At 38.5% G+C, this 72,089-nt stretch overlaps 2 protein-coding genes across 2 annotated transcripts; one reads left to right on the top strand and one right to left on the bottom strand.

Moving 5' to 3' along the window:
• Positions 1-14,695: 14,695 nt before the first annotated feature.
• On the top strand, positions 14,696-17,172 carry LOC127097133 (E3 ubiquitin-protein ligase RSL1). Its single transcript, XM_051035640.1, has 2 exons — positions 14,696-15,758; positions 16,897-17,172. Exons 1-2 carry the CDS (start codon positions 14,827-14,829, stop codon positions 16,967-16,969), a joined length of 1,005 nt encoding a protein of 334 aa, XP_050891597.1. The 5' UTR covers positions 14,696-14,826; the 3' UTR covers positions 16,970-17,172.
• A 35,082-nt stretch (positions 17,173-52,254) lies between these two features.
• LOC127097132 (probable dolichyl-diphosphooligosaccharide--protein glycosyltransferase subunit 3B) lies at positions 52,255-53,727 on the bottom strand. Its single transcript, XM_051035639.1, has one exon. It carries the CDS (start codon positions 53,557-53,559, stop codon positions 52,525-52,527), a length of 1,035 nt encoding a protein of 344 aa, XP_050891596.1. The 5' UTR covers positions 53,560-53,727; the 3' UTR covers positions 52,255-52,524.
• Positions 53,728-72,089: the final 18,362 nt, after the last annotated feature.

Raw genomic sequence — 72,089 nt, 5'->3', positions numbered from 1 at the left:
CGTCCAAATCAGTACCACATGCATACAGAGTCAAGGATTTTATGCATTGCATACATACCTACTTTGTGATTGAGTTATTATTGTAGTTGGTCCATTGTTGTGAATGATAATCATGTGATTGGTTATTGCTTGAATTATACAATCTTTTATTGTTCATGCATTGTTAACTCTATTGAGTGCATTCTCACCCCCCCCCCTGGTTGTTTTGTTTGTGGTGTTATGCACTCTCTTGGAGTACAGATAATCAGGTAGATGAGTAGCTGATGTTTGAGCTAGAAGATGGCGTTGAGGCCTCCTTATTTATTTACTATTTTCCATGTTATTTAGTTTCGTTGAAGCTCTGATCTATAACATTGGGATGGGAATATTTGTTAATTGTTGTGTTTTCGAAGTCGAGTTATTTAGTTATATGAAGTACTTATTTATTGAGACAACTAAAGTGTGATTTTTAATTGAGTTTCGCTGCTATTTACTATTATTATGTTGAAGAAGTGTATGTTATGAATGTGTAACACCGAGGTTGCGTAAAATTATATGTTTTATTTTTATAAATCAAGGGTGTCGGGTTTTAGGGTGTTACATAGTTGGTATCATAGCAAGTCGGTCCATCTAGCTTAGGTTGTGACTAATTTGTACCCTTGTGTGCGACATATATGTGGATGCTCTACAGTTATTTGCTCTACTATTTACAATTGGTTGAACTGATTGTGCATAGAGAAATGGCTGGCAAATATGATCGCGCGATTGCTAACACTCTTCAAGCGATGGCTCTAGTGGATGAGGGGAAATAGAAGTTCCAACAGAATACCACAGGTGAGAAAGAGACAAGTGCTGGATGAACTCTTACTTCTATGATATGTTTCAGGTGTGAAGAGTCAGGTCATCATGTTGTTGAGTGTAAGAGCACAGGCCAAAAGTGTTTCAAGTGTGGGAAACAAGGACATCGTATTGATGAGTGAAAGAGTAATTTTTTAACTTGTTACAATTATGGTGAACTAGGTCACATTAGTACCCAGTGTTAGAAGTCGAGGAAGGAGAAAACTTCCATGCAAGCTAGTGGTAGAGTGTTTTCTTTAATTGATGTGGATGTCTAGAGATCAGATAATTTGGTTTGAGGTACATGTTTCATTAATGGTGTTTATCTGATTGCTATGGCCGATGCTAGTGCAACGCATTCGTTTGTATCTCTTGATTTTATCAACAAGTTGAATATTGAAGTGTCTTCTATGATTGGAAGTATGGTCATTAATACCCATAACAAATGGTTCGGTGACTACTTCATTGGTGTGTTTGGATTGTCCTTTGACCATTTATGGTAAAGACTTTGGAATTGACTTAATCTGTTTGCCTTTGATTCGACTCGATGAAGTTTTGGGGATGAACTGGCTAGTGTTCAACCATGTTTATATCAACTATTTTGACAAGACTGTGTGTTTCTTGAATCCGGAGAGAGTACGGATTCAAGATTTATGTCTGTTATTCATGTTGAGATGTCTTTAAGGGAGGATGATCAGGTGCACATAATGTTTGCTTCTTTGAGAGTGGAAAGAGAAATATTGTGGCTAGTGTTATGCATGTGGTGTGTGAGTTTCCTGATGTTTTTCCTGAGGATATTTGTGACTTTCCACTAGAGCAAGAAGTTGAGTTTGCCATAGATTTAGTACCTAGTACTAGACCTATGTTGATGACACCGTAGATAATGTTTGCATCAGAGTTGGGTAAGTTGGAGAATCCGTTAGAAGAACTGCTAGAGAAGAAATTGTATGATAAGATGTCCAAGTGTGAATTTTGGTTGCGATAAGTGAGTTTCCTTGGTCACGTGATCTTCAGTGGGGGTATAGTAGTTGATCCGTCCAAGGTAGACGTCATGCTATAATTGGATACTCCTAATTTTATTACAGAGATTAAAGTTTTCTTGGTTTGGGTGGTTACTATAGAAGGTTTATAGAAGGCTTTTTGAAGTTGGATTTACATTCGACTCAGTTGACTTAGAAAGGGAAAGATTATGTGTGGGATGCTCAGTGTGAGGAATGTTTCCAAGAGTTGAAGAAGAGGTTGATGTTGGCGCCAGTTTTAATTTTACCAAATCCAAAGGAATCTTTTATTGTGTATTGTGATACTTCTAAGATGAGCTTAGGTGGTGTGCTTATGCATAATCGTCTGGTTGTAGCATATGCTTCTAGACAAAAGAAGACTTGTGAGAGGAATCACCCTACCCATGATTTGGAGTTGGTATAAGAGGTTTTTGTGCTTAAAGTTTGGAGGCATTATTTATATGGTTTGCGATTTAAGGTTTTCAGCGATCATAAAAGTTTGAAATATTTGTTTGATCAGAAAAAGTTGAATATGGGACAAAGAAGGTGGTTATAATTTTTGAAGGACTACGACTTTGAGTTGAGTTACCATCCTGGTAAAGCTAATATGGTAGCAGATGCTTTGAGTAGAAAGTCTTTGCATGTGTCGGTATTTGTGGTTATAGAGATGGACTTGATTGAGCCGTTCAGAGATCTTAGCTTAGTGTGTGGGATGGCGCTACAACGGGTGATGTTGGGTATGCTGAAGTTGACTAACAGTGTTTTAGAAGAAACCGGAGAAGGTCATAAATCGGATATGGGATTGATTGACTGGTTGGTGTTAATCAATCAAGGTAAAGAAGTGGATTTCAAATTAGATAAGAATGGAGTTATGAGATTCCAAGGTAGAGTTTGTGTTCCAGATTTTCCAAAGCTTAAGAAGAGAATTCATGAGGAAGGCCACATAAGTGGTTTGAGTATTCATCTTAGTAATACGAAGATGTATCAAAATCTTAAGAATATGTTTTTATGGTTAGGTATGAAGAAGGATGTAGTTGAGTTTGAGTATTCTTGTTTGACTTGTCATAAGTTGAAGATTGAGCATTATAAATCATTTGGGTTGATACAACCTTTGAGTATTCCTGAGTGGAAGTGTCGCACCTTTATGGATTTCGTGGTGGGTTTGCCGAAGGTAATGAAGGGATGTGATTCGATTTGGGTTATGATGGATATACTGACCAAGTCGGCTCATTTTGTTCTGACAAAGATCAGTTACCCGTTGCAGAAGCTAGTAGAGGTTTATATTAGTGAGATTGTGAAGTTGCTAGGTATCCCTTCGATTATTATTTCAGATAGAGATCTAAGGTTTACGTCAAGATTCTGGAAGAGTTTGCAGGAAGCCTTGGGAACCAAGTAGAGGTTGAGTTCATCCTATCATCCGGAGACAGTCGGTCAGACAGAAATGACTATTCAATCTTTGGAAGATTTGTTGAGAGCTTGTGTTTTAGAACAAAAAGGTAATTAGGATACTTACTTGACTTTGATTGAATTCACCTATAACAACAATTACCATTCTAGTATTGGAATGACACATTTTGAAGTTTTGTATGGAAGGAGGGTAGGACTCCTTTGTGTTGGTATGAATCAGGTGAAAATGTTATTCTTGGACCAGAGATCATTCAGCAGACTATTAAGAAGACCAAGATGATTCACAAAAAGATAAAGGTGTCGTAGAGTAGACATATGAGTTACTATGATAAGCACAAAAAGGCACTTGAGTTCCAAGAGGGATATCACGTGTTCTTGAGAGTCACTCTGGTGACTAGTGTTGGTTGTGCATTGAAGTCTATAAAGCTCACACCTCGTTTTATTGGTCCATATCTGATCCTGCAGAGAGTAGGAGAAGTGGCATACAAAGTTGCCTTACCACTGTCTCTTTTGAATTTTCATGATATATTTCATGTGTCATAACTTCGGAAGTATATCCCTAACCCGTCCCATGTGATTCAATTAGACGATGTGCAAGTGAGAGATAAGGTTACTATAAGAGAATTATGACAATGGTCAAGACAAAAAAACTATATAGTTCAGAACATTCGTTTTCACTTGATTGTTTTATCATGCCATTGATTTTGTAGTTTGACAATTTGTACATCATTCTCATGTTTTTTAAGCTTATTGTGAAAACAATGTATTCATTTGCATGATTACTTTTCATTGAGCTATTTCAAATTATTGTCAATATGAGTGATAACGATGATGCAAGAAATGACTCCGTTCATGAGTGAAAATGGAGGTGGTGGTAGTTGTTATTGTTGTTGTTGTGGTTGGCGTGATGAGAAAGACTCAATTGTAAAGAAGTTGTAAAAGACTCCATTACAAGCCCCACATTGTTTTAATTGCAATTAGTTTTATGTTTATATAAGCTACACCAACATTGACTTGTGAATTGAGTGTTGGGTTATTGGTTCAATAAAACGGGCTTAAACCCAAAATTTTAATTTCATAATTTTAATTGTTTAATATTTTAAAAAACTTAATAAAAATGATTAATTAAAATAAAATTATTAATTATTAATTAATTATATAAAAAATAATAAATAATAAATTATCCCACTCATCAATGTCACGTCATTAAAAATATATATATTTTCCTAATCATCAATGACATGTATGGGAAATTGGAGGGGACCAACAAAATCTCAAGTGATGTAAAGTTCAGGGACCAAAAAACTGATTTTTAAAATAGATGATTAAAAGTTAAAAAATATCAAACTAGGAGAATCAAAAGTGCATTTAAGCCTAATTTCTATTTTTGTATTTCTCAATGTGATTCTAAAATGATTGAGATATATTTGTAGAATTATAGATCTCAATTGACTTAGTTACGAGACTCCTTAAATCTAAGAGTTAGTTATCTAGATTGTAACAATTATTAATAGCGGTTAGATGGACCATCATACTATGCGACAGGTGCACAATAACAACTAGGGGTGTTCGCAGTGCAATTTGGATCAATTTTGAGGTAAAAATCCATCTGATCCAAAGATAAACTTACTCGCGTTTCGGTTTGGTTTTGGATGGTTGATCAAAAAAATCTGATCCGATCCAATTTCATGCGATTTAATTTGGATGGATTTTTGTATATCCAAATTACAAATTATTTTTTTATTAAGATTATAAAAATGATAATTAATAGTATATTTGATATAATATATAACTTATAGTTTATTAAAAATAAATATTACAAAATAAGAATCATCAATTATGGTTGAAACAAATGAAATAATAAAAATAAATATATTAAACAAAACTAATAAATAGTATTGAAAAATATGTATCATCGAAAAAATGGATGTTTGTAAGCCTAAGAAGTTATGAGGCCTAGGTGTTCATGACCTTTAGTTGGTCAACTTGGCCCACTTGGATAAGTGGTGGCGCTTGCTTTCGGGGGCTTTTGGTATTCGGCGTCAAATTCTCACAACCATATATGATGTTGCCCTACGACTTCTATCTTGGGAGGAGAGCCAATAGCCTTCGAACAACCTCGCCTTGCTAGAAAGGGATTTCCCTTTTATGAGGTATAACTTTTTACTCCACTGTCTGGTTCAGGGATGACCTCTCCCTGAGAGTTGGTTCTGGTTTGCTTACCTTATTATAGGAGGATACTTGGGTTGGTGATTCTCCACTTCGTCTTGGATTCCCTAGGCTATTTCAGATTTCTGATCATACTAACAAATATGTTAGGGAGGTCGGTAGATGGGAGGGAGAGAGTTTGATCTGGGATCTCAAGTGAAGGTGACCATTCCTTTTTTACTACGGTTAACTCTTTTATTGAGTTATAGTCTGTGACTAGAGACTTCCCTTTTTCCGCTAATAGAGATGAGTAGAGGTGGTGTGAGTCGAATGATGAGGTTTATTATGTGTCTTCTACCTACTCCTGTATGATGGCCTAAGTGTTTCCCCTAGTTTTCATGTATCTTCTATAGAATTAGTCATTCCAAATATTTAGTGTAGTTGGGCCCATTCTAAAGTTATCGTTTTCTCTTGGAAGCTTCTTTTAGGAGCGTCTCCAGACCAAAGATAACTTACTTATGATGGGAGTCCATCTGACATCGAAGATTATTTCTTGTCCCTCTTTTTTTGTTCATATTGAGATGACCTCCCATCTCTTTATGACCTGTGAGGTTCCATCCTCAGTTTGGTATAAGATTTTTAGGTGGTTAGGGTGGTGTGTTGTTTTAACTAGAGATACATTGACCCTTTTTCAGATGTTTATTCCTCATATTGGAGGTCCTAGGACTAGAATGGGGTTAAGGATTATTTGGCATATGTTGTTGTTTGGTCTATTTGGAAAACTCGAAATGATATTGTTTTTTAGGAATCTCCGGTGACATCAAAAGACGTGGAAGACATGAGCATTTTTTTGCCATGGAAATGGTATCTTGGTAGATCTGTGGAAAACTCATGTGTCTTCTCAAATTGGCTTGAGAATACTATTTTGTTTCTAAATAAATAGAGGGGTGAGTGGTTTCGACCTCCATTAGATGTGTTCTTGTTACATCTTTTGTGGTTTCAATGCTTCTACATGTGTCCTTGGATTGGAGAGCTCTAGCTTTATTTGATGTTGATTTTTTCTAATTTGTAGTTATGTTTTTAATCTTTCTTTTTAGTGTTTAGGCCTATATAGCTGGTAGTTTTTCCTTTGGTTTTTTGTAGGTTTTGATCTCGGAATTGGTATTCCCTGTGCCTCCCTCGGGGTTCCCTTGTACTTTGCTCGTTGTGCCTCCTTTCTTTATGCTTATATATTTATTTATTTTCCTTTCAAAAAAAATTAACATAACATATCATGTTAATAAAAAAAAGTACAAAAACGTATATACATGCGGTACAGTTCAGTTTGGCTCAATTTTGAAATTTTAATTTGAAATCTAATCCGAACCGAACAGCTTTTACAAAATAACATCCAAACACATCCATTAGTATTCATTTTTTTAACCGATTTTTCAGTTTTTCTTTGGATCGGTTTGAATTTGAATACCCTTAATAAAAACTATATATACAAATTAATATCAATTTCTTTATTAGGAACAAATATAATACTATTTCTATTCTTGCCAAATCCCAATATGACAAAAGGATGATATTGTACCAAAAAAAAAGATGATATGTTGATAAACGGAGAAATATTTCATTTACACTTTTTTTATAAATCTCACTGACATTTAATTTCATGACCGCGGTAACTTCCATGAGTTGTCACTACTTCTTTTATAGCTCTTATTCCCAAGTTATCTAATCCGCAAGGTATTAAGGAGTTTAGGCCAATTTGTTTGGTTGTATTGTCTTATTTCTGAATTACTCATTGAAGGTTGAAAATGGTGATTAGTAAGTTGGTGTCTTTTTCTCAAACGAATTTCCTTGAAGGGAGACAATTGATTGATGGTATGTTAGTTCTTAACGAGGTGTTGGATTTTTCCAAGAGGATGAAAAAGAAGTGTTTAGTGTTGAAAGTTGAATTTGAGAAGGCTTATGATTGTGTGTCATGGGGATTTCTTAGATTTGTTTTGAAGAGAATGAGTTTTTGTCATAAGTGGTTGGCTTGGATGGAAGCTACGATTTTCTCCAGCTAGGTTTCGATCTTGGTGAATGGTAGTCATACCGTTAAGTTCTTGGCCTCAAGAGGACTGAGACAATGGGACCCCCTTTCTTGTTTCTTTTAGTGGTGGAGGGTCTGGTTGGTTTGATGGGGAATGTGGTGTCTCCAGGTAGTTTCAAGGGCTTCCAGTTTAATGATGATATTCAATTTGAGATGTTAGAATTTACAGATGACACAATTCTCTCTTATGATGGCTCCTAGCCTAATTTGTGGTTCATTAAAGCTATTTTGTGTGTATTTGAGCTTGTATCAGGTTTGTGTATCAATTTGAACAAAAGTAAGCTTTATGGGGTGCATTTGTATGTTCACTTGTTGCAAACGGCGTTGTCTTTTTTGGCTTGTCAGTTAGGTAAGCTGCCTTTTTTGTTTCTTGGTATTCCTGTTGGTGCTAATCATATGTGTAAGGAAACTTGGTCATTTGTTTTAGCAAAGTTGAAGAAAATATTAGGTGTTTGGAGTGGTAAGCACTTATCTTTGGGGGGTAAAGTCATATTGTTGAATTTTGTTCTTAATAATATTCCAATTTCCATGCTTTCTTTTTTCAAAGCTTCGAAATGCATTATTGAGGAAATCATTAAGATTCAACGGGACTTTTTATGGGGGAAGGGGGGTGGGAGGTTTGTTGGGTTAGTTGGGAGATGATTTGTCTTTTGGTGAATGAGGGTGGTTTAGATATCAAGAATATTGAGACTTTTAATTACTCTTTGATTAGTAAGTGGGGTTGGAGATTTTTGTCGGATAAGGAGGTCGTGTGGTATAAGATAATACAATTTTGGTATGACGGGGGTATGAAGGCTTTATTTAGGAATGATTCCAAACGGGTTTTGTTGAAATCCTCTCTTTGGTGAAGGTATGTGAGTGCGGTGTGTGGGTTCAAAGTTCATGGTCATTCGTGGTTTTCCAATAACATCTCTTGCAAATTGGGGAATGACGAGTCTTTTATCTTTTGGAATCATTGTTGGTTGGGTTCAACTACTTTGAGCGAGCTTTTTCCACTTATGTATGATGTTTGCATTACTTCTTCTTTTAATATGGCGAATATGGGCTCTTGGGTGGATAATTATTAGAATTGGAACTTAGGGGTTGATGAGAATGCTCTTGTGGAAGAGGTTGACGATGAATGGTCGGATTTTGTTTTACTTTTGAGGGATATTAGACCGTATTTTGATGCCATTAGTAAAGTTGTATGGCGGAGGAATGTGAAAGGGGTTTTCGGTGAAGAATAGCTATAGGAGGTTATATGCTTTGAAGTACACAAATTTGATGTTGGATGAGGAGAGGTTAATTGAATTGAATCGGATGTGGAAAGATAGTGTGCTTAGCAAGGTGGAGTTGTTTGGTTAGAGACTTTTATTGAATGCTTTACCTTCTAGAAGTGAGCTTTGTAATAGAGGCCCGAAGCATGTTTTGAGTGGTTCCTTATGTCATTTATGTGATTTTGAGAAAGAATTGATGGGTCATCTTTTTTTTGCCTCAAAGTCAGGCTGTTATGGAAGGATGTTTAGGTTGGGTGGGTGTGAATTTTGTATCAGGTCCAATGGCAGATGAATGAGTGGGGCGGGTTTAGTGATTCGTTCTTTGAAGCTTCTTTCGGTAAAGCTGGTTTGTGTTGACATACCATCTTTTTTCACTTTCTTTTGGTTATTAGTGTGTTGGTGTATATGGTTAAGTAGGAATAAGGTGGTGTTTAACAATTTTGTTTGGAATAATGCTGAAATCTTGCTTTTCATTAAATTATTAGACTGAGATTGAATTTCTATTTTGTCTAAAAATCGTGTTAAGTTTGTTAGGGAGGTGTGATACTCCAATTCTGGAGAGTATATTGGGTTGTAGTTTTCCATTTGATTGAGATTCTTGTTTTCTTTTGTTTAATTCTCTTTTGTACTAGTTTAACACCCTTTATGCTTTATTAAAATAAGTGTTTATCGAAAAAATTACATAATCAATTCAATTAAATTAATAAATAATTTAAATAAATTTTAAAAGTATTGTTAATTGAATTTAATTGATATGCATCTAGAGTGTAAAGATTTTTTACACTATCAGTTAACCACTAATTTATTTAAAAGATTGGACTTTTATTTTAACCATTTAAAAAGTATTACAAACAAATGGTTGTCATATGTAGTATTGCACTATAAATTTTTGTACATAACAATTAATCTTTTGTTAATTTATATAATTGAATTAATCAATACATAATTAACCAAATTGAATACCCCGTTCATGCATTCCACAAGGTTTGTTGTCATGTGGCCCCATCGACAACCTCTGTCAAATGCCCTTGCCCACTGCTCTACTGGTATGTTATTTAGCCATCTCCCTGCGTCTTCATTAGACAATCTAATTTCATCATGATAATATTGAAATGACGACTGAGTTAGAGCATACCCAGCATTCACCACCTTCTTGCGAAGATTCTTATCTTTTATAGCACACACGAAGTTTTGTGTAATGTGTCTGATGCAATAGACATGGGTAGAAGGAGGATCATGCCATTCGTTGTCATGGTTGTTGTAGGCACTCTCAATGGCAGCATGTCTATCAGAAATCAAACAGAGACTGGCTTATGGAGCCACATGCGTTCTTAGATGTCGAAGAAAGAAACCCCATCCACCAGCCGTTTCACCTTCAACCAGAGCAAAGGCAACGGGAAAGACATTGTTGTTGCCGTCTTGTGCAACCGCCATGAGCAAAGTACCCTTGTATTTTCCGTATAACCAAGTGCCATCAATTTGAATAATAGGTTTGTAGAATGCGAAACATTTGATGCACGGGTCAAATGCCCAAAAGAGACGGTGAAAGATTCTATTACTTGTAGCACAGGTTCCGTTTGGCATCATCGCTAGCAATGTCTCCATAATTGCCACAGTTCCTGGGACATATGTTTTTAGTGCCCATAAAAACCGTGGCAATTCCTTGTATGAGTCCTCCCAATTGCCGAATACTTGTTCAATATCCTTTGTCCTCGCAATCCAGGCTTTCTTGTAAGATGGAGTATAATTATATGTTATTCTGATATGGGATATAATTATACTCACCTTCACTGATAGGTCTTTATTAACCAACGGCAGAATGTCTTGACATATCAACGCAACACTTAATTTACGGTGATCTTGTTCAACGTTAGTTGCAATGCAACTGTGAGGTGGGTCTATTGAAGCGATCTCCCAAGAGTCGTTTTTCTTTTTGTAAGACGCAGCCAAACGAAACTTACAAAGCATGTTACGACATTCGATAACATACCTTCTAGAATCAGTGCGTTTCACTGTAAAATCAGCAGAGTTGTTCATGTGGAATTTTTTGATAGCTAGAACACATTCTTCTTTGGTACGAAACATGTCTCCCACCTTTAATTCGCCTTCTGATCTCGGATACGGATTATAGAAAACACTGTTGGATGTTTCATCGTCGTGTAGATCCATATTTGTCATATGTTGAGGCGGATTGTAGACATGACTAAGAGGTATTGGTGGTGGTTGATCATCATCTTCAGTGTCGTTGTTCAGCATGTGATCAACCTGTATCTCGGCCTCCTCTTCTTCTTCATCAACGACATCCACTTCTGCTTCTGCTTCTGGGTTGACGTCATCTGACCATTGTGGATCAAATTCACCAGATTCATCCTGACTAGTTATTTGAGACTGCTGAGATAGTATACATGGTTGAAGAGTAATGTACAACTCAATACAGTTGCATCCTGAATGTTCATGACTAACAAACATGTATTCAACATCTTCATCGTCTCGTACCTTAAGGGGGAAAAACTTGCATTGACTATTCTAAAAAAAATATTGGATTTTGATACGTGATCTTTGACACAATACCCGATCCTATACAGGATTATATTCTTTTTTTCAAATGCAAGAAGGTTGCATTTCTCTTGATCGTGAGTCTAATGGTATCAGTGTTTCGAAAACAAAAACCATATAACTCAGACTCGTATGTTTCACCGTTGCAGTGAACGTTGACACTGTATTTTGGTGAAGATGACATTGTGCAGATGAAAACTATTTTCTTGCTGTAGATAAATGTGAGTGAAGTGTCTTGGATGTTGATAGTAAGACACTTAAATAGGGGAGTGATATGTCGCACATGCAAGCTAGTTCGAAGTGACGTGTCGCACATGCAAGCTACTACGAAATAATGTGTAAACCATGCAAGCTACTAAGAAGTGACATGTTCAGCATGCAAGAGACAGGACAACCACGTGTCAGACATGCAAACACACACTCCAAATGAATTGGCGCCCCCATTCATTCCTTGCACATGGGCGCCAATCCATTTGGCGACACCTTGTCAAAGCATGCATGCAGACCTCGAAACCAAGCAATCAGACCTAGGTCTTGCATGCATGTCCCTATGGAGGCCCCAATTTGAATGGCGACACCTCTTAAAGGTTGTACATGGTCTCCAATTCAATTGGAGACACCATGCAAGCACAACTTTTCATGCTCCCATTCATTTTCCTATAAATACATCCACTCCATCAACACTTCTTCCACACCATCACTCTCACTGCTTCTTCTATAATACTTCTTCTACACTTTCATATGCAATAACTTCTCATAGTTTCACCTGTACCAACCCCAGACAAAATATCTATCCTCACAATGGGCGAGTCACATAGAGGAACGGTTGCAAACATCGCAACATAGGTAAGTTTTTTATTTTGTTAACTTTTTTCCTTTCATCTTCACCAACCCCCTTTTATTTTAACATACCAACTTATTCAAGTTTTTTGTTCTTTCTTTTATAGGATGTATCAAGGTTCCGGACTCGGGTCCACGAATATGTCCATATGGACCCGATGATTCAACCTTATGTTGAACTCGTTGGTTTTGGTCATATAAGCAAGATTTTGTCTTGGTCCATAGATAACAAATTCATTCTAGCTTTATGTGAAAGATGGCGACCAGAGACACACACATTTTAGTTCCCAACCGGTGAGTGTACCGTGACGTTAGAAGACGTCTACATGCTTTTGGGACTGCCCATTGAAGGTAAGGTTGTTAATGGTAAAACCAATTATGCAAATTCAATTTGCATGGATCTCTTGGAGACTGATTTGTTAGATGATAACGCAAGAGGTCAAGCTATACTACTTTCATGCCTTAAGTCGTACTATAATAGTTTATACTTAGATGAATATTCTACCGAAGATGCTCGAATAATAAAAACTAGGTGTTATATTATGTTGTTAATTGGCTCGTTTTTATTTCCCGAAGGTAGTGGTTATAGCATGCATATTATGTATTTACCTTTACTTAGACATGTAGATAGAATAAGAAGTTACAGTTGGGGATCTGTTTGTCTAGCCTATCTCTATAGCTCCTTGTGCCAAAACTCACACAAAGACACATATACATTTTTTGGATGTGCTGTTTTACTACAAGCATGGGGTTGGTCAAGACTACCGTCCCTAGCACCCGTCAACAACAACCCTTTCACATTTCCGTATGCACAAAAGTAAGTTGTTTAAATTGCTATATCTTTACTTACTTCTTTAAAGATTATTATCTCTAACTAATATATTTTGACTTTTTGGTGTAGATGGTCTGCACGTGGTATGAGTTACAACAAATGTCCAAGACACTGTATTACTCAGTATTGCAATCTGTTGGATCACCTTCGACCGACAGACGTAAGGATAATAACTTAATTATTTCGTTATATTTTGTTAACTTCTTCTACCTAGATTATAATCCTATCTTCTTTCACATTTCAGTTCATTTGGCGTCCATACCTTAATTTGGATCATGACCATGAGGTCAACACTGAAGATGTGGCCGTATGGACTGCACGCACACCGATCATACGGTTCACAACTGTAGAGATGCACAATAGTGATCGTGTGAAGTTGCAGTTCGGTATGCCCCAAAGCATCCCAAATCCCCCAGCTAGCCTAGGAGAATGACATCTGCGCAAAGTTAACGATCAATGGAACTTCAATCCATGGCAAAACTTCGCAAGATCGGAGTGTCGCAAATGGAAGCACCGCCATTACCATGTCTTAACTGACGTAGTCATGCCAACTGAAGAAAAACCAAGTCGTACTTATATGGCTTGGTACAAATCAATTGGTTTTCAGTTCATCGCCGAGGATATGTACTTGTACGACCCACGCCAAATGACTTACACACCTGACACCTCAACATCAAACCCCCAACAACAGTGTTAGACCGGATACGCACAACCCCTTGTCCGTCAAACGTTTCGTTCAACCAACACACAAACATACAACCAAAACATGCCATACATCCAACCCCAATACCAAGAGCATACCCCATACCACCACCAACAAATTGACCATCAACCCGAGACTCAACAGTTTCGCACCCACCCCATCACCCTACCAAAGTCGCCTTAGCCAGAACACCCAACGATCATTCAACACCAACCGTCCCTCCTCCTACCATAGCCAAGAAGCCCAAACCTCACAAAACCAAAACATCCAACAACCTTACCAAACACCCCAACAACCTTTCCAACCTTTCCTCGACGCATCATTCAAACCCATGTCTCCCTTCAACCGTCCCGGTCGCCCATCAATGAGTCAACCACAACCCAACTTCTCTGACATGGGTCATGAGCTCAACTACGACGGTACACCATCGATGCATACTGAAGACTATGCCGACTTGTCTGACTACCTCAACAGGCCTTCTCTTGTAGTTGGTAGTGACGCTCCTGACCCCTCAGATGCTCAAACACCGGTACTGAATCATCAACGTGGGTTAGAGCCACGGGTTATGGTAGCTAGAGGATGTGGGACCGGAGGTCGGTTAGGTGATCCCGGTCATCACCATTACGCTTTTTTGTATAAACGACAAATTTTATTAATATCAATTGATCATATTTCAAATTTATCTATCACGTATACCTGACAATCTAATTGGCGTCTCCTATCAACTTATACACATGGACGTCAATTGGATTGACGCCTCCATTCAAGTATTTAAGAGGAGTTGCTAATTGAATTGGCGCCTCCACCTAAAAGTGGTGTAGTTTGAGAATTTTTTTGAAACTAGGAATATTTTGAAAATTTCCTTAAAAAAATGGATTATTTTTTTAAAAAACAAATTCACCCTTTTACACACATTTTGTTTTGACTGTATTAACTTTAATTAAGTAAATGATTTGGAAAATTGAAAATAACGTAACCGAATTATAGGAGTAAATTATTATTATTATGCGACCTTTCCAATCAAAACGCCGCCTTATTCACTAACCTCTGGTGCTCTCTTTTTATTTATTGCTTTTTTAGCTTTTCCAAAAAAAGCCTTTCTCGCTCCATGCAACCAACTCGTTCTTTCTTTCTTTCATTCCCAATTTTCCCTCAAAAACTTCAGTGAGACATTAACACAAACACCAATGGCGCAACCATCATCATCCTCACCCCCACTCCTTAGTCTCGACGCCGTAGATGATGTTTACTTCTCCGTCGTCTCCGATGATGAAACCGACCCTACCCCTGTCTCCGATCAAAAGTACGCTGAAGCGTTACAGTTCCAAGAAGCGTTAATGTCCTCTGTCATCACTTCGTCCCAACCACAACCACCACCGTGCGTAGCATCTTCGTCAGAAACCGTCGATGAAGAGTTACTGTTCAATGAAACCCTTAAGGACTCACTCATCACTTCCCAATATGTTTCCTCATCAACTTCCCCGCCATTACGCTACGTAGCATCTTCATCAAAGGCCGTTGAAGTTGATCCTCTCGTGACCAAAGAACAAGAACAAGAACCGATCATCATTTGCGAGATTTGCGCTGAAGCAAAAACGGACGAGGAAATGTTCAGGAATCAAGGATGTTACCATTCCTTTTGTTCCGAATGTGTTGTTAAACAAGTGGCAACGAAAATCCAAGAGAACATAACGGTTGTTTCTTGCCCTGGTTTGAACTGCGAGGGTGTGTTGGAGCTTGAAACCCTAAGGCCATTGCTTCCCAAAGAACTGATTGATAGGTGGGATGATGCAATGTGTGAGGCTCTTTTGCTTACTGTTCCTAAATTCTACTGCCCTTTTAAGGATTGTTCTGCCATGTTGCTTGATGAGGATGAAGAGGGAGGGGAAGGTATTAGGGAATCTGAATGTCCTTTTTGTCATAGATTGTTTTGTGCTAGGTGTCATGTTTCTTGGCATCCTGGGGTTAGTTGTGAGGAGTTTCAGACACTGAATGTGGATGAAAGAGGAAGCCAAGATCTTCTTGTTAGAGAGCTTGCTAATCAGAAGAAATGGAAAAGGTGTTCTAGATGCAGGTTCTATGTTGAGAAAAAGGAGGGGTGTTTGCATATTACATGCAGGTTAGTTTATTCTGGTCACAAATGCAACTCTTATAATTTTGGAAGCATATTATGAAAGGAAAGAAACAAAAATTTGTCTACTTTTTAAACATGATTATGCAAGTTTCTCATTAGAAGGATAATTTGTTTATGGCTTAGTTATCTATTTTGTCACTTAGATTATTAGGAATATGATGAAATGCATTTCATTCAATTTCATCATTTATTATCATTTTTTTACCCCTCATCATGCCTTTGTTCCTCCTTAAAATATCCAAATAATGAAATAGAATTCGTAATCCGATTCATTTCATTCCGCTCTATTCCGCGTTTTCCATTCCACTCATTCTTTTAAAATATCGAAACATAGTTTTAGGCTTTGTTTGGATGGATGGAATCAAATGGAGTGGAGCGGTATGTGATGGAACAAGTGGGGTTCCATTGTTTGGACCATTTAAAATCGGAGGTAGCGGAGAATGGTATGGATTTAATTCTATTCAATCACTTACCACTATATTTTTTCTCCTCTAATTCGGGCAGAACGAAAAATTTGTCTTGTCCCATCTTAAAAGTTCCAAAAAATAGAATCGAATATTTAGTTTGCTTTTCATTCCGCTCGATTCATTTTATTATATTCAAACATAACCTTAATTATTTCTTTATGAGGTGATATTCTCTTAATTTTAAAACGCACCCCTTTGGTCCTCTAATTTTAATATGTTAACTCATTAACGGATAGCATCGTGAAAAACTTCATCCCCAAATTCTCGGGTTTATAAAATCATTAATCCTTCTCTAAGTTTGAGACATCACTCACCCCCACAAACATAAACAGTCATCATAGTTGTTTGTGTCTGATGATTTTGTGTTGTAGAATTTTTTGTTGTAGAATTTTTTGTTGATTATGCCATTGGAAAATAAATATGAAGCGAGGGTACTAATCTTCAATCGGAAGGATCTATTTTGGATTAGTTTTATCGCTTGAACAAGTGTTCCAAAAATCAATATTCTCCATTGCTTTATTAGTTAAAAAATTGATGAAGTTATGAAAAAGCAACTTAAACCTCAAAAGTATGTTCAAGGACAAAAAGTAAATTCAACATTTGTTTCTATCCTTGAACTAGTGCTTAACTGATTAAGTGGTGGTGTTTGTTTGCAGGTGCAAACATGAGTTTTGCTATGCTTGCGGAGAACCATGGACAAATACTCATGGTGGGTGCCAAAGAAATTAGATAGATCTTGGAAAGCATGATAACTTATATGGATATCTCTATTGTTGATTATTTTCATGAAATAGATTTTGTTTGTGGTTGTTTTGATATGGATAGAGGAAGTTTGCTACAGTTTAGAAGACATAATTTGAGGAAGTCTGGGGTGTTCTATGTTTAGTAAAATGTGAATGGTTGTAAGAAAAATATGTTGCATGGTTTTAATACTTTGCTAAGTTGCTTTTCCTTACCGAAATTTATGCGCGCCTTGATCTTACTTGCTATACTTCTGTAATTAAGAAATGAAATCAACATCTAAGCGGTAACAATGTTGCCTGTATCTAGCAATTAAGATTCGTCTTGTGCGGCACTCATTTGATTATTTCCAGACAAATGAATTTTCAGAAATTTCCCGAATGGTTTTAATCAGCCCCGAAATATATACAAACCTCCTCAAATTGCTATAAATACCTTTTGATTTGGAGTGTGTTTTTTAATAGGTGGTGTTCACTATCCTTCATGAAATGATCACATCCCTCCAAAATGTCCTTGTATTTCAGATTCTAATCTCTATACGTGTCTATTCTTCAACTAAATCACTTCATAATTAAGATATCTCATTTTTGTTGCAAAACTAGTCTGACTTTCAATTGTTGTATCATAGATCTGAATTTCAATTTCCAGATTTACCCTTTGACATTGTTTTTCACCTTTTGATAGTAAAATATAAGAAATTTGACATTTTTTAGATATAGATCTTCATGGGAAAGTCCGTCCCCTCTGTAGACGTACAACCATTTTCCATCAGAAAATGACCCTCGTTCCAGTTCTTGGGGAACAAGTCAACACACCCGACGTCCACTCTGTCTCTGACGACGTATAATGTTGCATGAGCCTGCTGGCGAAGGAGGCAATCAGGAAAAATCGATCTTCGAAACGTTTTAAGTTCTGCGGAAAAGCCCCGAAGCCATGGACAATTGGCACCAGGTGAATCAAACCACAACCTCGTGTATGAGTCGCAGGACCACATTGAACTTTGAAGTGGTTGAAGAAAAGGGTCAAAGAAGGTCTCCCATTTAAATTCACACCAATATTGGAAGACTTTTACATACGTCCAACTCGCATGGTGAAGCTGCGACAGAGCAACCATCAAATGTTTAAGGACTTCCATTTTGAAACCATTGAAGGGCAGTTGGAAATCCATGATCTAAAAAATGAACTCATAGAAAGGTATGGCACAATCACCATACTCACTACAGATTCTTTCATTTTCATCAGAGGTTAAGACACCCCTAATCTAAAGATTGACCAACATCCATAAAGGCTTCACCAAGACCACCCTCTCGAGAAAAGACTGAAATAGTTGAAGAATAGATAAGATCTACTCAAGAATCACAAACATCTTTTGAATTTTGAACCATGGTGGATACAATTTACCCTAAGCACGGGAAAAGGAAAATGTTGAAGGAAAAGGAAATAACAATGAAGCAGAAAAGACACCTCAAAGAAATGAGAAACATGCTCTTTAGGAATCGTGGGATGACATACCAAGGGGAATAGACTCTATCAACGCTTAAAGTCACCTATATACAATACTCAAGTGTTTCAGTTTTCGAAGATCACAATGAGGGTACCTCCGAAAAGACATTTGAAACATATGGCGCATTAAAGGAATTAATTCCTAATAGATCACAATGTCTCATCTTTATTTTCCACGTAAGCTTAAGAATGATTGGCGAATGAGGTGAATACATAAAACTCTTACACTGCCCTAAAGAAACAAAGGGTTAGGGGTAATTATTCCGGACTGATCATAATGGTCATCGGCCGACCACTCAGAGAGAGTTATAATTCATCTAAAGTACTCACGGCACAACAGAACTACCACATGGAGGAGTACATGTAATCCAAATTCAAGATATATCCAACGACTTACTGCACCACACGCCTAGAAAATAAGGAAAGGATAGGCGCAAAGAATTTAGGGACACATTTTCAAAGTCAATTTTCATTCACTTTTATCCTTCCCCTACTTGAGAGTTATTAGATGTTGTACTTGCTAAAAGTAAAATGAACGACAAACTCTAGTTGTGTAATACTTTCTGAGAGTTATAAGATTTCTATGGCGTTAGAGCAAGCTCACGCATGGATGTTGAGAAACTTTATATATAAGTGATTTCTGAGTAAATTGAATGTCTCTCCTCATCCTTATGTATGAGGTATTTGTAGAAACCTCTTAGGCCTGAATCTTAGAACCCAAGAAAGTGATTACACTATTATTTTCTCTCAAAAGCTTGGGAGTGAGAAGATATTTCCCTTATTATCTTTGCGAACATGGATTTCTTCTTTGATGGTCCTTTTGTACTGTTGTTGGGTAGGGACATGTCATTACACACATTTTTCAAAGTGGGCAAGTGATTCAATTGATGGTAGAACCCTGCAGATAATGAGCACTCATTGTGATAAATGGGTGAACAATATCCCTGCTTTGGGTGATGGATGCTATTCACCCGCCTTTGGTGAATATTGTGTCACCTCTTATATATCCTATGCAAATATATAAATACACAATCTCTCAAGCACGAGGGGTTGTAAAGGACGAAATGATTTAATCTTAAAATCCTATATGAAATTCTAAGTTGAATCCCTCAAGCGAGACTTTTAACTTGCATCCTTCAGGAAAGACTTTTAAGTTGAGTCCCTCATACGAAACTTTTAAGTTGAGTCCTTCAGACGATACTTTTTAGTTGAGTCCTTCATATGAGAATTTTAAGTTGAGTCCATCATGTGATACTTGTAAGTTGAGTCACTCATATGATAATTTAAGTTGAGTCCCTCAGGCAAGACTTTTAAGTTGAGTCCTTGTGGAAAAACTCTTAAATTGAGTCCCTCAGGTGAGATAATTAAATTGAATCCCTCGGGCGAAACTTTTAAGTTGAGTCTTTTAAGTTGAATCTCTCAAACTAGACTCTTAAGATAAGTTTCTCATGAAATACTCTTAAGTTGATTCCCTCAGACGAGACTCTTAAGTTGAGTTTCTCAAGAAAGACTCTTAAGTTGATTCTCTCGGGCAAGAATTTTAAGTTGAGTCCCTCAAGGAAGACTTTTATGTTGATTCCTTCAGATGAAACTTTTCAGTTGAATCCCTCAAACAAGACTTTTGAGTTGAGTCCTTCATGTGGTAATTTTAAGTTGAGTCCTTCGGGCGAGAATTTTAAGTTGAGTCCTTTAGGCGAGACATTTAAGTTGAGTCCCTCGAGCGAGACTTTTAAGTTGAGTCTCTCAGGAAAGAATTTTAAGTTGAGTCCCTCACGCAAGACTTTTAAGTTGAGTCCTTCAGGCGATACTTTTCAGTTGAGTCCATCACACAAAACTTTTAAGTTAAGTCCCTCAGGCAAGGCTCTTAAGTTGAGTCCCTCAGGCGGGACTTTTATGTTGAGTCTCTCATGCAAAACTCTTAATTTGAATCACTCAGGAAGGAAAGACTTTTAATTTGAGTATTTTAAGTTGAGTCCCTCATGAGAGACTCTTAAGTTGAGTTCCTCATGTGAGACTTAAAAGTTGAGTCCCTCGAGCGAGAATTTTAAGTTGAATCCCTCAGGCGATACTTTTATGTTGAGTCCCTCATGAAAAAATTTGAAGTTGAGTCCCTCAATCAAAACTTTTAAGTTGAATCCCTCAAGCGATACTTTTAATTTGAGTTCCTCAAGAGATACTCTTAAGTTGAGTCCCTCATGCGAGACTCTTAAGTTGAGTCCCTCCAAAAAGACTTTTAAGTTAAGTCCCTATGGCGAGAGTTTTAGGTTAAGTCCCTATGGAGAGACTTTTATTTAAATCTCTTAGGAGATACTTTTAAGTTGAGTCCCATAGGCTAGACTTTTAAATTGAGCCCATTGGGTGAGAATTTTAAGTTGAGTCTCTCAGGCGAAACTCTTAATTTGAGTCCTTCATGCAAGACTTTTAATTTGAGTCCCTCAGGTGAGACTTTTAAGTTGAGTCCCTTAGGCGAGACATTTAAGTTAAGTCCATCAAATGGCGACAAGGATCTATTAATGGAAGTCCAATAGCCTATAAGGACGACAAGGATCTTCCAATGGAAATCCAACATTTAAATTTCCTATCAGGGTGACAAGGATCTTCCAATGGAATTATAACATTTGAATTGCCCCTGAGGGTAGAAAGGATATTTCAATGGATGTACAACATTTAAATTTCCTCTGGGGGCAGCAAGGATCTTCCAATGGAAGTTTAACATTTGCATAACCTATAAGGACGACAAGAATCTTCCAATGGAAATCCAACATTTAAATTTGCTATCAGGGTGACAAGGATCTTCCAATGGAATTATAACATTTGAATTGCCCCTGAGGGTAGAAAGGATATTTCAATGGATGTACAACATTTAAATTTCCTCTGGGGGCAGCTGTCATACCCCAAAATTTGCCCCTTGGTGTTACAAAGCATTTTCCAAGACCCTCTGACTTGTTCCGCAAGGCACTGATGCCAAACGGACAAAAGCCCAGCTCACTACAGGCCCAATCCACAGGCGGTCCAAAGTAGCTTGCTCGCTAGGCGAGCAGCTCCTTCGCCTAGCGAGTATCTCAGCATGCCACTCGCCCAGCGAAGCGTCAGGTCCAGAAAAAGCCCAAACCTAATTTGCTCGCCAGGCGAGTAATTCCTTCGCCTAGCGAAGCTTGCGAAAATTGGAAATTTTGGACCTCATTTTAAGCCCATTAGGTCACCATTGCCACTACTATAAATACATGCTCTTCTGCCACGAACAAGGACACACACAGAGGCGGACTCACTCACCCGGAGACACTCACACAGAGATCCCGAGAAAACCCTAGCACCGAAACCCTGCTGGCCCAAAGAGTTCAGAAGGCGGAAACCCTGAAGGCCGCTACCCGCTCCGAAGCTACCGTCGCCCAACTCAATCCGGCTCGCCAATTCAAGGTTGCAACTCGATTTGCAAACAGGTTTGCCTCACTATTATCGCTTTAGTTTCTTACTTGGCATATGATTTAGGATTCTTAATCTACATATGATTATCACTTTGTGTCCTTATTTTGCATGTGGTACCACTTTAGTGTCTTAATTTGCATATGATATCATTTTGTACTCTCATTTGGCATATGGTACCACCTCATGTTCTTAATTTGTGGAGGATATTATAATTGAATTCATAACCATTTTGGAGTCTTGCATGAGAATTTAAATGTGCTTGAATATCGTGAAATTGAACCATATAATTATGTGTTGGATGCCATAAGCCATGCTGCAGGTTGAGGTCCTAATGTTCTCAAATTTCAAACCCGGGGCCGCTCGCTAGCTCCTCGCTAGGCGAGCCCGCAGCGAGCCTTCGCTGAGCCTTCGCTAGGCGAAGCAGAGGCGACCAGGCCAGGGGCTGCTTTGCCCTTTTGCTGCCCCTTTCATGTTTACCTGATGATAATACTGCATTATTTGGCTTAAATTCCTGGCTGTTATATTTATCTTATGGTGCAATTTCCAATTATATTTTATCTCGATGCTTTAATCCGTGTGTTCATGGTGTAAAGGCTAGCATACTTCCGAAGAAATAGCCGGCTAGGTACTCCGCTTTATGCATGGGAGGCTTTCATGGAGATGGATTCTAAATTGTTTCACTTTAATGTGAAGATTCATATTGATTGCCTAATTAATTTTAATGTAGGGATCCTTAATGTGTTGATTTTAATGTATCGATTTAAGGCGGTATCACCATAATTACCTAATGAACTTAAAACATGGACTTTAAATAAATGATATCGGACCTCTCTTTATTACCCCACAATTTCGATATTACGGTCATGTCCCGCGAATGTGGGGATACACTTAGCAATGGCCCTTCGATTAAATCATCATAGAATAAATCATAGTCCCTCGGATGTTGCCTTCGAAAATACGATTTTGTCCCTCGATGACCCTTCGGTGTAGCCTACGGTTAAATGATGATAGTCCCTTCGAATGCTAAGGTATCCTCACAACTGTTGCCTTCAATGACCTATCGATGACCCTACGATGACCCTTCTACATCCCCAGGATAAAACTATTTACTTCCCCAATAGTAAGGACAGTTTTACCCTCATAAGGATAGGAAATGCCCGGAAAGACCTCGGACAGGTATAACCCTTAATTGCTCATTCATAACAAAAAAATGCTTTTCACACCTCACACCTTTCAAATATCCTTTTTAGAAAATCACCACCTAGCATACATCCGTACTAGGATCATTGCCGAGTTATATTTTTCTAAACTACTTTCAGAAAACTATACGAGATAACCACTTTGTATACATTCATGCAAGAATCATTATAAAGTTAAATTCTCGTTTTCAAAGCCTTTTTATACACTTTTCAATCACCTTTTTCAAACTAAAAAAAAAAACATAAATGATTGAGCAATTAAGAGCCCATGGATAACCATGGATACAAAGGGTGCTAATACCTTCCCTTTGTATAAAGTACCTCCCGAACCTAAGAATTTAAAATTAAGGTCTTTCCTGTTCTTTTCCGCCTTTCCTTATGGGATAAAAGAAAAGTCGGTGGCGACTCTTGCTAACCGCGACATTGCGATTACAAATCCAATACAGTCCAGTTCACCGTATGACAGAACTGGCGACTCTGCTGGGGACTGATAAAGAGAGGTCCACCTTAAAAATCATTTATGTTTGCATTTGTTCTTCTGTTTTAAGGGACTGTTTGAGTGAAAGATCCTACACCCGGATCTAGTGTACCTTAGGTAAGTAGCAATAGATCATCGCGACTATCCGGCGTATACTGGAATGGTCAAAATGATGGCTACGGTTAATGTGACACTTTGGTTGTCCTGATGTTCCTCATGTTACTTGAGGAAAAATTTGGCTTCCGCGTGGTGTCATCAGAGCATTAACCAGACCTTTAGAACCCTAATTGACTCATCCTAGCCATTAGAAAGTAGTGAGATAACTGGCTTCGGTTCCGACTGAGGTTGGTTGATACTCGATACTACACTCTTTGAGATTGGACTTTAGGGAAGCTCCGGTCAACCACTTGGTGTTGCACTGAAGTGGACTTAAAGAAAGGTCGATGATTTGAGATCCTTCTAGAACCCGGTTACTATTCTAGGACAGATTGAACCAACCAAACTTCAGTGGGGAGGGTACTTACCTATGGAACTCATGCAAGCCTTAAAACCTAGGAATGATTGTTGTGTGACATGTCTGTGCTTGCATAACAGCATAACATCATAACGGCATAACATCATAACATCATAGCATCATGGCATTATCATACTAACCATTTCAAGGACTTAGGAATTTAGCTTTGCTCTTTGAACAGGTTATGGCTTCCAGGAAGACTATCCGGATCAATCTTGTAGCAATCTCTCCTCAACTCAAGGATTTGGTGTCAGAACTCCCCGATCATGCTCAGTTCAACAAGAAACATGGTCATCTTCTCAACTTAGTTACCACTGGTTTCAAAGAAGATATGATGAGAGTCCTATTCCAGTTCTTCGATCCTAAGCATCATTGCTTCACTTTCCCAGATTATCAGTTGGTACCCACATTGGAAGAGTTTTCCAAGTTGCTTGGGATGCCTATCCTCGATCAAGTACCCTTCAGTGGTTTAGAAAAGATGCCAAAGGCCGAAGAAGTTGCCGCAGCTTTACACATGACAAAGTCCGACATTGAAACTAATTGGGTAACAAGAAGTGGAATTAAAGGTTTACTTGCCAAATTTCTGATAGGTAAGGCCCGAGAATTCCTAAAAGTTATGAATGTCCATGCTTTTGAAGATGTTCTAGCATTGCTAATCTATGGTTTGGTGCTATTCCCTAATCCGGACCAATTCATAGATGTGAATGCTATTAAGATATTCCTCACTCATAACCCTGTGCCTACCTTGCTTGGAGATGTCTTGCATTCCCTTCACACTCGTACTATGAAGAAACAAGGGACTCTCATGTGCTGCGTACCTTTGTTGTCTAGGTGGTTTATTTCGCACCTTCCTCAATCAATCTTGAAGAATGATCAAAATCTGAAATGGTCCCAAAGGATAATGGCACTCTCCCATTTAAACATCCGTTGGTGTTCTAACCTCAGAGAAAATGTTATCATCATCGACCGTTGTGGAGAATTCCCTAATGTACCACTCCTGGGGATAAGGGGAGGTATTACTTATAATCCTGCCTTAGCCCTACGTCAGTTTGGGCATGCTCGAAGAGATGGTCCACATGAAATGATTATTCAAGGTACAGTGTTTGACTATGACAATGACTCTCAAGGTCTCCGCCAAAGGTTTGTACGAGCTTGGGGCATGGTGAGAAGAAGCAATTTAGGAAAGAAAAATTCTATTCCTATGGAGCCTTATCTCAGATGGGTGCGCGCCAGAGCTCGCGAACTTGTCATGCCATATCTTGCAGTCGGACCATTGACTGTTGAATCAGAGGCCGAAGGAGCTACTTCCCAGATCATTCCTTATCCAGATATGCCTACTGATGTTGAGGAATTGAAAAGATCCTGGACCCAGTTGAGAGAAGAGAGAGATACTTTCGAAGCTCAGTTCAATGCAGAAAGGAAGAAAGTGTTAGAGCTCACCAGTCAGCTTAATGAGGAACGAAGACTCAATGCATATCTTCGCCCGAAAAGAAGTCGCCCCTGGGAGACTTGAGCTTTGTATTTTTACTATTATTCCTTTTGTAATGAACATTGAAAAAAAGTAGCAATAAAACATTTCCCTCTTGTTGGGGATTTATGCGGAGTTAAATTCCAAAAGTCCTTGAAAACATTTCATACATTGCATCGCATAACATAACATTGCATAACAGGTGTTCTAAAGGACCATATTCTCACGGTCTGCCTCTTAAACAGAAAAATGGATCTCGAACAGACTGTCAAAGATCTCCAGACTCAGAATGCTCAATTCAAGGAGATGATGCTAAGCTTGTCCAAGGGGCAGGAGGAGCTGAAGGCTCTTTTGGCTGAAAAGAAGAAGGACAAGAAAGCTGTGAGCTTCATTAACCCGGGCAGAAGGCGTAAAGGACAGGCTACGGGAATCAAATTTGGAATCCCGAATGGCCCAGAAGAGGGGGCGGAAAATGATTCAGAGGAGGAGAATGTTGATTTCTCTAACCCTGAGGATGATGATGAGGAGTATGAAAATGAACAGTACTCTCCAAGAGATGATAAGTACAAATTGCTGGAAGAACGCATGCTAGCCATGGAGGGTCAGAAGACACCTGGTCTGGATTTCGAAAGTTTGGGTCTGGTCTCCGATGTGACCATTCCTCGCAAATTCAAAATCCCCACTTTCAATAAGTACGATGGTGCGTCTTGTCCTCAGATGCATCTAAGGGCTTATGTGAGAAAGATCCAGCCGCATACCACTGATAAGAAACTGTGGATCCATTTCTTCCAAGAGAGTCTATCTGGCACTCAGTTGGAATGGTATTATCAGCTCGAGAGCTCTGACATCCGCACCTGGACTGATCTAGCAACGGCTTTCTACAAGCAGTACCAGTACAATTCTGAATTAGCACCTACTCGGCTACAGTTGCAGAATATGGCCATGGGATCTAAAGAAAGCTTCAAAGAGTATGCTCAGAAATGGAGAGATTTGGCCGGCAGGGTCAAACCCCCTATGACTGACCGAGAATTAGTAGACCTGTTCATGGGTACTCTGACTGGCCCATTCTACAGCCACCTACTGGGGAGTTCTTCATCAGGTTTCACTGAACTTATACTGACAGGTGAACGGGTGGAGAGCGGCATTCGAAGTGGAAAATTACAGGCAGCTACTTCTACAAGCAGTAAAAAGTCCTACCATGGGAAGAATGAATCGAATGCTGTGTATGGTCAAAAGAATCATAATAAGAAAATCGGTGACCATGCCATCGGAGCAGTGACGATCGCAGCCCCGCCAGCTCAAAACTTCCAGCAAAGACAAGACAGACCAAGAAGGCAGTTTACCAAGCTCAATATGACTTTAGCACAAGCACTGCAAAGTATGCTGAAGGTAAACCTAATCACTCTCAGAGGTCCTCCTGCAAATGTCAACACTGCTTCGCCTCGTTATAATCCCAATGCCAGGTGTGCATATCACTCCGATAGCCCCGGGCATGATACAAATGATTGTTGGCTGTTGAAGAATAAGATTCAGGACATGATCGATGCTGGGGAAATTGAGTTCGAGCCTCCGGAGACTCCTAATGTCATCAATGCACCTATGCCTAATCATGACAAGGCTGTTAATGCTCTCAATGACGATTCTCTCATCACTACTGTAGCGGACTTAACATCTCCTCTCCCGATCATAAAGCGGAATTTATCGCAAGCTGGTTTATTTCCAGGTTGTACTGAAGATTGCAATCTCTGCACACTTTGGCCCGAGGACTGCTTGAAATTGAAAAATGGCATTCAACGGCTGATGGACGACCGTACAATTCTCTTTGAAAGGGTTTCTAAAACGGAAAACCCTACTGAAGAAATATCTATGATTGCAAGGTCCAAAGTTCCGGTTAAGATTACCGCTCCCAGGGTACCTGTGAAGATCATTGCTGAGCCCAAGGCAGCTCCCCTGATCATTACTGCACCTGGCCCAATACCGTACTCCTCAAGCAAGGCCATTCCGTGGAATTATGGAGGTGAGGTTTACATCCATGGCGTAAAGCAAGTTGGTGACTCTGCTAATCCTAATGACATTGTTGGGACTAGTAAAGTTACTCGAAGTGGAAGGATCTTCTCTCCAGAAATCTCACCCCCAGCTCCTGAGACTCGAGGAAAGGAACCAGTCAATCCTTCTCAGTCAGAGACACCTGTCGAAGATACTACTGAAGACGTTGCCAAACGAGAAATGGAAGAAGTGTTGAAAATCATCCGCAAGAGTGATTTTGATGTGGTAGAGCAGTTGGGGCACACTCCTTCCAAAATCTCGATGTTGTCCTTGTTGTTGTCTTCTGAATCTCATGCCAATGCCTTGATAAAATTCCTGAAGACTGCCCATGTACCTCAGGAGACCTCCGTCGATCAGTTCGAAAATTATGTTGCTAATCTGACTGTCGACGGTGGCCTAGGTTTTTCCAATGCTGACCTGACACCAGCGGGAAAGGACCATAATAAGGCTCTGCATATCTCCATTGAGTGTAAAGGGATCACCCTGTCTCATGTGCTGATCGATAATGGCTCTTCTTTGAATGTGTTACCAAAAACCGTGCTCGAGAAACTTGACTGCAAGAGCGTTGAACTGAAGCCTAGTGACATTGTGGTGCGGGCTTACGATGGTGCAAAGAGTGTTGTCCACGGTGAAGTTGTTCTCCCTATCAAGATAGGACCTCAAGTTTTCAACACTACCTTTTATGTAATGAACATTCGACCTGCCTACTCCTGCCTACTGGGGCGCCCTTGGATTCATGAGGCAGGTGTCGTGGCTTCGTCCCTCCATCAAAAGCTGAGGTATCCAATAGAGGGCAAGATCGTCACTGTGTGTGGGGAGGAAGAATACATTGTCAGTAGTGTGCATACCTTCAGATACGTTGAGATGGATGGTGAATTCTTCGAGACTCCAACTCAGTCATTTGAAGTGGTTTCTCCGCCCGATCCTGTCCTTAAGCCAACTCCCTGTGTGCCCAAGGTTACTCGTGCTCCTCCTGCTATGATTTCTCTGAAAGATGCTCAAGCTGTGGTTGAAGATGGTGGCTGTACTGGCTGGGGTCAACTGATCAACGTACCGTACAAGTCTGACAAAGCTGGTCTGGGATTCAACTCTGAGAAGACGGTCAAAGATCAAATCAATGTTGTAGAAGATGCTGACAGTGATTGCGACCTGGATAGTTGGATCTACCCAACAATTGGCGACGGACTCAATAATTGGAAGGCTGAAGACACTATCCCGATCTCCTTTAGTCAGGAGTAATTGTTATTGTCTATTTAGCATTGCAAATTCTAATTGAACTTCTTAAAGCATTGTGTCTATACCCGGGGCACAATAGCTAATTTGTTAAGGGTTTTGTCATTTCATAAGCATATTTTCATATTCAATAAATCAATGGACATTTTCGCATTCAAATGTTGCGCTCTTTATTTTTTCCTGTCGTCTTTCAAACAAGCTATGCTTTCTTACACACACTCACGTAACAAATTGCAGATCCGTACTCACTCTGGATCCTATTGATAATAATTCCGCTACTGTTCATTATGACTTTGAAAATCCAATCTACCAAGCCGAAGATGGAAGTGAGGAAGATTGTGAAGTCCCTGGAAAGCTTGCCAGATTGTTACTGCAAGAGGAAAGGACTATACAGCCGCATGAAGAGTCCCTCGAAATTGTAAATCTGGGTACTGAGGTGGACAGAAAAGAAGTCAAAATAGGAGCAGGATTGGAAAGCAGTGTCAAGGAAAGATTGGTTCGGATGTTGCATGACTATGTAGAGGTTTTCGCCTGGTCTTATGAAGACATGCCTGGGTTGGATACTAATATAGTGGTGCATCGGCTGCCTACGAAGGAAGACTGCCGTCCTGTCAAGCAAAAGGTTCGCCGCATGCGTCCCGAAATGTCTGAGAAAATCAAAGCCGAGGTTATGAAACAATTCAATGCCGGTTTTCTAGCCGTTACTTCCTATCCTCAATGGGTTGCTAATGTGGTGCCAGTGCCAAAGAAGGATGGTAAGGTGCGAATGTGCGTAGATTACCGAGACCTGAATAAAGCAAGTCCCAAAGACGACTTTCCACTCCCGCACATTGATGTTCTGGTAGATAACACCGCTCAACACAAAGTATTCTCATTCATGGATGGATTCTCGGGTTATAACCAGATTAAGATGGCACCTGAGGACATGGAGAAAACTACGTTTGTGACGCAATGGGGCACTTTCTGTTACAAAGTAATGCCGTTCGGTCTAAAGAACGCCGGGGCAACATACCAGCGTGCTATGGTGGTTTTGTTCCATGATATGATTCATCATGAGATAGAGGTATATGTGGATGACATGATAGCTAGATCTCATACTGAAGAAGAGCATCTCGATCATTTATACAAACTGTTCGAGAGGCTGAAGAAGTACAAGTTGAGATTGAATCCGAACAAATGCACTTTTGGAGTAAGATCCGGTAAACTCTTAGGCTTTATTGTCAGTGGTAAAGGAATTGAGGTTGACCCGGCTAAAGTGAGAGCTATTCAAGAAATGCCAGTTCCCCGTACGGAGAAAGAAGTCAGAGGTTTCTTGGGACGCTTGAACTACATTGCTCGATTTATCTCCCACTTGACCGCTACCTGCAAACCCATCTTCAAATTACTGAGGAAAAATCAAGAGATGACATGGAATGATGAATGCCAAGAAGCTTTTGACAAAATCAAGAACTACCTCCAGGAACCTCCAATTCTGATACCACCAGTCGAAGGAAGACCTCTAATCATGTATTTGACCGTGTTAGAAAGTTCAATGGGGTGTGTATTGGGGCAACATGACGAGTCTGGTCGAAAAGAGCATGCCATATACTACCTGAGCAAAAAGTTTACCGACTGTGAAACAAGATACTCACTGCTCGAGAGAACTTGCTGTGCTTTGGCCTGGGCTGCTCGCCGACTAAGACAGTATATGTTGAATCAGACCACTTTGTTGATTTCTAGGATGGATCCCCTCAAATACATGTTCGAGAAGCCTGCCCTCTCCGGAAGAATAGCGAGATGGCAGATGATCTTAACAGAGTATGATATCCAATGTACTACCCAGAAAGCAATCAAAGGAAGCGTGCTGGCTGATCATTTGGCTCATCAAGCGGTGGATGATTACCAATCTATGAATTTTGAGTTCCCAGATGAGGATGTCATGTTTGTTACGGATAATGAAAAACCTAAACCAGATGAAGGACCCGAATGGGGATCCCGATGGACTATGGTCTTTGATGGATCTTCTAATGCATTGGGCCATGGTGTTGGGGTTGTACTCATTTCTCCCGGAGGTTACCATACACCTCTCACTGCTAGACTATGTTTTCATTGCACCAATAATATGGCTGAGTATGAAGCATGTATTTTTGGACTCAAGGCTGCTATAGACTGGCGAATCAAGCTTTTGAGGGTGTACGGAGATTCGGCCTTGGTAATCAGTCAGATCAAAGGGGAATGGGATACTAAACATCCAAATCTCATCCCTTATCGAGAGCAGGTGATGACATTGATCCCATACTTTGAAGAGATAACATTTGAACATATCCCACGAGAAGAGAATCAGTTGGCAGACGCATTAGCTACCATGTCGTCTATGCTCAGAGTCAGATGGGACGGTGAAGCTCCCATGATTACCATTGGGCGGTTAGATGAACCAGCGTACTGTTATGGACTTAACACTGAGAAGGTACAGGAGAAACCTTGGTTCCACGACATAAGAAGATATTTGGAAGCTCAGGAATACCCTGAAGGGGCATCCATCAAGGACAGAAAATTCTTGAGGAAGTTCTCCGCTAAATTCTTTCTGAGTAATGGAGTGTTATACAAACGTAATCATGACTCGACTCTGCTTCGCTGCGTGGATAAAAAGGAAGCAGAAAAGATTATGGGAGACATGCATGACGGCATTTTTGGGACTCATTCTAATGGACATACAATGGCCAAGAAGATTCTGAGATCAGGGTATTATTGGTCTACCATGGAAGCTGATTGCCACCGTCACTCCAGAACCTGCCACAAGTGTCAGATCTATGCGGATAAAGTACATGCGCCTCCTGCTCCATTGAACGTGTTAACAGCGCCTTGGCCCTTTGCAATGTGGGGCATCGATATGATTGGAGAGATTAAACCTACGGCTTCAAATGGACATCGCTTCATTCTCGTCGCTATTGATTACTTCACGAAGTGGGTAGAGGCAGCCTCCTTCGCTTCTGTCACCAAGAATGTGGTGGCACGGTTCATCAAGAATAGTCTTATTTGTCGGTATGGCATCCCTGAAAGAATTATCACTGACAATGGTACTAATTTGAACAACAAGATGATTACGGAACTCTGCACGCAGTTCAAAATAAAGCATCATAATTCTTCTCCGTACCGGCCAAAGATGAATGGCGCCGTAGAAGCTGCTAATAAGAACATCAAGAAGATCATACAAAAGATGACGGTAACATACAAAGACTGGCATGAGATGTTACCATTTGCTCTTCATGGTTATCGTACCTCCGTGCGAACTTCGACAGGGGCAACTCCTTTCTCTTTAGTCTACGGAATGGAAGCCGTTTTACCGGTGGAAGTCCAGATTCCCTCTCTAAGAATCATGAAAGAGGCGGGCTTAGACGAAGATGAATGGATTCAGACTCGACTCGATCAAATAAACTTGATTGACGAGAAGAGACTTGCGGCTGTTTGTCACGGGCAGATATATCAGAAGCGCATGACCCAAGTATTCAACAAAAGAGTCAAGAGACAGGTATATCAGGTAGGCGACTTGGTGATCAAGCGTATCATTCTACCACAAGGTGACCCCAGAGGCAAGTGGACTCCCACATACGAAGGGCCATTTGTGGTTAAGAAGGTATTCTCGGGTGGAGCCATGATACTTGCTACAATGGATGGCGAAGATTTCCCGCATCCTGTGAACGCGGACATAGTTAAAAAATACTACGCATAAAAGAGACCCGCTAGGTCGACGTACCTAGGCAAAAGTAAGGGCATCCCGGCGAACCAAAAGGGTTCGGGCAAAAATTAGGGATAAATATATAAAGACGTATACCCGGCAAGTCGAAAACCTGAAAAGGCGGCTTGGGCAAAAAAGGGTATCCCGGTGGACTGAAAACCTGAAAAGGCGGTCCAGGCAAAAATTAGGGATTAAAGCGTATGACTATGTCCCGTTCTCTGCCCCTTCAACCCAGTTCCGGGGACTGAACAAGCCAATCACTTCTATCTGACAGCAGGGGATGAGATACTTAAAGACATAATGACAATAGTGGAATCAAAATCAATAGGACTTTTTCTGCGTAGCTTTCTCTTTTTCTTGACAATTTCCTCTTACTAGGATTTCCGTCTCCTTGTACATAAATTGCCTGTTTATAGGCCCTCTTTCAACATCAATACAATTTCATTTCCAAAAAGATGCTTTTGTTTCACGTTCTCTGTTTTGTTTGCGTAAACGTCCATTGGTTTCATTTGAATTGACTTATGCACTTGAATATGATCGATGTTTACCAAAAATGCATGCCTAAAATAGCGATAGCAATTACTACACGACTTCAGGATCGTGGAGAATGTCTAACCACGCTTCCCCAAGGAGTCAGTTGCTAATCCGATTCCCCGGCAACGCCAGTTATTCCCCAGAAGAGGTCGGCAACACCAGACAGACACGTCATCTCTTCCATCCCCAGCCAGGCCCGTTGGACAGAACCCAAATCCCCAGCTAAGGAAGGGCCATCAACACCAATGCCTCTGACCAGCAGACTGAGATCTATCTCCCCTGTAGTGTCCCCTGGAAGAATGCTTCAGACGCCTAGTGCATTCATTACATCATTTCATACTACATACCTGCATACAACGCCCACGTTTATTTCATTCCGCATCATACACTTTACATCATTTCGTATACAGGCATATACATGCATACCAGGTTCGCAGGCATAAAACATCTCATGCATCATGACATTGCATGAGGCTAAGGTTGTTGTTCAGGTTAATTATCCTCTTGATACAATCAACACAAAGGTCCATTCGGACAGACATCTGTATCAGTTACATTCAGGATTCAGCTACACCTTTCAAATATACTCCATGTCAACATTCATTCTGGCATTCTCCCAATGGTGGCATCTCTAAGCCCACCCCAGATATTCGCTGCAAATACAACAAACAGTATCCGATACAGCCTAACGTACGGTTCATTCTGATTCAGCCCAACATATGACTCTTTCAACTCAGATACGATCTAACGTACGATCCATTCTGATCTTCAACAACTCAAGTATGGTTTAATGGACGACCAAGTTAAACCTTCATTTTCTCAGGTGCTACCTTCGGACAGGTACATTCCTGAATGGTAGTCTAGTATACGGCTACTCCCTTTCTCAGGTGCTACCTTCGGACAGGTACATTCCTGAATGGTAGTCTAGTATACGGCTACTCCCTTTCTCAGGTGCTACCTTCGGACAGGTACATTCCTGAATGGTAGTCTAGTATACGGCTACTCCCTTTCTCAGGTGCTACCTTCGGACAGGTACATTCCTGAATGGTAGTCTAGTATACGACTACTCCCTTGCTCAGGTGCTACCTTCGGACAGGTACATTCCTGAATGGTAGTCTAGTATACGGCTACTCTCTTTCTCAGGTGCTACCTTCGGACAGGTACATTCCTGAATGGTAGTCTAGTATACGACTACTCTCTTTCTCAGGTGCTACCTTCGGACAGGTACATTCCTGAATGGTAGTCTAGTATACGACTACTCCCTTGCTCAGGTGCTACCTTCGGACAGGTACATTCCTGAATGGTGGGCTGGTCTACGACTATTCCCTCTTCGGCAGATTCCGCCTAGCAGACGGCCCATTCTGCAACTCAGATACGATCTAGCGTACGATCCATTCTGATCTTTCATCCCCATCAAAGTCATCCGCCTAACGAACAGCTCACTCTGATACTCAGATATGGTCCAGTGTATGATCCATTCTGATCCCTTATCCCCAACAGCATATAGCATACTCTGACTCCCCAGCGAAGTCAACAGCATGATGGATGATTCACTATACGGTCTAGTGTATGACCCGGTATGACATCCATGTCTTCAGACATTGTCTAACGTACGACATCTCCTCATCAAACTACCTGGATGGCATCTTTAAGCCCATCTCCGTCAAGACTGAAGGATAAGTGCAAATTTTCGGGGCATTCTGGTGTTCAATAATCTTTCACCTCCAGACCACGAACGGCATATGCCATTCTACTCTCTCGGTTCGAGAATATTGAACAGGGGCAGCTGTCATACCCCAAAATTTGCCCCTTGGTGTTACAAAGCATTTTCCAAGACCCTCTGACTTGTTCCGCAAGGCACTGATGCCAAACGGACAAAAGCCCAGCTCACTACAGGCCCAATCCACAGGCGGTCCAAAGTAGCTTGCTCGCTAGGCGAGCAGCTCCTTCGCCTAGCGAGTATCTCAGCATGCCACTCGCCCAGCGAAGCGTCAGGTCCAGAAAAAGCCCAAACCTAATTTGCTCGCCAGGCGAGTAATTCCTTCGCCTAGCGAAGCTTGCGAAAATTGGAAATTTTGGACCTCATTTTAAGCCCATTAGGTCACCATTGCCACTACTATAAATACATGCTCTTCTGCCACGAACAAGGACACACACAGAGGCGGACTCACTCACCCGGAGACACTCACACAGAGATCCCGAGAAAACCCTAGCACCGAAACCCTGCTGGCCCAAAGAGTTCAGAAGGCGGAAACCCTGAAGGCCGCTACCCGCTCCGAAGCTACCGTCGCCCAACTCAATCCGGCTCGCCAATTCAAGGTTGCAACTCGATTTGCAAACAGGTTTGCCTCACTATTATCGCTTTAGTTTCTTACTTGGCATATGATTTAGGATTCTTAATCTACATATGATTATCACTTTGTGTCCTTATTTTGCATGTGGTACCACTTTAGTGTCTTAATTTGCATATGATATCATTTTGTACTCTCATTTGGCATATGGTACCACCTCATGTTCTTAATTTGTGGAGGATATTATAATTGAATTCATAACCATTTTGGAGTCTTGCATGAGAATTTAAATGTGCTTGAATATCGTGAAATTGAACCATATAATTATGTGTTGGATGCCATAAGCCATGCTGCAGGTTGAGGTCCTAATGTTCTCAAATTTCAAACCCGGGGCCGCTCGCTAGCTCCTCGCTAGGCGAGCCCGCAGCGAGCCTTCGCTGAGCCTTCGCTAGGCGAAGCAGAGGCGACCAGGCCAGGGGCTGCTTTGCCCTTTTGCTGCCCCTTTCATGTTTACCTGATGATAATACTGCATTATTTGGCTTAAATTCCTGGCTGTTATATTTATCTTATGGTGCAATTTCCAATTATATTTTATCTCGATGCTTTAATCCGTGTGTTCATGGTGTAAAGGCTAGCATACTTCCGAAGAAATAGCCGGCTAGGTACTCCGCTTTATGCATGGGAGGCTTTCATGGAGATGGATTCTAAATTGTTTCACTTTAATGTGAAGATTCATATTGATTGCCTAATTAATTTTAATGTAGGGATCCTTAATGTGTTGATTTTAATGTATCGATTTAAGGCGGTATCACCATAATTACCTAATGAACTTAAAACATGGACTTTAAATAAATGATATCGGACCTCTCTTTATTACCCCACAATTTCGATATTACGGTCATGTCCCGCGAATGTGGGGATACACTTAGCAATGGCCCTTCGATTAAATCATCATAGAATAAATCATAGTCCCTCGGATGTTGCCTTCGAAAATACGATTTTGTCCCTCGATGACCCTTCGGTGTAGCCTACGGTTAAATGATGATAGTCCCTTCGAATGCTAAGGTATCCTCACAACTGTTGCCTTCAATGACCTATCGATGACCCTACGATGACCCTTCTACATCCCCAGGATAAAACTATTTACTTCCCCAATAGTAAGGACAGTTTTACCCTCATAAGGATAGGAAATGTCCGGAAAGACCTCGGACAGGTATAACCCTTAATTGCTCATTCATAACAAAAAAATGCTTTTCACACCTCACACCTTTCAAATATCCTTTTTAGAAAATCACCACCTAGCATACATCCGTACTAGGATCATTGCCGAGTTATATTTTTCTAAACTACTTTCAGAAAACTATACGAGATAACCACTTTGTATACATTCATGCAAGAATCATTATAAAGTTAAATTCTCGTTTTCAAAGCCTTTTTATACACTTTTCAATCACCTTTTTCAAACTAAAAAAAAAAACATAAATGATTGAGCAATTAAGAGCCCATGGATAACCATGGATACAAAGGGTGCTAATACCTTCCCTTTGTATAAAGTACCTCCCGAACCTAAGAATTTAAAATTAAGGTCTTTCCTGTTCTTTTCCGCCTTTCCTTATGGGATAAAAGAAAAGTCGGTGGCGACTCTTGCTAACCGCGACATTGCGATTACAAATCCAATACAGTCCAGTTCACCGTATGACAGGCAGCAAGGATCTTCCAATGGAAGTTTAACATTTGCATTGCCTCTAAGGACGGCAAGGATCTTCCAATAGAAGTCTAACATTTAAATTTCCTCTGGGGAGACAAGGATCTTCCAATGGAAATCCAACATTTAAATTTCCTTTGAGGGCAACAAGGATATTCCAATGGAAGTCTAAAATTTATATGAACTTATTAATGGGTCTACCTTAGTGGTTAAATGAGGGTGGTGTGATACGACCATAGTACTTCATGAAGTTATCCAGCCCAAAGATCTTTGCCTTCGTCCATCTTTTTCTTTATCCCGCCTAATATGAATTTGTTCGCTGATTGACCCTACTTATTTATCTGTGGGTGAACAACGTAAATAAACTTCCAAGGTCGCAACAGAAATCGACAACAATGGAGATGGTGAACCGAGTACCATTGTCTCAAACCGAACATGCACATTATCTATTTCCAATATAAGTAGAGAACTCTTTTGGTGTGATCTTGGAAATGACTTCAACTTCTATCCATTTGTGAAATAGTCTACTCTAATGATCAGGAACTTCAATTGGACAGGCGCCTGTGAAAAGGGCCTAAGATGTCCACGTTCCATTGATAGAATGGCTAACGCAACGTGACATGATGAAGAATATCAATTGGCATGCTTCAGGATTTGTCACATTTCCTGACAAATTTTGCACTATCCTTCATAAGAGTAGGCCAATAATAGCTCTCCCTTAGCAATTTGTGGGACAGTGTTTTCCTGCCAATATGATTGTCGCATGTCCCCTGGTGGACCTCTGTGAGGACCAATGTGATTTTGTATTCTCCTAGACATCTCGGCATGAGAGAGGCTCATCCAATCTTATAAAGCTTCTCCGATATCATGGTGTATTTTGTTGCATGCTTTCAAATATTGTTCGCTTCTATCTCATTTAGTGGTAGTTTTTCTAACTATAGATGTTGTATTATAGGTGCCATGCAGTCATGGTTTGAGCGACTTCAAGGGTGTCGATTTTCTATGTCTTAATACTGTTAGACGACAGGCTTCGATCTAGATGGGGTGAATAGATCACTAGTTCAAAAAAATTAACAAAATAGGTTTTGAAAATTTTATGGAAAGCGGAAGTAACCCAGATCAATCGTCTAACCGAACCCGCTACCAAAAAGCTAAGATATGCGTAATTGTAATCATGGTATGATAATGAATCACAAATTGATTAAAAACAATTAATCACAATTAATTGAATGCAAATCTACAAGGATACTCTATTTCCAATCATCAAACACAAAAAAAAACTATTGAGACAAATTATCGAACACCTTTGTGTGCAATCGATATTGTTTGAAAATTTATATGGTTTTGTTGATATTAAAATCCAATGACAATCTAAAGGGTTGTGATAAACTCTAAAAAGCCTCTTTCAAAATTTAATCAAAAATATTATACAAACGAATTGATCGCACGATCTATGAACTCAATAATTTGCAAACGAAAAAAAAATATATATATATATATATATATATATATATATATATATATATATATATATATATATATATATATATATATATATATAGAGAGAGAGAGAGAGAGAGAGAGAGAGTACACAACGATTTGTTTAGATAGTTCCCTAATCGACCTCACCATGAGTACGTCTATCCTTAATTCGAACTCAAATTGAGATAATGAAATTAACCTTACTTTGCAAAAGTATGTATACAAGAGAGATGTAGCAATCCAACCATACAAATCCTATGTTTGATGTTGATTCTGACACCTTCTCTTCCCTTGATCAAGTAACCCAACAATTCCGATTTGATTCACCGTCTCACGTTACTTTTGTGCAAGAAACCCCTTGTTTTTTAATGCTTTCACTCGATCGAATCCAAACCGTAAATTGTTGTAACCCAAGATTTATCAAAGTGATCCACCGTCTCATGTTACTCCTTTGCAAGAACCTCATGTTCTTCAAAGCCTTCACTCAATCGGATCCAAATTGCATAGTCTTGTCTAAAACCTTCAAATCCCCAAACGGTCTTGAAGGAAAACCTCAACTCGGTTTTCTTATTTGAAACCCTCAAAGATCTCAACCCAATTTATAATTCAATCAATTCTAAATTAGACGTTATCAACCCTAATTCTAGATGGCACCCAAACAAAGAATGATTATGTGTACTTTGTTTGTGTGTATGCATATAATGAGGTTGAAGATGATGAGAATGCTTTGAAATCATGATTTTATGTAGGTTTACTCTAGAGCCTTACTAGAAATGATGCATGTATGAAGTATTTATATGCATGCATGTTTGGAGGCAAAAGGAATGCAAAATATTTGAAAAAGTTGTGAAATTTTGAAAAAATACGTTGCATGAGCCGATATGTGTAAGTCATGAGCCGGCCTGTTCGACGCATGTGCCGACCTATATATGTCATGCGTCGACCTGTATAGGTCATGTGTCGGCCTGTAGATGCGGGACATCAAATAGAAGCTACAGACTTTAAAAATGCAGTACATGTGCCAACCTAAAAAATGGATGTGTCGACACATAGAAAAAAATTTCTTTTATGTGTCGACCTGAAACATGTATGTGTCGACAGATAGATAGTTTTTCCCATAAAATTTGTTTTTAATGTATTTTTTATGCATGAAACATTTTCTAACTTATCTCAAATGTTTTATGTTTCCTAATGCTAAGATGCACATTAAGAATCAGAGGATATTGTCCAATATACATTAACGCTAAAGTATCCTAGTTTTGACATCATGCAAAATACATCTAACGAAAAGTTGCACTCACATACTCCCTATTTTTTATGATGGAAAAACTTGAGATGATGTGTTTTATGTCTTCATAAAGGTCCCCCCTGAATCTATGCATCCCAACTTCATCTTGCAGATGCTTCTCCCCCTTTGACAACATCAAAAAGAGACAAAAGAATCTATGAGAAGTATCTTATATCACAGGACTCACATAACACATAAAGGTGTTTGCAAAGATAAGATCATCAATACCACAAGACTCACATAGAATGATGTACATATTGAAAAAGAATGCCTAAACATAAATAAAAGCATTTAAAGCAACAATATAACATGGTTTTCACAACCTATGCCAAATAACATATACAATAAACATGAAATATGAAGGATACAATATAATAAAAAATTCTTGAGTTTCTACAAAAGCGACACGATTACATGACATCTGCCTTTGGTGCTTTCGAAATGTTGCACAAGCATGCGCTCTAGCAAGGCTATATATAGATTTACCACCACTCAAACCAAAAACAGAAATGTTATCATAACAATGACACACAACAATAATTTTCCTAACATTATAACATGTTTAAACATGTTTCATGCCGAATAAGATAATAAGCCTATACACCAAGAACATATTTCAAGTATTAAGGAAGAATAACATAAAGTCACTATAAGCATATAAATTGACGTACATCAATAGAAAATTTTGAAGTGAACATTCATGTACTTTTTCATACATCAAGAACATCAATAATTTGGAACATAAACAACATACAAAAGTAAAATCTTACTTTCAAAGAAGGAAAATGGAACAATATTACCTCGCTTATGAATTGATGAAGGATGCACTCATATGTGATTGACCTTCCAAGGAAAGTTAAAGCAAAAGTATATAAAGTGCATACAAAAAATCATATTTAGGCAAGATTTAAGATATCAAGTATCCTCAATTCCCTTCGAATGTTGAAAAATGGTTCGGTCGTAAGAGGTTTTATAAAGATATCCGCAAGTTGATTTTTTCTATCAACATGCTCAAATACGACGTCTCCTTTATCAACATGGTCATGTAAGAAGTGGTGACGGATCTCAATATGCTTAGTGCGAGAGTGTAACACCGTATTTTCGGTTAGATTAATAACACTAGTATTTTCGCACATAATAGGAATACGTTGTAGTTTAATATCAAAATCAAGTAGTTTTTTTAGCCACAAAATTTGAGCACAACAACTACTGACTGCTACGTATTCTACACTGATAGTTGACAAAGTAACGAGAACCTATTTCTTGCTATGTCAACTTACTAAGGAGTTTGAAAACATATGGCAAGTTCGATTAGTACTCTTCCTATCCGATTTGCAACCGGAAAAATTGGAATCGGTTAAGCAACCAAATTACAATCGCTTCTCTTGGAATACCAAAGCTCATACTTAGAAGTATCATAAAGATATCTGAGAATACATTTAACGACTTTTAAATGTGATTCCTTAGGAGCCGATTGATAACAAGCGCACAAACACACGCTAAACATAATGCCCGGCCTAGATGCAGTAAGATATAGAAGAGAACCAATCATACATCTATACTTCTTGACATCAACATCCTTACCATTTTCATTTCTTTCCAAGTTTAAATTTTTTGGAATTGGAGTATTAATTGATTTTGCATCTTCCATACCAAATCTCTTTAGTAATTCATTGCAATATTTCGTTTGACACACAAATCCCCTTGGTTGAGTTGCTTGATTTGAAGCCCGAGGAAGTAATTCAACTCCCCAATGAGACTCATCTCAAACTCATCCTGCATGAGCTTATTAAACTTCTTGACAAGTTACATGTTAGTGAAACCAAAAATGATATCATCGATATAAACTTGAACCAGAATAGTATGCTTTCCTTGACGCTTAATGAAAAGTGTAGTATCTACCTTTCCCCTAGAGTATCCTTGATCGATTAAAAACTTACTAAATCGCTCATACTAAGCCTTAGGTGCTTTTTTGAGATCATACAAACCTCATTTTATTTTTTAAACATGATTAGGATACTCATGATTTTTAAAATCGGGATGTTGAGCCACATACACTTCCTTATTAATATATCCATTAAGGAATATACTTTTCACGTCCATTTGAAATAACTTGAAATCTTTGGAGTAAGCATAAGCCAGTAGAAGGCGTATAGCCTCTAGGAGAGCAACCGGAGCATAAGTCACCTCATAATTAATGCCCTCCTCTTGGTTATAACCTTGAGCCACTAGTCGGGCTTTGTTCCGAGTTATCACTCCGTTTTCGTCGAGTTTGTTTCTAAAAACCCATATAGTGCCAATTACTTGATGATTTCTCGAATGAGGGATAAGGTCCGAAACACCATTTCTTTTAAATTGGTTTAGTTCATCTTGCATGGCCATAAGCCAATGCTCATCAAGTAATGCACCTTTAGCATTTTTAGGTTCAACTTGTGAAACAAACGCAAAATGATAACAAAAATTACTTATCTTGGAGCATGTTGTCACGCCTTTTATGATGTATCCAAGAACGATGTCGATGAGATGGTCTTTAGAGGTTCTCCAAGCCAAAGGTAGATCGTTCACTGCAGCTGGACTTTCAACTTTCTCCTCTTCACAATCGTTATCTTCTTCTTTATCATGTTCCACTGCTTTAGGCTGAGCAATTTCTTTTTCGGGTTCCTTGAGAATGTCTTGTGAAGATACACCTATATCATGAAAAGAAACACCTTTCCTGAAATTTTTCAGATAAGACTCGTCAAGAGTAACGTGTAACGACTCATCAACAATAAGTAATTTTTTGTTATAAACCCTATAAGCTTTCTAGATTGAAAGTATCCGAGGAAGATACCTTCTTTGGATTTTGCATCAAACTTACCTAGATTATCCTTTCCATTGTTCAAAATAAAATATTTGCATCCAAAAATGTGAAGATGTGACAAATTATGTTTTCTACCCTTACGTAGTTCATAGGGAGTTTTGTCTAAGATAGGACGTATTAGTATCTTATTCAAGACATAACATGTCGTGCAAATGACATCGGTCCAGAAATACTTAGGTAGATTACCTTCATTGAGCATGTTCTAGTCAACTCCTCTAAAATACGATTTTTGCGCTCCATAACACCATGTTGTTGTGAATTTATTGGAGCGGAGAAGTTATGCCCAATGCCATGTTTATCACAATACTTCTCAAAGAATTGATTTTCAAACTCTCATCCATGATCGCTTCGGATAGCAACAAATTTCAAATCTATCTTATTTTGGGATAATCTAGTAAATTGTTTGAAAGCTGACAAAGTCTCATCTTTACTATACAAAAACATGATCCAACAAAATCCCGAGTAATCGTCTACTATCACAAAACCATAATAGTTATCACCTATGCTTTTGGTCCTTGAGGGACCAAAGAGATCCATATGAAGAAGCTCAAGAGGTCTCAAAGTTGAAACAATGTTTTTTGATTTAAATGAGACTCTCGTTTGCTTGCCAATTTGGTATGCATCGCATATATTGTCTTTTGAAAACTTTATTTTGGTAGACTGATTACTAAATCTTTTGAAGTTACTTGGTTTAGTAAATCAAAGTTGACATGATCTAGTTCCAACCAAAGAGTATTCACTCATGGTCACTAGACACTTAATTCCAACCAAAGATACATCATCTAAGTTAAGCATATATATGTATTATTAACCCTCAAGCCTTTAAACATATAATCCTTCTTTTTATAATGGTCAAACAAGAAACAAGATTTTGTAAAAATAACTTTAAATCCCTTGTCACATGGTTGACTAATGCTAAGGAGGTTATGCTTAAGACCATCAACTAACATAACATCAGAGATAGTAGTAGATGAGATATTACCTACACTACCTTTTCCAAGTATTACTCAATTGTTGTTGTCTCCATAAGTAATTTAATCCTTCTTCTTTGGCACAAAGTTAATGAATAAAGATATGTCACCCGTCATATGTCTTGAGCATCCACTATCGAGAAACCATATTTTCTCTGTAGAGTAAATAAATTCAACCTATACAATCAAACAAGAGAAATAGGTATCCGATTTTCATTGGGTCCTAGAGAGTGGGTAAAATCAATGTTGTATTTGGGCAACCATTGAAAATCTCCTTTATGAGCAAAAAGTTTCCTAAACTTGTATTTTTCAATAGTATGACACTTGTTTCAACAATAGTGACAAGATAAGTTGTGATAAGATGTACTTTTGCTATTTGACTCCTTTTTAACATATTTATGCTTTTTATATGAATGGTTCAAATACCATTCAAACTTTGATGGGTCAATACCAAATGCAATCTTTGGTTGTAATGCTTTGTCCAATTTGACTTGAAGAGTTTTTATCTCTTTTTTCAAATTGTGACAAGATTCATAACCAAACCTTGAAGATTTTTCATCCTCATTCTTGTCATTGTGAATATCTATCATAGATCGCTTAAGAGCTTCCATCTTCTTTTCGGATTCTAAAACTTTAGCTTCTAAGCATAAAAAGATTCTTTTGTGTGAAGCTAACTTCTTAAAAGCGTCTAAGGATTCTTTATGAAAATTTTCAAAAGCTTTTTGTAATTGAGAATAAGATGACTCATTAATAGATTCAAGCTTAGAAATACTTACATTCTTCTTCTTCTTCTTTCTATTTGCCATGAGGCAAATTCGGACCGATTCGACACTTGAAGTTGAGCTTTCATCACTTGAGGAATCACTTGAACTTTCCTAAGAAACATAAGCTCTTCTAGACTTGTTAAATTTATTTTGATGACCTTTGTCTTTATCTTTCTTAATCATAGTACATTCCGGTCTATAATGACTAACTTCTCCACAATTGTATCATGAACTTCTAAGTTTACCTTTCTTATTCTCATTTTCATTTGAGTAGTTAGAAAGCCTTTTAAATTTGGTTAGGTTCTTGTCGGAGTTCTTGACTCCATTTTTCCTTATATACCTTTGGTACCTTTTGACAAACAATTTCATGTCTTCATCATCGAAATTCTTGTCATCTCTTATTTCACAATCACTTTGCTCATTGTGTGAGGACTTTGAGCTTGAAGTCTTTAGAGCAATAGACTTCTTCTCTACCTCCTTGTCTTTACCTTTCTCCTTCTTTACCTTCTTATCTTTCTCTTTTTCATGTTTTTCCAAGCAAGTGAGTTTTTGCTCATGTTCTTCCAATTTTCGAAACAAAGTTGTGAGATCAAGTGTTTTAAGATCATTCGCTTATTTGATTGTGGTGACCTTGGGTTGACATTCCCTATTAAGACACCTCAAAACTTTATTAGTAGCAATATCATTGGAAATAGAGTTACCTAGAGCATTCAACCGATTTATAAGATGTGTGAACCTCTTTTGCATGTCGACAATGGTTTCACCATGCTTCATGCGAAAGAGTTCAAACTCTTGATTCAAGGTATTGATCCTAGCTTGTTTAGCCTCATTAGTTTCCTCATGGGCAACTTCTAATGCGTCCCACATAGCCTTGATGGTTTCACAATGGGAAACACGATAATACTCATCAACACAGAGTGCGGATATGATAATATTTTGTATCTTCCAATCATGTGACCAAAATTTCTTATCATTATCATTCCATTGATCTTCCGGTTTTGGTACGACGATGCCTTCACCATTGGTCATGTAATTTGGTTAGGACCATTGATGATGACGTCCCATACACCCTTATCAACCGAGTTGATATGGATACACATACAAGCTTTTCAACAGACATAATTTTCGCTGGTGAAAATAGGTGCTTTATTGTACGCCCCTTTAGGTTCGGTAGCCATTTTCTAATACATAAATATTAAGAACATAATTGACTGGAGCTCGTGATACCACTTATTAGAAGATAGGCTTCGATCTAAAGGGGAGGTGAAAAGATCACTAGTTTAAAAAAATTAACAAAAACAGTTTTGAAACGTTTATGGCAAGCGGAAGTAGACCAGATCGAATCGTCTAACCGAACCCGCTATCAAAAAGCTCGGATATGCGTAATTATAATCACAGTATGATAATGAGTCACAAATTGATAAAAAGCAATCAATCAAAACCAATTGAATGCAAATTTACAAGGATAGTTTATTTCCAATGATCAAACATACAAAAAAATCTATTGAGATAAATTATCGAACACCTTGTGTGCAATCGATATTGTTTGGAAATTTATATGGTTTTATTGATCTTAAAATCCAATCACAATAAAAAGGAATGTGATCAACTCAACTAGGTCTCTTTCAAAAGTTAATCAAAAGTATTATCCAAATGAATTGATCGTAGGATCGATGAATTCAACAATTTGCAAATGGAAAATAAAAGAGATAGAGAGGGAGATAGAGTACATAGGAATTTGTTTTGGAAGTTTCTCAATCGACCTCTCTATGGGTACGTCTACCCTCAATTCGAACTCGAATTGAGATAATGAAATTAACCTTACTTTGCAAAAGTATGTATACAAGAGAGATGTAGCAATCAAACCCTACAAACCCTAAGTTTGATGTTGATTCTGACACATTCTCTTCCCTTGATAAAAGTTTGATAAAGCAACCCAACAATGCCGATTTGATTCACCGTCTCACGCTACTTCTTTGCAAGAAACCCATTGTTTTTTAATGCTTTCACTCTATCGAATCCAAACCGTGAATTGTTGTAACCCAATATTTACCAAAGTGATCCACCGTCACGCCACTCCTTTGCAAGAACCTTCTATTCTTCAAAGTCTTCACTCGATCGGATCCAAATTGCATAATCTTGCCCAAAACCTTTAAATCCCTAAACGATCTTGAAGGAAAACCCTAGCTCGGTTTTCTTATTTGAAACTCTCAAAGATCTCAACCCAATTTACAATTCAATCAATTCTATATTGGACGTTATCAACCCTAATTCTAGATAGCACCCAAACAAAGAATGATTATGTGTAATTTGTTTGTGTGTATGCATAGAATGAGGTTGAAGATAATGAGAATGCTTTGAAATCCGGATTTTGTGTAGGTTTACTCTAGAACCTTGCTCTAAAACCTTACTAGAAATGATGCATGTATGAAGTATTTATACGCATGCATGTTTGGAGGCAAAAGGAATGCAAAAGATTTGAAAAAGTTGTAAAATTTTGGAAAAATGTGTTGCATGAGCCAATCTGTGTAAGTCATGAGCCGACCTATTCGACTCATGTGCCGACCTGTATAGGTCATGCATCGACCTGTATAGATCATGTGTCGACCTATAGATGCGACACATCAAATAAAAGCTACAGACTTTAAATATGTAGTACATGTGCCAACCAGAAAACGGATGTGTCGACACATAGAAAAAAGTTTCTTTTATGTGTAGACCTAAAACATGTATGTGTCGACACATAGATAGTTTTGTCCATAAAACTTGTTTTTGATGCACTTTTGATGCATGAAACCTTTTCTAACTTATCTCCAAATGGTTTATGCTTCCTAATGTTAAGATGCACAATGAGAATCAAATAATACCGCTCAATATACATTAACTCTAAAGTATCCTAGTTTTGACATCATGCAAAATACATCTAATGGAAAGTTGTACTCACAAATAATATGGACGGTGTGAGTCTCTTGAATCACAACGCGGTTGTGTTCTGCTATTTTTTTACTGGCAAGCTTGGAAAGGGATCCTCCTAGGAGTTATGTGCTCTAGGAACATATGTTATCTCAAAATCATTAAAGCGTTCAGATAAGTTATGTAACTTTTTCAGATATTTGATGAGTTGGGCTTCCTCGTCGTATATTCCCCAGCGACCTGATTTACCATCAATTGTGAGTCACTTTTGACTTTCGTGCATCTCAATGGCGAGGATCATGTCGACGATGAGAGCTCATACTCGCACTATAAGAAAAATTGTCTTCAACCACGTGATTTAGTGACGTGAAATTCACGTGGTTAAAAATGAGGACTGCGACATGAAAATCACATCACTAAATATTTAAAATAATAAAATAATAAATGTCAGGTTTTCACATGGAGGAATTATAAAATTTTCAAAAAAAAATAGTTTATGAGATATATTGCACGTCGCTAATCAAAATTCAAAAATTTTAAAAAAAATTGAGTGGAAAACGTTGACCAGTTGAATTGATTGGGCTGACAACTTTATCAATTTGAGGAGTGATTGTCACGCTGCTGACATTTGTGACGTGATTTTCATATGACAAGTTTTCTCTTCCCTACATATTATCAGTTTCCTAAAATCTCTCCTCACTTCTTATTTTCTCAACCTTTCCTTTTCTTCTTTCTCCACCTCAACTTTCCCTCTTCTTCTTTCTCCACCGAATCCCTTCCACCATTTTCTTCTTCTTCTTTCTCCCCTCCACCATTTTTCTTCCTCCAAAAATCAGTCTCCCACCATTCATTCAAAAGGTAATTTTTTTTTTATTTTGTTAAGGTTAAAACTATAGCTATTTTTATTCTTATTTGATTTTTATTTTATTTATTAACAAAGACTCAACAATTTGATCAAGACTCAACAAACTCTATTGATTGATCTCCATTTTTATTTGATTTCTTCACTGTATTTTTTATTTTATTTTTATATATAAAAATATACTTTATTTTATTTTTATATATATAAATATACTGAGTTGTGGACTGTTTAATATTTTTTTATGTATTGTTGTTATATTTATATAAATATGTTAATAATTTTTTATTTTTTAAAATCCAAAAAATTTAGTTTTAATATTTATATTATAGTAACATAACTATATATACTATTTTTGTTTTAATATATTGATTATAAACAATATATATATATGACGTGATTTTCACATGTCAAATTTGTGGTATAAATTTTACGTAGCATCTGACACATGACAGATCCAAACCTACATTCTATTTAAACATTTGTGATGTGATTCACACAGTGACAGTTGTAACGTGACTTTTACGTAGTAAAAAAATTACCACAAATGTTCATGCTGTGTGATTTTCCATGTGTTCATGCTGTGTGATTTTCCATGTTGCTAATCAATGGTCGTAACGTGATTTTTATCTTTGTAGTGTGAAAACCATATAGCTATTCTTGCTAGCCTTGAATTAGAAGATTTCTCGTGATTTCTCAATCAATAGTTCATTTGGTCCTTCCAATGCTATTATGGTGCCACTTCCCTTTAAATTTGAAGTGTCATCTACAAATAGAATTCATGTGTAGGTGCTCTCCTCCTCGCCTACTGTAAACTAAACTCCGCTAAAAAAAAATTAGCTAGCACTTGAAATTTAATACTTCCTCTAAGCATATATTGGATATCATAGTCGAATAACTCAACGGCCCAGGATACAAACAATCGTGCAAGGGTTATAGTAGCCGCAAATACTCTTTAAAACTACAATGAGAGGGTCCTCAATAAGTGCCATCAATAACATGATATAACAGGTGCGGCGCAACAAAGCTTAAGGTTTATCTAAAGCTAACGTCCTTTTTTAACATGTACTTCATTTGATTGAAAATGGTGAGATGGAAGGAAAAAAAACCTTAATCTGGTTCATTAACTAAAAGCAATCAGGAAAAGTGTAAATGTTCACGTTTCCGCGTGTTTGGTAGTAGTTTACGTGAGACTGCCAGAAATATCACTCTTTTTAATGTTTACAGTTGGATTTCATGTGAAAGAAATTGGATATTTGCACATCTTTATTTTAGGGGTGGACATGTGAATCTGTCAACAAGTGATGGTCAGATTTCAAGCAACTTATTACCGGTTTGCTATGATATTGTTGCAGGTCAAAGGAATCAGGTTTTTCTATCAAAGGATATATAAACTGCTAAAGACATAATTAAACTGCAACAAAATATTAAATTTGCTAGGAAAAGGCAACAGAAGAGAAAGCAATGAAATGAAAATAGAAGTTGAAGTGATTAATTAGGGTAGAAGCAGAAGGTGCTTTAAATGTGCTTAGACCATTTAACAATAGGCAATTGAGATTAAACTGAATGAACAATGAATCACATTACATGCAGTGTGTAAAAATAGGATTTAGTCATCTTGTGAAGGGTTATGCTATTGTAAGAATTATGCTTTCAAGATTGGAATGCACTACCATGTATCTGCCAAAAGAAATCTTATACAGACTAGTCAAATCTAATACACAATCAATTATGCCAATAAAATCTTATAGAGACTAGTCAAACCTAATAAGGAATCAATTATGCCACGCAAGTTCAAATTACATGCCTATTCATAATATTGCCGAAAAAATAAACCAGTAAAACCCAAAGCTGCTAAAATGTGTATCTTTCAAATTTCAGATCTGGCTTAAGTTCCCGCTGATTAATTCAGATATCAAAATCAAATCCAGTGTGAAAGTTAACATAAGCATAGTGAAAGGTAGGCTCAGTATGCCCCCTCTAAAATTGCTCAGAAGCTTTCGACTACAGGACAAGAATCCAAACCCAACACTAACAACAAGTTGTATCAAATGACCTTTAACACAAGATTCAATAGGTTTGTATCAAATGATCAGAAAATTTGAGACCCAAATATATTTCCAAACCCAAGTATAGAATATGCATCAAAATTTGTTATTTGTTCCTATGGCATCAATTTCTTCAGCAAGAGATCAAACTTGAGCTTGTGAATCCCACAATCCCAGTATAGCTAACAGCCAAAAAGATGCTACCCACTTTTTTTTTCACTCACTGCCAAGTCGGATGAACAAATGCCCTTGTTTTTAAGGCTTTGTTTGGGATTTTGGAGGAATGGAGGACTTTGAAGAGTAAAAGGAAAAAAAGACGAATCTTTTAACTTTTTTGAGAGAGTGCTTTTGTATAGAATGAATAATGATAAATGGATGTTTGTGATTAATATATTTTTAATATTTAGATAATTATAACATCATAGATCGTATTTGAATAATTTATTTAAGCCATTGAAAACCCTCCAAGCCATTCTACAATACATTCCCCCATACCATATAAGGGGGATTCTGAATTATGAAAATAAACCCCCAAAGTCTCCCCTTTCCAAAACCTTCAACTTTTTCTACTTCATCCTTCCTTTTTTTCAAATGCTTCCCCTCCCCTCTTAAACTCTCAAACAAAGCCTATGAGTTTACTTGGTTTCCAAACAAAGCCTATGGGTTTACTTGGTTCCCAAACAAAGCCTATGGGTTTACTGGGTTTTGCAGGTTGAAACTAGGAGGTCTTTGAAAAAAAATCATTATACATCATGAGATAGAGAGAAGTAATAGACAACTAACCAGTTTGCACTGGGATATAAAATTTGTTATTTTCCACCTTGTTTTCTACCTACTCAGACATACTAAAAGTGTGAAAAATGAGAACTTGGATTATCAAACCCATTGGCCAAAGTCGGAGCACCAAAGACCAAACATTAACTTTAAAAACATGTCAAACGAGTGCATGCATGACCATGGAAATTAACACAGTCCACTATACTAGGCCATATATGCAAACAAGTAATTTGAGTATTGAACCAAAATTAACAAAGATTTTCATCAAAACAACCACAATTTGACTTGTGATTTAGAAGATGTGTGATACTCCAAAGTCAAATAGGAAATTCTAGAGTGAAGTGTTAAGTGGATCATATTTTTTTGATAAGCTAAGTAATAGTTGATAGAGATCTATGGATTTATCAAAACTAACTCGCTTAATTTTATCATCCATAGATATACCCTGCACTTCACAAAGCCAAATCCTAGAGATTAATGGCTATATCTCTTACGCACTTCAATAAAAATACAAGTGTCTCTCTACACAACTCTGAAGCATAGGTACTTCTAAAATAGTGAAGTACCCATACGCACTCGTGATACTTTTTTTTTCATTATTCCTTTTCAAGTAAAATTTGTGGTTTTTCCATATATTGATATAATACATTTACGTATTTGAGTTTCTTTGTTATGGTAACCTAACACATATTTAGACTTTTTAAACTTTTATTGTAATATTTTGTTGTGAATTGAACAGTTTAATATTGCATTCCGTACCGGGTACCGTACTCGTACATATGCATCATAGCTGCGCAATCAGTTTTAAGGGAGCATCTTTAAGACAGATATAGGCATATAGCAATCAATTTACAGCATAAATTAAATTTAAAAAAAAACGAAATGCAACATGGTCCAATTACGACTAATAACACATCCAAATAAAATGCACTCCCTTGATTATAAATTTTTTGGTGTGAAGTGCTAAGTGGATCAATTTTTGGAAGCCACTTATTAGAGATCTATGGATTTATCAAAACCAACTCTCTTGATTTTTCATTCAGCGCTACACCCTGCAGTTCAGACAAGCTGAATCCTAAAGATTAATGGCTATATCTCTCCCGAACTTACACAAAAATATAAGTGCATGCACATTCAGTTTTAAGGGAGCATCTTAAGACAGATATACCAATCAACTTAAACAGCATAAATCAGAAAAATTAAATGCAACATAATCCAGTTACCACTAACCATAAATCATCCAAACAAAAAGTACTCTGAGGATTATAAGTTTTGTTTCATACTCAAATTCTAGCTCAAATCCGAGCCACTGCCACAACAGCGCAACGACAAGCTACATTTAAAGTTCTAACATAATATAAGACATCATTTTCGGTAAGTTTTAAGATTTCAGAAAGGAATGCAAAGTTTTACATACCCAAAATTCTCGAATTTCAGAGGAAAAGAAGTCGAATAGTCCGTGCCAAACCTCAAAAGTTCCAATTAGAGGGCCAATATCCATGAATCCCATATCCAGTCTTCCAATTATCCAAAAAGACAACCTGCTTCACAGCCAAAAAACAAACCAACAGAGCAAAAATCATAACCACCCTCTGCACCTTAACACTCTTGATCTTAACAAGACCATGGCTCATGAACGCCAAAAGCAAACCCACAAGTGTATACAGGAATCCAACAGTAAAACCCTCAGCACCAAGCTGCATTCCAGATCCCTGATAGAAAAACACAAGCTTCGAAGGATCGTTACGATCCACAAGAAACATAGGCATTTTCCTTATAATATTATGCATTGCACCAGAAACACTGAAAAAGTAAACAAAAACAGAACCCGCCAACCAAACCCTAGGGTCATGCAACAGTGTTTCACCAGTGAGAAGCTTCTTCACGAAATAAGATAACCAGATCAAGAATCCAACCGTAATGAGGATGATTTTGTTTCTCGACAGAAGCGGCGGTCGATGAATGGTTCCAACGGTTAACTTAGTTCTCGATTCGACGAATTCAGCCATCGATTCCGCGAGCCGAGAGAAATCACCTTGATCCATGTGTTCGGAATCCTTGAGTCCGTGGTTAGGACCGACCAGACGGATGTGAGGGAGAGAGTTGACGCCGAATTGTGAAAAAGTGAGTTGTGATTCTTTAAAATCGATGTCGCAGAAGAAGAGTTTTGAGAGAGACGAATGGTTAGCGTTGTTGGTGATGAAGGAAGAAGCGACGATGGAGAATTCTTTGTGAAGCTCCGTGAGACGGAGTTCGGATTTGTCGCGGAGTTGCGCGGCGTCGAAGAAGATGAGAAGGGAGTAGGGTCTTGGGGTTTTGACGGAGGTTATGAAACGAGCGACGGATTGGTCGTTGAGATGGATTATTCCGGAACTGGATCTTGATTGAAGTGATAGAAGCTCGCTGGTTCGTTCTTCGTTTGATTCGGTAGCGAAGCAGAGGGAGAAGATGATGGTGGTTAGCATCCATAATGCCAATGGTGAGAGATTGAGATGGAAAGCCATGGATCAATTCGTGAAGCAGAGAAGAACTCTGTAAAGGGTTTTGATTAGGGATGAATGAAGATTGGGATGGAGGAAGACCCTGAAACGAAGAAGGGAGTGTGGAATTTGGGGAAGACTTTTGACAAATCGACTTCACTCCTTCAACACCACGTCATAATTCTCATTTTAGATATATGTTTTTTTACATATTTGTGAATTTTAATTGCAAATGTAATATAAAATATAAAGACGAAGTGTTCCATTTGGGGTTTTTTACAAAAATAATCCACTGAAAATTCCCAAAATATCATTGGTTTCAATAAAAATTTCAAACTACCCCACTTTTAGAAGGAGTCGTCAATTGAATTGGAGACTCCTCTTAAAACTTGAATGGAGACGCCAATTGGATTGACTAGGTGGCGCCTCTGTGTAGGTTTTAAGAGGAGTCGTCAATTCAATTGAAGACTCCTTCTAAAATGCAATTTTTTGTGTTATATGGTATAAGTGATAGATAAATTTGATATAAGACCAATTGATATTAATAAAATTTGTTGTTTGCACAAAGAAATCTAATGGTGATGATCGGGATCACCTAACCGACCTCCGGTCCCACATCCTCTAGCTACCATAACCCGTGGCCCTAACCTACATTGACGATTCGGTACCGGTGTTTGATCATCTGAGGGGCCAGGAGCGTCACTACCAACTACAGGAGAAGGTCTGTTGAGGTAGTCAGACAATTCGGCATAGTCTTCAGTATGCATCGATGGTGTACCGCCGTAGCTGAGCTCATGACCCATGTCAGAGAAGTTGGGATGTTGTTGACTCATTGATGGGCGACCGGGACGGTTGAAGGGAGGCATGGGTGTGAACGATGCGTCGAGGAAAGGTTGGAAAGGTTGTTGGGGTGTTTGGTAGAGATAGGATTGTTGGATGTTTTGGTTTTGTGATGTTTGGATTTCTTGGCTACGGTAGGAGGAGGGGCGATTGGTGTTGAATGATCGTTGGGTGTTCTGGCTTAGGTGACTTTGGTAGGGTGATGGGGTGGGTGCAAAGCGATGTTGAGTCTCAGGTTGATGGTCAATATGTTACTGGTGGTATTGGGGTTGGGTGTATGGAATGTTTTAGTTGTATGTTTGTGTGTTGGTTGAATGGAACGTTTGACGGACATGGGGTTGTGTGTATCCGGTTTGACACTGTTGTTGGGGGTTTGATGTTGAGGTGTCAGGTGTGTAAGTCATCTGGCGTGGGTCGTACAAGTACATATCCTCGGCGATGAACTGAAAACCAACCGATCTGTACCAAGCCATATAAGTACGACTTGGTTTTTCTTCAGTTGGCATGACTGCGTCAGTTAACACATGGTCATGACGGTGCTTCCATTTGCGACACTCCGATCTTGCGAAGCTTTGTCATGGATTGAAGTTCCATTTGTCGTTAACTTTGCGCAGATGTCATTCTCCTAGGCTAGCTGGGGGATCTGGGATATTTTGGAGCATACCGAACTGCAACTTCACACTATCACTGTTGTGCATCTCCACAATTGTGAACCGTATTATCGGTGTGCATGCAGTCCATACGGCCGCGTCTTCAGCGTTAACCTCATGGTCATGATCCAAATTAAGGTATGGACGCCAAATGAACTGAAATATGAAAGAAGATAGGATTGTAGTCAATGTAGAAGAAGTTAACAAAATATAACGAAATAATTAAGTTATTTTCCTTACGTCTGTCGGTCGAAGGTGATCCAACAGGTTGTGATACTTAGTAATACAGTGTCTTGGACATCTGTTGTAACTCATATCACGTGCAGACCATCTACACCAAAAAGTCAAAAAATATTAGTTAGAGGTGATAATCTTTAAAGAAGTAAGTAAAGATATAGCAATTTAAACAACTTACTTTTGTGCATACGGAAATGTGAAAGGGTTGTTATTGACGGGTGCTAGAGACGGTAGTCTTGACCAACCCCATGCCTGTAGCAAAGCAGCACATCCAGAAAATGTAGATGTCTCTTTGTGTGAGTTTTTGCGCAAGGAGCTATAGAGATAGGCTAGACAAGCAGATCCCCAATTGTAACTTCCTATTCTATCTACATGTCTAAGTAGAGGTAAATACATAATATGCATGCTAGAACCACTACCTTCGGGAAATAAAAACGAGCCAATTAATAGCATAATATAACACCTAGTTTTTATTATTCGAGCATCTTCGGTAGAATGCTCATCTAAGTATAAACTATTATAGTACGACTTAAGGCGTGAGAGTAGTATACCTTGACCTCTTGCATTATCATCTAACAAATCAGTGTCTAAGAGCTCCATGCAAATTGAATTTGCATAGTTGGTTTTACCATTAACAACCTTACCTTCAATGGGTAGTCCCAAAAGCATGTAGACGTCTTCTAACGTCACGGTACACTCACCGGTTGGGAACCAAAATGTGTGTGTCTCTGGTCTCCATCTTTCGCATAAAGCTAGAATGAATTTGTTATCTATGGACCAAGACAAAATCTTGCTTATATGACCAAAACCGGCGAGTTCAACATAAGGTTGAATCATCGGGTCCATATGGACATATTCGTGGACCCGAGTTCGGAACCTTGATACATCCTATAAAAGAAAGAATAAAAAACTTGACTAAGTTGGTATGTTAAAATAAAAGGGGGTTGGTGAAGATGAAAGATAAAAAGTTAACAAAAGAAAAAACTTACATATGTTGCGATGTTTGCAACCGTTCCTCTATGTGATTCGCCCATTGTGAGGATAGACGTTTTGTCGGGGGGTTGGTGTAGATGAAACTACAAGAAGTTGTTGGAGATGAAATTGTAGAAGAAGTAGTGAGAGTGATGGTGCGGAAGAAATGTTGATGGAGTGGATGTATTTATAGGCAAATGGATGGGAGCATGAAAAGTTGTGCTTGCATGGTGTCTCCACTTGAATTGGCGACCATGTACAACCTTTAAAAGGGGTCGCCATTCAAATTGGCGCCTCCATAGGGACATACATGCAAGACCTAGGTCTGATTGCTGGTTTCGAGGTCTGAATGTATGGTGTCTCCACTTGAATTGGCGCCCATGTGCAAGGAATGAGTGGGGGCGCCAATTCATTTGGAGTGTGTGTCTGCATGTCTGACACGTGGTTGTCTTGTCTCTTGCATGATGAACATGTCACTTCTTAGTAGCTTACATGGTTGACACATCATTTCGGAGTAGCTTGCATGTGCGACACGTCATTTCGGAGTAGCTTGCATGTGCGACACGTCACTCCGAACTAGCTAGCATGTGAGACATTTCACTCCTCTATTTAAGTGTCTTACTATCAACATCCAAGACACTTCACTCACATTCATCTGCAGTAAGAAAATAGTTTTCATCTGCACAATGTCATCTTCATCATTATACAGTGTCAACATTCAATACAACGGTGAAACATACGAGTCTGAGCTATATGGTTTTTGTTTTCGAAACACCGATACCATTAAACTCACGATCAAGAGAAATGCAACCTTCTTGCATTTGAAAAAAAGAATACAATCCTGTATAGGATCAGGTATTGTGTCAAAGATCACATATCAAAATCCAATATTTTTTTAGAATAGTCAATGCAAGTATTTCCCCCTTAAGGTACGAGACGATGAAGATGTTGAATACATGTTTGTTAGTCATGAACATTCAGGTTGCAACTGTATTGAGTTGTATATTACTCTTCAACCATGTATACCATCTCAACAGTCTCAACTAACCGGTCAAGATGAATTTGGTGAAGATGATCGACAATGGTCAGATGAAGTCAACCCAGAAGCATAAGCAGAAGTGGACGTCGTTGATGAAGAAGAAGAGGAGTCTGAGATACAGGTTGATCACATGCTGAACAACGACGATGAAGATGATGATCAACCACCACCAATACCTCCTAGTCATGTCTACAATCCGCCTCAACATATGACAAATATGGATCTTCACGACGATGAAACATCCAACAGTGTTTTCTATAATCTGTATCTGAGATCAGAAGGCGAATTAAAGGTGGGAGACATGTTTCGTACCAAAGAAGAATGTGTTCTGGAAATCAAAAAATTCCACATGAACAACTCTGCTAACTTTACAGTGAAACGCACTGATGCTAGAAGGTATGTTATCGAATGTTGTAACATGCTTTGTAAGTTTCATTTGGCTGCGTCTTACAAGAAGAAAAATGACTCTTGGGAGATCGCTTCAATAGACCCACCGCACAGTTGCATTGCAGCTAACGTTGAACAAGATCACCGTAAACTAAGCGCAACTTTGATATGTCAAGACATTCTGCCGTTGGTTAATAAAGACCCATCAGTGAAGGTGAGTATAATCATATCCCATATCAGAACAACATATAATTATACTCCATCTTACAAGAAAGCCTGGATTGCGAGGACAAAGGCTGTTGAACAAGTTTTCGACAACTGGGAGGATTCATACAAGGAATTGCCACGGTTTCTATGGGCACTAAAAACATATGTCCCAGGAACTGTGGCAATTATGGAGACATTGCCAGCGATGATGCCAGACGGAACCTGTGTTACAGGTAATAGAATCTTTCACCGTCTCTTTTGGGCATTTGACCCGTGCATCAAAGGTTTCGCATTCTACAAACCTATTATTCAAATTGATGGCACTTGGTTATACGAAAAATACAATGGTACTTTGCTCATGGCAGTTGCACAAGACGGCAACCACAATGTCTTTCCCATTGCCTTTGCTCTTGTTGAAGGTGAAACGGCTGGTGGATGGGGTTTCTTTCTTCGACATCTCAGAACGCATGTGGCTCCACAAGCCAATCTCTGTTTGATTTCTGATAGGCATGCTGCCATTGAGAGTGCCTACAACAACCATGACAACGGATGGAATGATCCTCCTTCTACCCATGTCTACTATATCAGACACATTGCACAAAACTTCATGTGTGCTATAAAAGATAAGAATCTTCGCAAGAAGGTGGTGAATGTTGGGTATGCTCTAACTCAGTCGTCATTTTAATATTATCGTGATGAAATTAGATTGTCTAATGAAGACGCAGGAGATGGCTAAATAACATACCAGTAGAGCAATGGACAAGAGCATTTGACAGAGGTTGTCGATGGGGCCACATGACAATAAACATTGTGGAATGCATGAACGGGGTATTCAAAGGAATTTGAAATCTGCCGATAACCGCCTTGGTAAGATCAACCTATTATAGGTTGGCTTCTATGTTCGCAACCAGAGGTGAAAGATGGAGTGCAGTGTTAATATCCGGGCAAGTATTCAGTGAGTGTTGCATGAAGGTCATGAAAGAGGAGAGCATCAAAGCTAGCACACACGTTGTAACAGTCTTTGACCGTCATAGGCAAAATTTCAGTGTCCAGGAAACAATAGACCACAACGAGGGGAGACCAAATTTAGCCTACGTTGTTAGACTAAACAGAAGTTGGTGCGATTATGGAAAATTCCAGGCCTTCCGCATACCTTGCTCCCATGTCATAGCAGCATGCGCTTATACTCGTCAAGACGCTTACAACCATTTATCTGATGTGTACAAGGCCAACACCATCATGAATGTATATACTCAAAGCTTCTTAGTACTACCAATGGAGGATTACTGGCCTCCATATGAAGGTGATATTGTTTGGCACAATGACGAGATGCGTAGAAAGAAGAAAGGAAGGCCAAACAGCACACGTATCAGAACAGAGATGGATTCCACAGATAAAATGATAAGATTATGTAGTATATGTCGTCAACCAGGACACAACAAGAACAACTGTCCCAATCGAGGAGCATCATCTAGGTCTTAAGCATTTTATAACATTGTATTTCTGTAACCTTCAATCATTATATATCATTAAGTTTTTGTTACAACGAGGTTCACAACAAACATCAGTATAAAACATCTGAAAACATATATATTTCTAACTGATTACAACAATCAAATTGACGTCGTCTCGACCGAACATCATTTCCCTAGCATCCTTATCAGTCTTCATTCGCACCCAACCAAAGATACTGTCAAGTCTCTCAATACTTCTGATCTTTTTCCCTTCTGGTATTTTCCCATCTAACCAATGAACCAGCTCCCTCTTCAGTTGATCCAACGTAGTGATGTTCCAAAACAGCATCAACATTTGAGGTTTGTCTCTCGCATAAATCACCTTTCCGTATCGGCGACGAACACCAAACATGATTTCCAAATGATTATATGAGATGTGGAACAGTTACTCACACAACGCATCTATTTATAACACAAAAATTGCATTTTAGGAGGAGTCTCCGATTGAATTGGTGACTCCTCTTAAAACCTACACAGGGGCGCCAACTGGATTGGCTAGGGCACCTGCCCTAGCCAATCCAATTGGCGCCTCCATTCAAGTTTTAAGAGGAGTCTCCAATTCAATTGGCGACTCCTTCTAAAAGTGGGGTAGTTTGAGATTTTTTTTGAAACCAGGGGTACTTTGGGAATTTCCTTGAAAAGGTGGGTTATTTTTGTAAAAAAACCTTCCATTTGACTTTAAAATATAGGAGTCCTCAAAACTAAAAGAGTTGATTTATTATTTAACTCCAATCCACTTCTACCACATGAATTTTAATGGATGATAAGAAGTCCTCAAAATTAAACAATTTATCTTTGAATAAAATAGTATTTTTTATCAATCAAATATTCCAGATGATAGTTAACCAAATAATAGAAATATAGAGTTTTTGTTGGGTTGTTATCATTACATCTGAATGCTCCGTCGTACTAGAATCCAGTTTAGCATAGTAAGATTTCATAGTAAAATTTTCTCGGTCATCAGCTAGCCAAATTAATTCATCCACTTCAACCTGCATAGGCTCGAAATCACTCGACATGATTTAAAGCATCGTCTTCCAAAACCAAGTTCCATCATCCCAAAAGCTTGCATTCGCAACGCTACCAAACTTATCAACAACCCCTTCAAATGCTTCAAAAAAGGCCTCCTTCAAAGTTTGGTTACCAATCCATTTTCTATTCCAAAAAGAGATCTCGTTGTCACTCTTCAACCTGTATAAAATATGGTTAGTACAAATATTTTGGTTTGTCTCATTCTTAAGTTCCACATTTAAAAGGTCCCTCCACCATATTGAGTCTCCTCTATTAATTGTTCTTCCTTCTTCGGTAAACATCTTCAACTCCGGATTATGGTACTTATGTCTCAAAATCCCACTCCACAATGAATCATTTCCCTTCAATATCTCCCACTTCCGTTTAAGTAGCAAGGCCTTGTTGAAAATCTCAAAAAAAAAATTATATTGAGGCCCTCTTCTTCTTTGGGTTTGCACACTTAATCCCAATTAACCCAATAGATTATTCTCTTGACATCAGAACCCCTCATAGAAAATTGGCTTGAATTCGACTGATTTCCTTCAGAACCTTGATTGGGGCTTTATAAAAAGATAAAGTATAAATAGGTATTAGGTTCATCATTGCGTTAATCAACACGACCTTACCTCCCAGAGATAGAAATCTGTTTTTTCAAACTGACAATCTATTTGCAACATTGTTGATGACGTCCTTCCACATGTGAAATCTTCTTGGACTATCTTTAAATTTCACACCTAAGAATTTGGGTGAAATCTTCTTGGACTATCTTCAACTTTCACACCTAAGAATTTGGAAGGAATATGGTATTTGCAAAAGGACAAAAAAAAGTTGAAGTATTCATACTCCTCTCACACAAATTAATCCCATAAATCTCGCTCTTATAAAAATTCACCTTTAAACTAGACAATATTTCGAAACCTCTCAAAATTGCTTTCATACCCCATGAAAGAGCATAGAATTCAAGAAGGAACACATAACCACACAAACAATAAAGGGGTGAGAATAAACTCATAATATATATTAGTGCACAAGTATGTGAGGGTAGACTAAACAAACATCAATAATTATTCGACACAATTTTTTCGCATACACCACAAAAGTATTCTCAATCACCAATACCAATATAATCATTTAATACATATGCAACAATGAATGTAATGTACTCGACACCACGACTTTACAATGCGTGTGGTACCATTATGGAAACCACAAATTCATCTCGCTTCTGAATCTCCACCATAGGACCAGAGCACACAAAATCGTTATTATCACCATAAATAATGCTTCACTGATTTCCATTTGGAACCAGCTACTCGCTCCTGAATCCTCACCATTGAACGAGAGTACACCAAAATTGGATCGAAGTCCGTACACCATGATGCATGATTCAGCATAACATGCAATATCATCAAATGACCACCATACAATCACCACAATCATTCACAATATCATAATAATTAATTTATTCGAAAATTAATAATAAACATCTATTATCTTCAAAACAACAGCCAAAAATAGCAGTCTAGTTAAATCACAACATCAAAATATGAACTGACAACTCAATTCCTTACAATTAAGCGGTCGGTGCTTATTTTAGTTGTATGACGGGTCACACGCCACACAGGTAACACATGTGATTGTCCACATCACCTTACACGTCATCACTATGACGACCTTCCCATACAATTGTGCTTGGGGACCATGATAGTCTACCCATCATATTATTGACGCATGTAAGCGCCTCTAAAACAATGACGATTTGGGTGTCATTAAGGTGACGCCCGTCACCCTGAACCAAAAATAGAACTTGTGTTTTTGCCATTGGAGTTCAATTTAAAACTCCAATTTCCACTTCCCATACCCAAAATCGAACAGTAAATATTAGGAAAAACATTATCTAACAATAATACATCATTTATCTATCAACTAACGTGCAATTTACTCATTTAATCAATGATTTTTACATACTTTATTCATCAAAATCACAATACACATATGAACACACTTTCATACCAATTTCATCAAAAATAACACATAACTCTCATGGTAAAACAATTCACGAAAATCACATAACACAACATCTAATCATAATATTACATAATGCAGTTCATGTTCATCATTCATTCATCAAAAGGGAAAAAGTTATGAAAAGCCTAACGGATTAAGAATTTCTCTCTATCCAATCATCCAATCTATACCATATTAGGAGTAATCCCCCCCTACCTTAAATTTTCTAGCAAAATATCTTCAAGCTCTATCAATGGAGGTTCTCCTAGCCCTAGCTTATTCCTTCTCCAAAATTATGTTTTACGTAGAATAATCTCAAACCCTCTTTACTAAACTTTTTATTAGTAACCTTAATCTCCTCAAACTTATGTTTTCCATCATACCCTCACTTACCCTCTTATTTACCAACATACCATATTTAATTCTAATTTTATTATAATAATAGTAATAATTCTAATTATTCCCTATTTTCCACCAAATATCTCCTTTTCTATTTTGTTTTAATTAATAATCAAAATAATTGCAAATCTAATTATTTAATTATTTTAGTTTTTTCAGTCCTCCTAGCACCCCACCAACACTCTCACTACACCCCACCAAGATCTTACATACACATACAATCATTATGCATATTTAATTAAAAACATACCAAGCACTAATTAATTAAATAAAATACAAAATAATCTGATTAAATAACTTAATCAAGTTTCAGGGTGTTACAACTCTCCCCCACTTAAATAATGTTTGCCCTCGAAAATTACCTGAAGGAAACAAAGTTAGATACAACTCTCTCATCTGACTCTCTAGCTCCAAGTTATACTCCCACCAGCTGGTCCTCCCCACACTACCTTCACCAAGGAAATCTCCTTACCACATAACTATTTCATTTCCGGAGCCTCTATATACATGAGTGATGCCTCCACAGTCAGGTCTCTCTATCACATGTACATCATCCACTTGGATCACATGAGACAAATCTGAAATGTATCTCATCAACTAGGACACGTGAAAGATATCACAAAGATTCAAAAGAAACAACGGTAATGAACCTTTGTAGGCCACTTCTCTTATCCTCTACAAGATCTTATATGGACCAACAAAACATGGAGTGAGCTTTCGAGACTTCAAAACTCGACCAACACCAGTTAACGAAGTAATCACAAAAACACATGATCTCCCTCTTGGAACTCAAGTCTTTTCCTCCTCTTATTATGATGTCTCTTCTGGAAACTTTGTGAAGCTTTCATCTTCTCTTGGATCATTTTTATCTTCTCAGAGGTCTGCTGGACGATCTCAAGTCCAAGCACCACACTCTCACCTGATTCATACCAATATAAAGGTATCCTACACCTCCTACCATACAATGTCTCGAACGGTGCCATTCCAATATTGGAATGAAAATCGTTGTTGTAGGTGAACTCAATCAACGACAAGTAGCTATCCTAAGCATTTCCTTGTTCTAACACACAAGCCCTCAACATATCCTCCAAAGATTTGATAGTTCTTTCCGTTTGACCGTTTGCCTACAGATGATAAGCATAAATTAACTTCAACTTAGTACTCGTTTCTTCCTACAAACTCTGCCAAAACCTTGATGTAAACCCTGAATCTCTATCCAACATAATACTCGACGGAATACCATGCAAGCTAACAACCTTCTCAATGTATAACTCAACCAACTTTTGCAACGAATAACAGATCTTAATCGAAATTAAATGAGCCGATTTAGTCAGTCTATCAACAATAACCCAAATGGATCACATTCCTTCGTCATCTTCGGCAAACTTGTCACAAAATCCATTAAAATGTTGTCCCACTTCCACTCAAGAATAGTCAATGGCTGCATTAGACCCAACAACTTCTGATGTTCAATCTATGACTTCTAACCAGTCAAATTGTCGTGGCTGGAAAAATTATAGAGTCACCATCATTCTTTATTCGTTCCTAAGGAACAAAGAAATAATGATAAAATATAAGGCTAAGGATGAGACCCAGGGTTCGGGAGTCGGTTAAGCAAGATAAAAATATTAGGCACCCCTCACCTCCATTGTACTCAATGAGATCCTCCTCTAAATCTAGGGTTAGTGTGTTTGTCTAAGGGAAGTTTGCTTTTGATATTTATTCTTGCTTTATTTATTTATTTACAAGAAATTATTTTGTTATTAAGAGAAAATGTTGAAAAAAAAGGGACAAAGAAAATGATTTTGGTTGTTGTACTCGCTAGAGTGCTACAACTTTATGCCTACGTACCCTCAAGTAATATGAAAGATCATAGCACTGTAGTTCTTCAAGAAAATGTTTGTTTGGTTGGTTGTTTTTAGCTTATTGAAATTTGTCAATGCATCGGGACTAAGAAATGTTTGATTTTCAAAATGCCTCAATGCACAAGGGCAGATGACTTAAAATTGAATTTGTGACATTAATTTTGATTAATTGATTAGTTTGTTAAAATATTATAGTTAATGTAATTAGAAATTAAATTAAATTACATATATATACATAATTGATTCTATTTGAGAATATTAAACATAATTAATTGACGAAGGAGAAAAATTGGTATGATCTCGATTAAACCCTAATTAATCCTAATAATTTTTAAATACTAACCCTAAAATCAATCGCGGAATTATTATAATAAACCTTAATCGTAAAGCATATTTTTGTATTTTTTAATTATTAATTAGAAATAAAATAAAGTCTTAATTATTAAAATTAATTTATTAACTAAATTAATTAATTCTTGATTAAATGCTAATGATAAAAATTCATTAATAAAACTAATTATTAAGAAAATAAGTTAAATTAATTAAATTAAATTAAAAGGGCAATGGGCGTGATTTGTGTTGAAAACATCAATGGGTCAGGCAAAGGGCGTGTGAAGAGCAATGGGGAGGGGGCATATTAGACTCTGAGCCCATGTTGGAGTCAAGGGGTCCATGTAGAGAGTCAATGGTTGACTCTCATCTAGAAACGTTGGATTGATACAATGAGATCCAGGCAAATCTCATGAGGAATGTTGGATAATCATACTTGGTGAAGGTATTTGAAACGGATGGACCAGATAGACAGTTAATATATGGTGTATGCTACATATAGGGTATGGAATCATCAATTGACTGAGATAGTCAACTGATACAGGGCATCACCGAGCGCCACTTGGCGCACCTCAAAGAGAATTTGGATGGGGTATATAAGGAACTTTCCTTCAGATAGTTTCATTTCTTTCCTTTCTTCCTCTCTCTTCTGTCCCGCTCTCTCTTATCTCTTCTCTCTTAGCCTCACCTCCGACCACCTCTCAAAGCCCAAAACCACCCTGACCCCTAGTTTCCGGTTGAAATTTAACCGAAAACTTCAATCTTCATCTAGAATTTCCAAGTTCCTTCAACCCTAAACCAAAATCCTTTGAACCTTAAATGAGTTCAGATGAACCCTAACAATCTTCCACCCAGAAACCCAAGAACTCTAACCCTTCAGATGAACCCTAAGGTTCTACTGATGAACCATAATCCTAAGAAGATGAACATTCATCTTCTACCTCCACCAAAACCTGGGTTCAACATGATCCCTACCCAGAAACCCTTAAACGATGAACCCTAAGGTTCATCAGATGAACCCTAACCCTAACTTAAACCCCAAAACTCTCTAAACCTACCCAGATCAGCCCCAAACCATGGTCATTCCATAAATCAACCTACCATGAACCCCAATCAACACTTTAAAACACAAAATCACACAACAAAATAGCAATTGTAACACCCTTCTAAAAATACCCCAATAATTAATTAATTCAACAAAACATAAATCAGAGTAAATATGCAGTTAAGGGTGTCACACAATCATATCACACCATTCACCATAATAATTGTCATGCTCTTTTATTAATTCAAAACATAAAGTATTTGCATAAATACGCAGCGGATAGAAATCAAATCAATCATGCAGAACATGTAACACATTACATGTAAAATTATTCCACAAGGTAAAACATCCCATCCCGATGTTACATCTATCAGAGCATGACCCACTAAGGAGACTACACTAGACTCCAAGCACTAGCTTCTACTCAATCACTGCTCGTTACCTGAAAAATAGTTGTAAGGGTGAGTTCCTCAATCAATATAATGAGCATTATAAAATATCATGTCATGTTAAGTAATTTAACACATTAATCACCCTAATCACATCACACATTCGGTAACGGCACATCAATTCAAATCTCATACTCGATACCAATACAATTCATGCTCATACTCAATATCAACACAAACACACGTATAATATTGGAATACATCCATTCATATTATACGCCATACACATATTATGCAATGAGACTCCATGCATGCGGTACCGACTATTTGTGAACATATAGTTCACCTCACCGTCCAAATCCAGGCACGGCTACCAAGCCCACTAGTCCCACTCATTTGAGACCTAGTGACTCACTCACTAATTCCTCACCATGGGAATTAGCTACCACCCCAAGGGCCATGCTATGCACGCTAATTCACCTAGCATGCAAACATCAACAACAGTCCGAAATGACTAACTCACTAATTCCTCACCATGGGAATTAGCTACCACCATAAAGGCCACAATATGCATGCTAATCACCTAGCAATGCTAAATCATCAACCACAATTCAAGAATAGACATATGCTCACACTCTAAGCCATAAAACAGTCTATTCACAAATGCACACATAATTGATACATTCACAAGATCATGCATACCATCACACATCATCAGTATTTTATCACATAAGCATATCAGATCATGCCAAAGAACAACCACAGTATTAGCACACTCTACTAATACCTATACTACTCAAAACAACGGGAAATGATCCCTAATATATCGTACATCAGCTAAATCACATTACTCAGCTGAACAACCAAAAACTGCACAACAACAGCACAGAAAAATCACAATCCTGCCCATACGCGTACTGCCTAGTCCCATACGCGTATGCTACGCGTATCACTTCCCCATACGCGTACCAACAGAGACCAAACTACGTTCAAAACATCATCTTCCTCATCCATACGCGTATTGCCTGGTGCCATACGCGTACCAGACCATCTCATACGCGTATTGCCTACTGCCATACGCGTATGACCAGAAACCAGACTTCCAGATCTGCTATGGCTTTCTCTGCTACGAGATCTATCCAATTCAACCTTCCACAGTCCAATTTTACACATTATTCGTTCATATCCTCTAACACAAATCATACCCTATTCGATTTCACAAAGTCTAACATTATTACATCTAATTCCTACGAATTTCCTTCATTTATAATCCAAATTTCGTTCATCCAATATTTCACAAATTTCATCATACATCATTCCCATCAGAGGTAAATCAATGGTTTATCACTACCCAGTACATATTATCCCATAATACCCATTAAACGATGATAAACCCCCCTTACCTGAGTTAATCCGGCAATCCTTCAGCTTCAAGCTCTTCCTTTCTCCAACCCTTGTTCTCTGGCTCTGCCTTTTGCCCTTTTTCCTCTTTTGAGTCGCTTCTCTGTTTTCACGTGAAAACCTCTTTTTACCAAATGGGATCTTTTCTAATTCCAACTTTTATTCCAATAATAATAATAATAAAATAATCCAATAATAATAATCCAATTAATTAATTAAATTAATAAATATTATATTAATTTAAATTAAATAATTATCCTTATTTCATCGGGGTGTTACAACTCTCCCCCACTAAAAGAGTTTTCGTCCTCGAAAACATACCTCAAGCGAATAACTCTGGATAAGACTCCTTCATCTGACTCTCAAGTTCCCAAGTCACATTGCCACCTGCTGGTCCTCCCCAAGCTACCTTTACCAAAGCAATCTCTTTACCCCGCAACTACTTCAACTCTCGATCCTCAATCCTCATAGGTGATGTTTCAACAGTCAGGTTATCTCTCACCTGGACATCATCTACTTGGACCACATGCGACGGATCATGAATGTACCTCCTCAACTGAGACACATGAAAAACCTCATGCAAATTCGCAAGTGACGGCGGTAAAGCGATACGATAGGCTACCTCCCCTATCCTCTCCAAAATCTGATAAGGACCAATAAATCGAGGTGTCAACTTCTTCGACTTCAAAGCTCGACCAGCCCCAGTTATCGGAGTAACACGAAGAAACACATGGTCTCCCTCTTGAAACTCAAGTGACTTCCTCCTCTTGTCGTGATAACACTTCTGACGACTCTGAGCAATCCTCATTTTCTCCTGAATCATCTTAATCTTTTCCGTAGTTTGTTGAACAATCTCCGGTCCAACCACAGCACTCTCACCGGACTCATACCAACATAAAGGTGTCCGACATCTCCTACCATACAAAGCTTCAAACGGTGCCATACCAATGCTCGAATGAAAACTATTGTTGTAGGTAAACTCAATCAAAGGTAAATAACAATCCCAAGCACCTCCCTTTTCCAAAACACACGCCCTCAAAAGATCCTCCAGTGACTGAATCGTCCTCTCAGTCTGACCATCAGTTTGCGGATGATATGCAGAGCTCAATCTCAGCCTAGTTCCCAAAGCCTTCTGCAAACCTTCCCAGAACTTCGATGTAAATCTAGGATCTCTGTCCGAAACAATACTCGACGGAATACCATGCAAACTTACAATTTTCTCAATATACAACTCAGCTAATCTCTCTAACGGATAATCCATTCTGATCGGAATGAAATGAGCCGATTTTGTCAATCTGTCAACAATCACCCAAATAGCTTCAAAGTTCTTAATCGTCCTCGGTAAACCAGAAACAAAATCCATACTGATACTGTCCCACTTCCACTCTGGAATAGCCAACGGTTGCATTAGCCCAGACGGCTTCTGATGCTCAATCTTTGACTTCTGACAAGTCAAACAAGAATAAACAAAACTTGCAATTTCTCTTTTCATTCCCGGCCACCAAAATAACTTTTTCAAATCATGATACATCTTCGTAGCTCCAGGATGAATACTCAGGCCACTACGATGTCCTTCCTCAAGAATACTCTTCTTAAGTTCGGTAACATCCGGAATACACACCCGATTACCAAATTTCAAAACACCATTCTCATCAACTCTGAATTCACCACCTTGACCTTGATTCACTAGAGTCAACTTATCAACCAAAAGCACATCGGATTTCTGACCCTCTCTAATCTCATCCAGAATACCACTCGTTAACTTCAACATTCCCAGTTTAACACTATTGTGAGTACTCTCACACACCAAACTCAAGTCTCTAAACTGTTCAATTAAATCCAATTCCTTAACCATTAACATAGACATATGCAATGATTTCCGACTCAATGCATCAGCCACTACGTTTGCTTTACCCGGATGGTAATTCAACCCAAAGTCATAATCCTTCAGGAACTCTAACCATCTCCTCTGTCTCATATTCAGCTCTTTCTGATCAAACAAATACTTTAAACTTTTATGATCACTGAAAACCTCAAATCTTGACCCGTACAAGTAATGCCTCCATAACTTCAGAACAAATACCACGGCTGCCAACTCTAAATCGTGTGTCGGATAGTTCCTCTCATGAACCCTCAGCTGTCTCGAAGCATAAGCTATAACCTGCTTATTTTGCATTAACACACCACCCAAACCCAACAATGAAGCATCACAGTAAACCTCAAATGGTTCCGATGGACTCGGTAATATCAGAATAGGAGCAGTAGTCAACCTTCTCTTTAACTCTTGGAAACCTTCTTCACATTTTGAGTCCCAAACAAACGCTTGCCCCTTTCTAGTCAACATCGTCAACGGTAACGCCAACTTAGAAAATCCCTCGATGAATTTCCTATAATAGCCTGCAAGTCCAAGAAAACTCCTTATCTCAGAAACTGACTTCGGAGCTTCCCACTTAGATACCGCTTCTATCTTAGAAGGATCAACAGCAACACCACCTCTTGAAATCACATGACCAAGAAAACTAACCTCTTCTAACCAAAATTCACACTTAGACAGTTTAGCAAATAACTTCTTTTCTCGTAGAACTCTTAAAACCATTCTCAAATGCTCAGCATGCTCTTCTTCAGATTTCGAATACACCAAAATATCGTCAATAAACACCACAACAAACTGGTCTAGATACGGATGGAAAATCCTATTCATATACTCCATAAATACTCCAGGCGCATTAGTCACACCAAAAGGCATTACAGAATACTCATAATGTCCATACCTTGTTCTAAAAGCAGTCTTCTGAATATCCTCAGTTTTCACACGTATCTGATGATATCCCGATCTCAAATCTATTTTGCTGAACACACTCGCACCAACCAACTGATCCATCAAATCGTCAATCCTCGGCAAAGGATACCGATTCTTGATTGTCACCTTATTCAGTTGCCTGTAATCCACACACAACCTCATAGTACCTTCTTTCTTCTTAACCAACAACACTGGTGCACCCCACGGCGACACACTCGGACGAATAAATTTCTTATCCAATAGATCTTCCAACTGACTCTTCAATTCAGTTAACTCAACAGCAGACATACGGTAAGGAGCCATCGATATCGGCCTAGTACCAGGTACCAAATCAATCGAGAACTCAACTTCACGCTCTGGCGGCAATTCATTCACTTCTTCAGGAAACACATCAGGAAAATCACACACCACGGCTAGATCGCAAATCACCAGTTTATCTTTAGCCTCCAAGGTCGCTAACAGCATAAACAACTCTGCCCCATCTGCTACTTCCTCATTCACCTGCCTTGCTGATAGAAACAAACTCTTTCCTTCCTCAATCTCAGGAAAGATCACCGTCTTATCAAAACAGTTGATATAAACTCGGTTAAACACCAACCAGTTCATACCCAGGATAACATCAACCTGCACTAGTGGAAGACACACGAGGTCCATCCCAAAGTCTCTATCAAAAATACTCAAAGGACAATTCAAACAAACTGAAGTAGTAGTCACTGAACCCTTCGCAGGAGTATCAATCACCATACTACCATGCATCTCAGATATCTCTAACTTAAGTTTCACAGCATAATCCAAAGATATAAAGGAATGAGTCGCACCTGTGTCAATAATAGCTACAAGAGGAAAGCCATTAATATAACACGTACCTCGGATCAAACGATCATCTGCAGAAGTCTCAGAACCCGATAAAGCAAAGACCTTGCCTCCCGACTGGTTCTCTCTCTTCGGCTTAGGACACTGTGGACTGATATGACCCACCTCTCCACAGTTGAAACAAGTCACAGTCTTCAACCGGCACTCTGCAGCCAAGTGACCACCTTTTCCACACTTGAAACACTTCTTCTCATTACTGGTACACTCATGGATACGATGTCCAGCCTGACCACATCTGTAACACTTAGCAGGGGCACTAGAGTCTCCCCCACTAGGCCTCTTCATCCCACTCTGTCTCTGAAAACCTTTGCCAGCTGCATACGGTTTTCCACGATCATTCTGATTCTTGCCTTTCCTATCAACCCTCTGCTGATAGCTCTCCGCTCTGGCCTTGGTATCCTGTTCAAAAATCCTGCAACAGTCAACCAAATCAGAAAACACTCTAATCCGCTGATACCCAATAGCCTGTTTGATCTCGGGACGCAACCCGTTCTCAAACTTCACACACTTTGAAAATTCCCCAGTAGCCTCGTTATAGGGAGTGTAATACTTCGACAACTCTGTGAACTTAGCAGCATACTCAGTAAC

The sequence above is a fragment of the Lathyrus oleraceus genome, chromosome 6, assembly GCF_024323335.1.
Source record: "Lathyrus oleraceus cultivar Zhongwan6 chromosome 6, CAAS_Psat_ZW6_1.0, whole genome shotgun sequence".
Classification (NCBI taxonomy): Eukaryota; Viridiplantae; Streptophyta; class Magnoliopsida; order Fabales; family Fabaceae; genus Lathyrus; species Lathyrus oleraceus.
Note: the sequence above shows the minus strand (reverse complement) of the source record. Positions and strands in the feature narration are given on the sequence as shown.

Excerpts from the sequence above, each read along its gene's own strand:
- LOC127097133 (XM_051035640.1), top strand. The coding sequence starts at position 14,827 with ATGGCGCAACCATCATCATCCTCACCCCCACTCCTTAGTCTCGACGCC. Across the intron at positions 15,759-16,896 it reads TGTTTGCATATTACATGCAG|GTGCAAACATGAGTTTTGCT; the intron begins GTTAGTTTATTC and ends GTTTGTTTGCAG.
- LOC127097132 (XM_051035639.1), bottom strand. The coding sequence starts at position 53,559 with ATGGCTTTCCATCTCAATCTCTCACCATTGGCATTATGGATGCTAACC.